Consider the following 72,089-nt stretch of genomic DNA (forward strand, 5'->3'; position numbering starts at 1 on the left):
TATATTGAGCAACAAATATCATTATAGAGAAATAAATGGGATAAACATGTATACATAGACACATTTATATGAAATTCAGAGTTAAGATTATCTATTCAAGTTTAAACATTGATTATAAAAATTAAGTTATATAAAAGTTGTAAAATTACAAAATACAAGGGTATATTTCATAGAACCTAGAATTATAAAAAGTGAACATAAGCTATGATCTACTTAAGTCGTGCATGCGAGGGTCCTGAAACAAAATACATATTATTGAAACATGAATATCACAAGAAATATAACAACACAAATATCTAATAATTTAAAAAGGCAAACATGCATTCATATTTTATTCATTTATCCCTTCTAGTTTTCATTGAAACTCTTTCTCATTTAACTACTAAAAATCGTTTCCTCTTCCATTATCAACCTCCATTCAAGATTTTATAAGATCAACCATGATTATTTCCGCTTAACACGTTACCAATACCAATTTCACTGGTATCATCATCACCCCGTAGGAGTCTATGCAGGTGATCTCCTTCCCCAGAATCCTAACATATACTAAATGTATACTAACCAATACATGGTAATCCCCTTACCCGAGATCCTAACATACACTAAATATATGTTAGTCTACGCCCCATATCACACTTCTCATATTTTTGTTGTCAACGTTAATTTCATCGCTTAGCAATTCACATAACAACCTTTCACCTCGAATACACATACATTCATAATATTATCCAAAATATCGATATCATTACGTAACTTTCCTTATTTCATATAATATCTAGCATTTGATAATTCACATTTCACATCAATAACATATTAAATTATGGAATTTAACTAGAAAGTATAGGTGCAGATCACCTACCTGCAATAGAAAACTTACTTGTGCTCCCCTGCTGTTGCTACTGCTACTGCTACTGCTACTGCACCATGCATATGGTCCCTCCTGCGAATCATATGTTTATTTCATAAATTTTTCTCATTCAAGGATATATTTTATAATAACCATATCAACAGTCAATAAATCTTTATTTCAATCATTTCTTTATATTTTATGTTTTTCTCATTACACCTATTAATATTGTTGTTCTTTGTCCAACCATAGTTATCTTTTCTTTCTTTATATTTGAACTGTTACTGTTTAAATCTTGAATTGTTACTGTCCAACTGTTACTGTCTTGAACCGTTACTATCTAGATATTGAATTGTTATTGTCCAGACATTGAACTATTATTGTATTGAACCGTTGTTGTCTAGACATTGGACTATTATTGTCCAACTGTTACTGTCCGACCTCTTCTTAGATGTTTAACTATATCCAGAGTTCTAGAACTCCATTTCAAGCAAGATTGGTCTCATTGGAAAGATAAGATGAGGCTACAAGTTCTCTGAAAAAAGAAGAACCTAGTTCTGCCTCCAAGATAGTCAAAATTTCTCATCAACTAATCAGTCCTACTACCCTACAAAGTCTATCATGACCCAGTCTCGGTTGGTGACCCATAGCTGAAGTTCTATAGCTCCAAATTGAGCAAGACCAATTTTCTTAGTTGGTCAACATCCAAAACTATAATTTATATAAGGAATCTGTTCCTAATTCCTTCATCCTCCTACCTGAAATCTCATTGAAAGTCGGGAGATGAGCCTGTCTAGATTCGTCACTCCTTCTATTCACACATAACATTCAGAAATTACATTTTCTAGGTAAATCATCATGGTTTCATATCCCCAATCATATACAACACATGAATTAACTTAATTTTAACATCTATTACATTTTCCCCAATTCAAGTCTAAGAACCCTAATCTCTAATTCAACATCAAAGCATCAATTCATAATCGAATTTGAAATGACTTATAGGACCATGATTAGAACATCTTACCCGATAAGAATCAAGGTTTCAATCTTCAACCAGTCGAAGATTTTCGACTACCCTTTTTTCCTATGGATAGCCGACACTCCCCCTCCCTCTTTTGTTTAAATTTTTCTTGTTACTTACTTGCCCCCAAGTGTTTATTCTACCTATAAACTCTTAATATTGGATGAGTTCTTGAAATTTGATGTTTCTCTCTTGATTTGCAAGAATGGATACAAAAACTCTTTTTTTCCTTTTCTTTCCTTATGGTTGCTGCAGATTTTTGATGAGGAGAGGAGTATTTATACTCTGTAATTTTTTTTATTTGCACTTAGGCCCCATTTTCTTTAAGTGTATTATTTTCTTTAATTAAATCCAACCCTTGACATTACTCGGTTTATTTATAATGTCTCGAATTATTTCGCCTAAAAATTTATATTAAAAAATTCATGAATTCCTATTTTTATTTAACCATATACATGAATTTCTTCACTTTTATTTCTCATGTAATTAGTTTGTAATTTAAGCAAATTTTTTTTCTAGGGTTTACATTCCTGATCTAATAACCTGACCGATGAATATGACGGATTAACCCTGGCAAGATCAAGCCTTTATTTGGCTTACAATTGCTATTTCTTTTATCCTTTTAGATGTTTGATTTTTTTTTAATTTTATTTTTTCGAGTAGTTAAAAATTATATTTTGAATTTTCTTCAATTTTTTATTTCTAATTAAATGACTCAAATCATAAATTTAAAGTATGTGTGGACATGATGATATTATTTTTTATTTATTTATTTATTTTTATTTTATCATAACATTGGTTTTTACGTTGAAAAATGATGTTTTTGTTATTTGAATATGCTTGAATCGACTTAACATTTTTTTCTTCTTAATTTTGTTTTTTAATCGTGCTCTCAAAGGAGCACAGTCTTGTAGCTATTAAAGTAATTACATTACACGTAGACATACAAGGATAGGTAGCTGTAACTATGAAAATGATAACGTCATTCTCGAAGACGCGAACAGCCTAACAAAATAAATTACAAGCAGTTCTCTTCTTCTTCCCTTTTCGGAAGAAAGTCAACACCTTGCATAAAAATGGCGAGTCATACGTCTGCTCTGTTAAGACAAGTTCAAGTAGCTCACCAATTCGATTACGACTCCTTGCTCCGCTATGCCTCTGTCCATGTCCCTGGCTTCCCTTCCTCTGCACCTTCATCTTTCACTGTCAAACAGGTTAGCACACTACTATTCAACTTTTACCAATCGTTTTTTTTTTTCTTTTATGATTTTGTGTGTGATATTTTAGTTTGGACATGGACAATCGAATCCTACGTTTTTATTGGAAGTGGAAAATGGAGGTTTCGTGAAACGCTACGTTGTGAGGAAGAAACCGCCTGGTAAATTGCTTCAGTCTGCTCATGCTGTTGATAGAGAATATCAGGTAACTAACTTCTATTCTGTTGATTTTGATTGAATGGAAATTTATGAGTTTGATTCTGTTTGGTTACTGAGAAAAAAATTGAAGGGAAAGTGAATTTTGTTTGCTCTGTTTTTTATGTGTGACAGGTTCTTCGGGCGCTGGGAGAAAGTACAAAAGTTCCAGTGCCCAAAGTGTTTTGTTTGTGTAGGGATGCGAGTGTGATTGGAACTGATTTTTATGTAATGGAGTATTTGGAAGGACGCATTTTCATAGATCCTAAGCTTCCGGTATCTTTTTTTTTTGAATTTCGATTTCGTTGAGCAATTGTAATATGAACTTGAGGGGTTAAGACTTAAGAGTTGTGATCACGGGTCATCATGTTTTGATTCAGGGTTTGGCACCAGAGAGGAGAGGGGCAATTTATAGAGAAACTGCTAAAGTATTGGCTGCTTTACATTCTGTTGATGTGGATGCTATTGGTTTAGGAATATATGGACGTCGAGACAACTATTGTAAAAGACAGGTGGTGAATTTTTCTGTCAAGATTGCAAGCTTGTTGCCTTTGCTTAATATACCTACTGGTGCCCAGCACCATGAATTGAGTTAATGTGGTGTTTTGAATGGGAATGGGGTGTTCGAAGGACAGTTTAACTGTTTCCTTTCCACACAATGACGGTGCTTATGATTTTTTTTTTTTAATTTGGTGCCTCTTTAGGTAGAGAGATGGACCAAACAATATATTGCATCAACATGTGATAGCAGGTATCCGAGTAATCCAAAGATGTTGGAGCTGGCTCAATGGTTGCTGCAACATATTCCTAGTGAAGATTCCTCAAGAGCATCGGGAGGAATTGTTCATGGAGACTTTCGCATAGATAACATTGTATTTCATCCCAACGAGGCATGTTGCTGCAAATGCCTTTATATATATATATATATATATATATATATATATATATATATATATATATATATATATCAGCGAGTTAGTTGAATATTTGATTAAAGTATCTGACTGGACTATAACATGGTATTGAGATTAAAAAATGCAGCAAAATTAATGCTTTAGATGATCATATTGTGAGATCTGAATGTTGTAAATAGTATCAGGAATCTAATGAGACTCTTAATGTGCAGGATCGAGTAATAGGCATTCTTGACTGGGAATTATCCACGCTGGGAAACCAGATGACTGATGTTGCGTACAGCTGTATGGTAATGACCCAAATTTCAAATTTCATTTTTTTTAATGGAAAGAGTATTTTCCCATGTTTTTTTTTTTAACCTTACGGTGCAGATGGCAGTTTTTCTTTCTGGATATGGTCTCTAAAATATAGAGGATAAATACTTTTTCTTTAGCTTTTAAGCAACAATTTTAAGTTGACTGTATGCATCTTTTTTGGCAGGCTTACAATGTTGATATTAACCTTGAAAATCAACAAGCGGGTAAAGGTTTTGAACTTACCGGAATTCCAGAAGGAATTCCTTCACAGGCAGAATTTTTGGCAGAGTACTGCTCTGCATCAGTAAGATCCATTGTGAAACTTTTATTTCATAATGTTTTCCTTCCACATTGTTCAAATATGATTCTTTGTGAGGAAATTAAACTATATGGACATGTTTTCTATGTGGGTCTTGAAAATTGAATCTAGTAGTTGATTCAAAAAGATGTGAGTATATTTGATTGAAAGAAAATATGAATTAATTTGTGGTTAATGCAACTAAACTGAGCATGTCTGTTTAGTAGATTTTACAAATGATGCATTCTGTGCCAAGATCTGTGCATGTGATTTCTTTTTATGACTTTCCAAATGCACTTTTACTGCTTGCAATTTGTATACTGAAGGAGATTGACAGACAGCTATGAATTCTATTTCTATCTAGGTCATGAATTCTGTTCAGGATTGATTCCAGGCTTTCCCGCATGTCTGTACTCTCCTAGATTTGTTGACCTTCAACCTATTTTTGAAGTTATCTTTTAAAAGCGCCATATACACATTCTGTGGATTTTTATTTCTTTTGGGAAGAAATCAAGGTAACTACAAGATGTGTGAAGTAGGTGTTTAAGAAACAGATCTAATGATTTGTTGAAAAAGCTGATAATGCAGCTAACCTGTAGGGTTTGAGATTATATTTTCAATGCTACATACTTTATAATTCAGTCCTCTTGACTTTCTTGATGCAATTTTAGTACTTAGAAGTAGGAGAAATTGACAGGTATTTTTGAATGTTCCGTATCAATGAATGCTTGTTACTATTGATTCTTGCATGTTTTACCCTCCTGCTACTATGAAGCTACCCACTACTTGCTCTTGCCTTGTTTTATCAATGCTCATGGTAGATGTTTATTTGATGACTTGGACTGGAAATGTTGCAATTTAGGGAAAACCATGGCCTGCTTCTGTGTGGAAGTTCTATGTTGCCTTTGCTATGTTTCGTGGGGCAGCAATCTTTGCAGGGATATACAGTCGATGGCTTATGGTAATGTTCAAAGGCAAAACTTGATATTCTTCGTGTTCGGCTTGTGGTAAAAGCTCTATAATTGGAAGATCAATAAATTAACATTGTGGTAAAATCTCTATCAGTGGTAGCTCAATAAATTAACATTGTATTTTGTTCCCATGATACTGCAGGGCAATGCCTCAGGAGGTGAGCGTGCTCGAAATTCGGGAAAGCAAGCTAATGATCTTGTAGACTTTGCATGGGCTTATATTGCAAAAAAATCTGTTCTTCCTGATCACCCTGCATCAGGTAGATGCTTCTCATTTTTATCTTTCTTGGCCTTTTGTTATTTTACCTATAAAAGTTATATTTAAGAACATTATTCTTCTATGGGTTGCATAATTCAACTTTGATCCATCATGCTACATGGTTAAGCATTGGGTAGATTGAGGGCATGCCAGTGATATCTCTACTGATATTGTAGGTTTTCAGTTGCAACATTATCATTATCTTTACCTAATCTATTATTTAGTATGCTATTCTCTTAACTATACAGATCTAATTGCACGAGATTACATGAAACAATTTGGTGACGGCAATGCAAGTGGGAGATTTGTTCCTAGCAAAAGGGTCCTAACATTGAGGAACAAGTTAATCAAGTTTGTGGAAGATCATATTTACCCCATGGAGAATGAGTTCTATAAACTTGCTCAGTCTCCTTCACGTTGGACAGTGCACCCAGAGGAAGAGAGGTTAAAGGAGCTGGCAAAGAAAGAAGGATTGTGGAACTTATGGATACCTGTATTTCTACTTCTGCCTTTTTGATCTCCATGTTTCTTTTTAGTCTTATTACTTTTCTAACTCTACAAAAGAATGATTGGAATCATGAGAAACATGTACTTTTTTGCAGTTCGATAGTGCTGAGAGAGCTAGAAAATTACTATTTGATGGGAGTGGTCATATGATCTCTAATGGTGAGCATGATCAGTTCCTTGGTGCGGGTCTCTCAAACCTTGAATATGGATACCTCTGTGAGATCATGGGGCGTTCAATTTGGGCTCCACAGGTGTTAAATTGTGGTGCACCTGATACAGGAAATATGGAGGTAAATTTTGTTTTCTGATTTTATAGGGTCTGGGAACAATTTTATTAGCATTCATGCTCATCTTCTACGTTTAATTCTGAAATATTGTCTCAAACTCAAAAACTAGGAAATATAATTAGAGTGGGGATGGGGTGAGTTTTTTATGCGTAATTTTTTATGCATCCTAAGTACATCTATAACCATCATCAACATCCGACCTGTACCCAATCAAGTTGAATCAGGTGTGGTCTTTTCCTCCCATTGAATACCTTCGGTGTTGTAGTCAATTCAACTTTTTTGTCTTTAAAAATTAAAACTCTTTGAATTTTTTATAGCACTTTGCAATATCACATCTTAATAAATAATCTCATGTATCCAATGATTTTTTTCTTCATGTCACATTTAAAATTTTAATATTAGATATGATTTAAAATATAGAGGTATGACATTAAATATCACTAGTAATGTGTACTGATTAGTATCTTGTATATTATGTATATGAATCATTCAAGACCTCTTTTATATTTGGAAATCACATATATGACATTGAATTAAGTGATTATTATTTTTTAATTGATTTATATCATGTATTTCAAAATGAGTATATCAACTACATAACTTATATCAAATATCACTTAGTATTTGATAGAAATATATTTTGTATAATACTAAGGGATACTAACATGCTAATATATTCATAATTATTACTCATTAATTATCATACATTTATATTATAAATTAAACTTCAACTTTAAAAGAAAATAAAAAATATGGTATTGTAATAATAATTATATATACTTAAAGAACTTATTAAGTAAAATTTAGTTAAAAATTAAAAATTGAATAATTAGATTTGCTTTATTGGGTTTATAATGATAATATATATGTATTGACAAAAAAAATTACTAAATAGTAAATATATTAGGTTAAGTGATGGGGCAGATGGAACCTTCACTCGACATCTGATCCAAGTTAAACTAGGTTTGGTTTTCACCCGACCTGCTTGGCCTCAGTTTAACTAGGTATAAACTCAATCCAATTGAGTTAGGTGATGGGTGAAGTGAAATTACCATCTCTAAATTAGAGTTAATAAAAAACATACATGCATATATACATATTAGACTTGTTCATGGTTTGGGTAGCTCAATAGGCTATCTCAGGCCCATGTGTTATTTGATGTGTTTTAGCCTAATGGCATGATCAATTAATAATTGGTTTTTAAAATCATATTCGTAAATGAATATTTGACTTGGTGGGTTGGTCCGATTAACAATCAGATTGGGCCAAGGCTTGACATTTTTCCAAATAGGCAGCCACTGACAACCATCACCTTTCGTTTCTCTCTCGTGTAATCTCTCTCTCTCTCAAGTTGTTCTATAATGCTTGCAGTGATATGAAATCTCTCACCATAGATTTGGGGACAGAGGTTTGAAGTTTTGATGGTATATGTGTGGGCAAGTGGCGTGATATTCATGGCGTTGAGAATTTTGTTCGTGTTTGGCCAAGTTTACTAATCTGAGATTATACACAAATCATTAGCCGACTAGATCTGCTATGGTTTATTCCAAACGATCAAACATTAGTTCCAAATAATCTAGTTTTTGCTTCTGAGCCCGCACAACACCCTAGAGGGCCTCCACTCTTGCATTGTAGAGTGGGTTGCCAACATCTCCATCCATTAAAGAGGCTAACCTGTTCCAATGCCTATTGACGTGGTGTATAGCATGATTAAAAGCTAGGGTTTTCAAGCCTTTAGGTTACAGACATAAGTTGTAGAGAAATTTAGAGAAAACACTCTAGTGTTTTATTAAAAGTGTGAATAATTGTTTTTCTCAAAATAAACTAGACATTCCTATTTATAAATCCTTTATAGGAAATGATTTTTAATTAAAATTTTACTAATTAATAGAAGTCATTTAGCATTAGGATTTTTAAATAGTAAAATACTAATTAAAGAACAAATAATTAAAATTCAAAATTAATTAGAAAAATAATTAAAACAGTAACTTAAGATTTCATATAAGATGTTTCTGGGTTTTTTCATGAACTTCTATTTAGGCTTGGTCTTGTCTATATGGTTCATAAATATAGTTGTAACACGCTTCATGTTAGCCTAAACCGACCTGTCATGGCTATGCTTGGGCTTAGAAATTGGACATAAATAATTGGTTTGGGCTCAAGCATAACAAAAATGTACCGGGCCTGCCTTAGGCCAGGCCCCAACTTGGCTTGGTCTCCCCCATAGAGAGCAGTATATTGCATAGATTCAATGGCTTAAGAGTTAGTAATTAAGTGAAAGAATGTGCATCTGAAAAGCTTTTCAAACCTGCACCAAACCAAACTATGGACTTGCATTCAGGTAGAACTGTCAAGAAAACTTCCTTTTCATGCTTCTGTTGCTTTCCTTCTATTCAAACTATTAATAAGAAGGTGTATGCTTGTTGCATTACATGCTTACTGTCATTCTGGATGCTTACCTGCGTTAAGCAATTATACTTCTTTATTCAGGTATTGTTGCGCTACGGGAATAAAGAACATCTACTTGAATGGCTAGTTCCATTGCTTCAAGGAAAGATCCGCTCTGGATTTGCAATGACAGAACCACAAGTTGCATCATCGGATGCAACAAATATTGAGTGTTCCATTAGAAGGTAGTGTATATTGAAAAGGTGATGCCCATTTAAATTGAATTAGATGGGCACAAGAGTTTAAAGCTCGTGCAAGGTTAATCATTATGTGTGATATTTATGTGATGAATGCAAATGATTTTGAGCTTCAGCTCTAATTATCTATGCCGTCATTGAACAGAGAAGGGGATTCCTACATCATTAATGGTAGGAAGTGGTGGACAAGTGGAGCAATGGATCCAAGGTGTAAAGTTCTTATAGTCATGGTTAGTTCTGGTATTTCTGGTCAGGGATTGTCCAATTACTCGTCCATTTTGTTAATAATGGGACTGGAATAACCTGCAGGGAAAAACAGACTTCACTGCTGCTAGTCACAAGCAACAGTCTATGATATTGGTAGACATTCATACTCCTGGTGTACACATAAAAAGGCCGCTCATGGTCTTTGGCTTCGATGATGCACCTCATGGCCATGCTGAAGTTGTATTTGATAACGTACGTGTTCCTGCAAAGAACATTCTACTGGGAGAAGGACGTGGATTTGAGATTGCGCAGGTAAGTTGGTGCACTTAACTTGATGGATTGCAAGAATTTTACACTGATTGATTTTCAGATTTGGTGTAATTGTAGAAGTTCAAACAATTTGCAAGGCATCTCGTGCTTATGATTGAAACTGTTAATAGTCAACTTTCAAAGACATATGCTCAGGATTTGAAAGTAGTTTCTACTTCTAGTTTTGCAACCAGTTCTATAATAGACACAAACCAGGAGATGCTTGTGTAGAACTCTGTGAGGATTAAAAGCTGTGCTATCTATTTTTAGAAAACAGCGTGTTCACACTGCTAGCACCCTGGCTTTTACTGTGTCAGTATCAGTATATCCCTGATTTCTTGCAGGGGAGACTGGGCCCTGGAAGATTGCACCACTGCATGAGATTGATAGGTGCTGCAGAGCGTGGCATGCAGATGATGGTTCAAAGGGCTCTCAGCAGAAGAGCATTTGGAAAATTAATTGCAGAGCATGGTGCATTTCGATCAGATGTTGCCAAGGTAATGTTTTCATATGCTATTTTGTCGATATCATTTTTTGCCAGAAAAAAAACAAAAATGATCCTAGTAACTCGAAGAAAATGAGAAACTGGTCATTCAATCTAAAGAAAGGGAACTCCATCCATCCCCTGCAGTATTGAATTGAAAAATAGATCTGGGATATTGTGTTAGAAATTTGTCTACTGCACATGTTGCGTGCCTTTTAAGCTCCTCTCATTGAAAACTATCCGTCGGCTTGCAGTTCTGTCTAAATTCAGATGTGTAATTTACTGTCTCATGCAGTGTCGAATAGAGCTTGAGAAGGCCAGACTATTGGTTCTTGAGGCAGCTGATCAGCTTGATCGGCTTGGAAACAAAAAAGCCCGTGGTACCATTGCAATGGCCAAGGTAATTATTGCCTTTCAATTTGAAGGGCAGCTTAATATTGTTCTCTTCACATTAAACATCCAAAACATAAATAAGAGAAATGGTTTGCTATAACGTGGAGCAGGTAGCAGCTCCAAACATGGCACTCATGGTTCTTGACATGGCAATGCAAGTGCATGGCGCTGCTGGCGTATCATCTGACACCGTTTTAGCCCATCTTTGGGCAACTGCAAGAACACTGAGAATCGCAGATGGCCCTGATGAAGTTCACTTGGGTACTATTGCCAAGTTGGAATTACAGAGAGCTAAGCTTTAAAAGCCTTGGAGTAAAATTCCGAAAAGCAGAATTTGATCTTTTGAGTTGGAGGGAACTGACCCAAACACTAATGTCAAAATTATTTAAATTCATTTTTTTATGTTTTTGAATTGTTTTGATATATTAATGTTAAAATTATTTTTTTAAAAAATAAAAAATATTATTTTAATATATTTTTAAGTAAAAAATACAAAATTCATTATTATTCTGAACACCTCCGAGAAGATAGATTTGGAATTGGATAGGTACACCAATTGTTAAGGCAACAAATAAAAATAATAAAAAAAGTACTTGCTAAAATACATGGGAAGTGTGAGATGAACTAGAATATTGTGTTGTTGCGTGGATCAAATTATAAGAAAATGTGTTTTTTATAATATCAAGAGTTTTTTTTTGTTTCATGTAAAATATTTTATAAAAAATATGTTGTGTTTATTTTTCAAAAATATTTTTTTAAAAATGTTTTCATGTTTTTTTTTCTGTAAAATATTTTTTAAAAAAAAATTAGTTACTGAAAAGTATTTTATAATTAATTTTTAAAATTAAATTATTTATTGAAAAATATTTTAAATTTTTATGAAAAGTAACTCATTTATAATATTATATAAATATTGTAACCAATATCTTTATTTTATTATCACTTTCATCTTCATCCCTCCATCATCATTATTATTATTATTATTATCATATTTTATAAAAAAAATATTTTCAGATTTATTTTTGAAAAATAATTTTTAGAAAATGTTTTCCACCTATTTTTCAGAAAATATTTTTTCTTAATTTTCTCCTCTCTTTGTTACTATTCCTATTGCCATTACGGTTAGAATTAGTATTACTTCTTTATAATAGAATAGGATGAGTTTCACTTAAGAACATCATCTATTTTTATTTTATTTTTTGCAGAAAAATACACTTTCATCCCTTAATTCTTTGATTTTTTCATTATTTGGTCCTTATAGTTCTATATTTTTTATGTTTTAGTCCTTAAACTTTATTATTATTATATTTCAGTTTTTAAGATAAAAAAGAAAGTCATTGAAAAAAAAAGAAGAAGAAGAAGAAGCGAGAATTTTATTGGTCACATTCTAACAAAAAAAACCCGTTAATAAGTTCATCTTGAAAAAGAATTTTTATTGGTGGTTGTTTTGTCTTTTAACTATGTTAGAAAAAATATATTAGAACATAAAAGTTTTTGAATTTGGTTTGATTTTAAATATTTAGAGTGAGTGATTAGAGGGTTTTCTTGAATTGAAAATAAAATTATTGAGGTTTTTATAATATTTTTGTGGTTTTTTTCAAAACAAGTTGAAATTTAGGTTTTTAAATCTAAAAACTTGATTTTTTTAGCCACTAAAATGGTTGAAAAATTGTTAAAAGAGATGAAGATGACGAGTCTAGTGATACAATTTTTTATATGCATAAATTGAGCAAAGGATGCGTTTAAGAAAAGAAAAATGTTGGGCATGTCATCCTAGCTTTCTAAGCTTTCTGTTTTTAGAGGTCAGGCGTGCAGCCCGGCCTCCTAGCTCTATATTTTTTTTTAATTTAAAATGTATTTAAATTAATAATCTCAATGTATTTAAAAAATTATCCGATTTATACCATCTTTTAAAATATAATGAGAACAGTTTATGATTGTATTTAAAATAAATTTATTAATAATTATATATGAGTGTAATATGTAACAAATTGCACATAAATATTCAATAAGAATAAAAAATATATTTTTTATTTTTTATATAAGTTTCATGAATTAATTATTCTTTTATTTTGTTTGATTCAACCACATTAAAATTTATGAAGACATGATTTTGTTTTTATTTTTGTTTTAAACTTACTTTTTAGATTATGATAAATTTTTATTTAAAAAAAAATACTACTAATAAATTTTTTTCTTGTAAAATAATAATGAAATGGGAGTTTTGCCTCAACATTTTTTTTCTCCCTTCTTAGTTTAAATTATTAAAATTACTATGAATATTTATTTTAATTACCGTGAGTTTTTATTAAAATAACAATGTTGTTAATAAGAAAGCTAATTTTCATTAAAATAAAAAATGAATAAATAAATAATGGAGACTTCGATTTAAGATATATATTTTCTTCTACATAATTGAAATCTTTCAAAATCTTATAAATAGTTATTTTAATTATTGTAAAATTAAATAAAAATTAGCTTGAGAATGAGAATGGTGTCACGACATCAAGCAAGCATAAAACCATACTATAACTAAAACATTACAACATATGAACTATAGGCACCAAACTAAAAAAAAAAATAGAGCAATTTATAAAGTGTGGAATATCTAAAATAGATTTGCAAAAATAAAAAAGAACTCCAAAAAGCATTTTAGGAGTCGTGTTTAGTTTATTGGATAATATATTGAATTTATATGGTTAATTACCCAAAAAATATTTTGTAGAATATTAGAATTTTAACTCAAGATTTTCGTTTTTCATTACTGCAACTGATCTGCAGGCTGCAACACTTGGAGTTTCCGTGAAGCTATAACGTCTTTTATACTTTAGTTGTAAGGACCTCCAAGTTTTAGGACAGGGAGGCGAACAAGGAAATGATTGATTTATTTCGTTTATAATTAAAACATGTAAAATTGAAAGGTAAAATTAAAGATTTTGTAAAAAGAAATCTTTTATTCAAATAATCTATCAAATTATTTTTGTATCTATCTGAAACAAAATCTTCACACCAAACAAGCAATCCACATATTCAGTGCGTGCTTGATTAAAGTAGCTGTCAAAACAATGAGATGCCATTTGGAGCGAAAAATTATATCATATATGTGTAATATAATATAAATATTATAAAGATAAATATGACTTAAAAATAAAATTTAATATAAACCTTGTAAGTTAACTTTTATCCAAATTGATGATTTTTCGTAATTTATAAAACTTCAAAATAAAATTTCTTATCTAAAAAAAATTTAAATAGATTAAACTATCAATTCAGAGTTAGATTCTTTTTCAAATAAATAAAAATTAAATTCTAGGGTTTTTTTACACGAAAATCTGGCCTTGAGGTTTTACATATACAAAATATTAATAAGATTATTTTTTTATTTTTATAAGTAGATTTTGATCATCATCCCAAAACATTCTGTGTTTGCAATGTATATTAATTAACACATAAATTTGTCAAGTTAATTGTGAATCATAACATTTTGATCTAGGGTAAAGACTCGTTAAGAGATAAGACGTAGTTCATATTGTTTGATCATAACTCGGAGATCTGGAATTCTTGTGGAGGCTTCCATTGGGCAGGTTCTCGTAGACCAAGACCAGCTCAGGCTATTCTAGTGCTGGTGTTTTACTGGTTTGTAAGTGTTTATTATAGAGAAAATTGTTTATTATTTTACTAATTTTCTATTTCAGTGCACAATTTTTAATTATTATTTTATTAATGTGAGTATCTGAGCCAGTTTATATGCATTTTGACTAATTTCACAGACCCTGAAGTTAACGATCATATAAGTCTTTAGCAGCTTTGAGATTTATGAGACTTGAATTAATGATTTTTAAAAAACAAATTTAGAACCTGACTAGTTAAATTATATTTTTTTTTATAAAAAAATATTCTTTCATACTATGCAAATGAAGTTATCAAATGTTATTAAGTCATATAATGTTAATTATTGGACCAGACAGGGGAGCCATCAAATCTTCTTGGAATAATTAGTTTTTGCTCTATCCCATGAGAGTTTGGAAACTTTAGTTCAATACAATTTTCTGTTCGAATTTTTTAGCAAAAGAAGCTTGCTTGATCATGCAAATCTTCATCCAAATAAAAAATACACATTCAATATGGTCTTTACATCATTGGTAAATTTAATTTTATCTTTATTTTCTGTTTTATGTTATCTTCTTTGTCTTTATCATTTCTATCTTTTTTATTTCGAGACAGTAATCAAACACTAACTAAAACTTTTTTGTTATTGTTTTAAAATCAAATATTGTATTAAACACTTTAGAACCTAAGACATACAAAAATCAAATCGTAAGCTCATGGCCTAAGATGAAAATGAAGTTTCAAGATCAAACTTATATTAAGTGTTGAAATTAATAATAGCATAATAATTCTAATTATAAAACTCAAACTAATCTAGTGGGTCAACCCAGAACCTGATTGAAATTTATGGTAAAAAACATTTCATGAGATATTTTTCAATATGTATGATTCAACAATGAAAAAGTTTCAAGATCGAACTTACATGAGTATTATTGTCAAGCTTATATATTTTTTAAAATAGTTTATATTAAGTGTTGAAATTAATAATAACATAATAATTCTAGTTATAAAACTCAAACTAATTTAGTGGGTCAACCCATGACCTAATTGAAATTTATGGTGAAAATTTTTTCATGAGATACTTTTCAAAATGTATGATTCAATAATGAAAAAAAAACTTTTAAATAAAAATTATTTTCGTGATGCAAAATTAAATCCTATAAAAACTCGAATACATGAATTTAAGCTTATGTATATTCCAATTTGCATTCTATTGAATCCATTTTGCTTCACCTTAACATAGTAAAAAAATCCTTACAACATCATATCCTATATTTATATCAAAATCACTAAATTATTGTTATTATTAAAATTCACAAGTGAAAAAAGAATTTTGAACAAACACATTAAACCTGGTCAATCTGAGGCCTAAATCAATTTAAGTTAAAAAAAAAAAAAAGAGAAAAAAATTGATTCGACTATAATTGATCAAAAACTTAGGTTGATCCATAAACCAATTAAACTCCACTTACTTCTTTTTTTTTTAAATGTTTTTGGTGAAATAGACATCATTTTAATTTTTTTATATAGATACATGTGACTTAAACCTTATCCCATAATGACATTTAAATTAGATTTTAAAACTATGACAATAACTATTTTTATCTTTATATTTTATAGCTGAAAAATCTTGAAATATAAATATTTCTAAGAGATATTTTAATGATAAAAAAATATTGTGATACGTTGTTCATTCTATTTTAAAAGTGCAAATTTTAAAAATAAAAAACTAGAAAAAAGGAGGGTTTTAATGTATTCCCTCATCACATTACATTATTCATTAGAATAATGCTATTCTTCTTCTTACATTTTTTCCTTTATATATATATATATATATATATATATATATATATTTCAATTTTATTTTTCAATATTAAATTTATTAGGGATTGAATTTTATATTTTTTTTATAATTTAATTTTTATAAGGTTATCTTAGACTTATGACATGTACCGCGGTTTTGATGGATTGACTTGCATTTTTTTTCTAATTAATTTTTTTTTTAATTTCATATTTTAATGTTAGATTAATCGAGAAATAAACTTTATAATTTATTTTATTTTTTTTAGGTTATTCTAGTCTCATTATCTAAATCAAGTGTTTGTTAGATTAACTCTGACTTATTCAGGTTAATTTTTTGGATCCTATTTTTAATTTTTTTTTAATATTATCCTATAACATTGAGTTTATTAGAAATTGAATTTTTGTAATTTATTTGAATTTGTTTTCTATATAATTATCATAATCTCATAACTTAGTAAACAAATTGACAAGGTTGCTCAAAGCTATTGAATTGATCAAATATATTATCTTCTTAATGTTTATTAAAAAAATTTCATCATAAATATTTATTTTAAATCAAAATATATTTTTATATTTCATTTAAATTATTTTTGAACTCGTCAAAATAGCTAAGTCACATTGAATTAATTCTCATACAGTTTTTTTTTTTTTTACTAAAAAAAATTAACAATACCAAAATATCTTTTTATATTAAAAATAATCAAATTTACTCTAAAATTATCACAAAAACAAATATTTTATTATGTCTTAGATTCTTTTATCAATAAATGTTCTTCACTATTTTCTTGTAACCAAATGTTACCCAATAAATACAACAGAATAGCCGAAAAATAAAAAAAAAATCGGAAACGAAGACAAGCGGGAAAAAAAGGCACCGAAAATTTTGAACTCACAAAACCGCTTTTGATTTTCTCACACTTTCTCTCTAATTTTCCAGGCAGCCAAACACCCTTGAGTTTCCCAACCTCCCCCAGTTGTGCCTTTCTTCAAATTCCCAAAACCCTAGTGCTCCAAAAAGCTCCCCAAATGAACTCTTATATAATTATTCTAAAACAATGATTAGCAACAACAAAGAAGAACCAAGTAAGTACCACACTGTACAAGCAGAGCGTGATTTAGAAGCCAATTGGGAAGTCGACCTTTCAAAAAAGCTCGAAGATTACTTGTTAAAGATTTGTTCTGGTGAAATTGCTGGAAACGAAGAGGATAGTAACGTCAATTTCGCTGAAGGTTAGGGTTTTATAGAAATTAATTGTGTTTTATTTTGAATGTTCTTGAACAGTGCAGTTGCTTTATTGCTCAAAGGTTTGGGATTTTTTTTAAGATTATTTGTGTTTCTAGGATTCTGTTGTTGAGGGATTTTAATGGGCTTTTCTTTTTGTGGCAAATGTAGCTGCTTTATTGCTTCAAGGTTCAGTTCAAGTTTATAGCAGGAAGGTTGAGTATCTATACAACTTGGTTTTGCATGCTTTGGATTTCCTTTCTCAAAAAAGGTACCTTTTATGCCTATTTTGTTGGGTTTCGATTGTTTGTCAAGTTCCTTTTCGATGCAAAATTGATTTCTTTTAACAATTTGTGTGTAAATTACATTTTTTTTTAGTTTATTTGATAGCCACAGGTGATTGTCATTTGGTTTTTAAATTGTAATACAGTTTAAATAAAAAATTTGGTGGTTTTGTTGCCTTGAAACCTACATTTTTCAGGATAAGTATTTCATAATTTTGTTGCTGTGATTTATAGCTGTTTCAAGTTCAAGGAGAGTTTGTGTATGATATGTATAGTTGCCAAATTCAATTTTCTTTTTTGAGTGATTTTCCACTGCTTGAAATGGAGATAGATAATGGGGCTACTGGTTAAGACATGACAGGTGATGTATTCAACTGTCATCTTCTTGATCGAGCTGGGATATTCAAGTTCAGTTTGTGTAACTATATGTTGCTAGCTTTTAATAAAGAATTGCTAGGATGTACTGTGTATTCAGTTAATTTCCATGAATTTTATAAATAGATTTGGAACAGTCAATTACAGAACACTGATCATTTTGTCAGGGAAATATCAATTGTTGTGGAACACAATGATCATTAGAAATTCACAAATTAGAGGTGATTTGATATACTCTTCCCAATAAATTCTCAAACCAAACCAACCCATGAAAGCTCAACTATGGATTATAAACAAGGTCAATATCATGAAGAAAAAAGAGACATCATCTATACCCAAATAAAAACTTATATTCTCACAAGAAAGCCATTGAACGCTATATAATGAGTAGCCTTGAAGCCCAAATGAAATGGTGTTCAGATTGGTTTTATAAATTTTTGAAACAGGCAGCAGGAGCAATCAGAGGGTGCGTCAGTCCAGCCTGAACAAAGTGGTTCCCAAGCAGTTTCTGATGAAGATAATGATCAATTTTGGGTCTCAGATGATGTCCCAGGTAGGCCTAACTCTGCCTTCTATTTGATGAAGTTATGATGGAACTCTTGGCTGAAAGAGATCCATTTACTGCAGTTGAACCAAGGAATTACTTAGATGCTTCAACCAGCAAAGATGCTTCTTTCTATCACTTTGTGAAACCACCAGCAAACCTTATTGTTCTTGAAGGCGATTGCTTAGACACCAGTGGTGATGGCGGGGAATTAGAGTCATATCTGGTATTACATGTACTTCCACATTTTAATATATTGATCTTTCTGTTACTGACCCAATCTAAATTACTTATTTTTTCTACATGGTTGCAGTTAGCCACCAATGATCTTTACCAAGACTTTATTCTCTTAAACCCATGTGATGCCATAGCCGTAAATGATTTTTTGAAAGCAGATGATACTAGAAAGGCACAATATGGTTCTTATAGGGGCAGCTCAACACGCAAGACCTTTCAATCCCCGACAAGATGTTCTGGGGGGACTGCTCATAAGCCTTCTCTTGGAAAGAATCGGGCTGCCAATCCCATGCAACCACCAGTTGCTGGTTGTGGTTTTCAAGTTAATGATTATAAGATGGGGCCTGATCCTACTGTCCATGATAATTTTGACAGCAATCATGGATTTGATATGGAAGACACACATTCAGAACCTGATAATGAAGAAGATTTGGATGATGATGATGATCCCTGGAAGCCATTGAATCCTCATGAACCCGGGAACTTAAAAGTGAAACCTTTTGAGAAAGGTTACTAGAGAATTTTTTTCTGTTTTTTTCCCCCCTGTTTTCCATGTAGTATGTTTACTTTGCACTCATAATATATTTCTCTTAACAAGCAGTAAAAGCTTTCAGAAGGAATGGGAAAAAATCTGCTAAGCAGGCATCTATAACTACTCTGTTTCCACCTGCAAGGATGCATGGTCCTGTTAGTCTGGATCTCACAGAAATGTGGGAAGCACGGCAATACGAACTTGGAAAACATAGGAACACACAACCTACTCCATTATATGAAAAGGTATTGTTTTTTTTTTTTCTTTCTGATATTGTCTTTACCTTAATTTCTGGTGATTGTTATACCATACCCGATGTTCCAATTGCAGCTGAGGAAATCCCTTACTAATGAAGGACATAATATTCCTGATACTTTTGGTACCTCTGGGAATGACAATGAAGACAATGCATATGACACTGGTTTCCCTGATTTCGGGCAGCATGATGATGAGATTCCGGAATACAAGGATGAAGATTTCCCCCCTCCACGTGATAAGGTTGGCAGGCTTGTGTTTTATTCTAATTCGTATCTGCTGTAGTATAGAAGGAACAATCCAGTTGCTTACTGACTGATTTACACAGCATGATGATGGCGCTACTTGCTTTGACACCTATAAAGATTTTGGACACGGAGATCAAAGTTCTCAAGCAAGCCTAGAAGATCTATGTCGCTCTCATCTTGTAAGCTTATATTTCAATTGCTTTTTGACTAAATTTACCCGGTCCATGGAAATAGTACATGCACTCTTATTCTCACATATTTATTTTAAGGGTTTGGGTGAAATTTCTTTGCAGGCTCAAGTGTTTGACTTTTCTACCTGTCCAAAACTTTTTCGGTAACTTGCCTAATATTTTGGGACATGTACTCTTTTCTTCCTGATTTTTTCCTGAGGAGCAAGCTGAATAAGTTGTGCTCTCTTTGCAGTTTTTTAACATATGCTTAGTCCTCTGCATTTACTTTCTGGCCATTTCTGAAACCTTGCTTTCATCATTGTTCATTTGCACGCTTTGCTGGTTTTTCTTTTCATTTGAATTTCGCAGGACATGCAAGCATGGTTTTTGAAATCAATGATTGTAGAAATCGTAGAAAGTTGAATTACAGTGATCAACCTGGACCTAAAATTTTGGAATTGACTGTGAGCCAGAGCAGTTGTAGCTTACCCACCCACCCCCCCTTTTTTTTTTATATACGTAGGATGCTCTCCTTGCCAATATAGCTGAAACTGAGAAGCAAACTGAATTGGCTACTCGGGTTTCATCATGGAAACAGAAAATTGAGCAAAACTTGGAAGAACAAGTAACTTCTATCTCTCTGCTCTCTTCATATTATCTGAATTTCACTTTTGGCAACTACAGCCACTATTTGTGTATGTTGTTGCTGTTCTTTATTTGTTCTCAATTTTTTTATTGGTTTTGAATTGAAGGTGAATTTTGTTTCTTATAGGACTCACATCCTCCATTCGACATTTATGCCTACGGTGAAAGGATTGTTGACAAACTCTCTCTTGAAGTGGATAGCAAAAATGTCATGGCCTTTACTGACGTTGTAAAGGGCCAGGAAAAGCATGATGTGGCTCGAACCTTCTCCGCGCTTCTTCAGCTGGTTGTTCTCTTTCACTATTTCAATCTACCAATCTTAGTAGATTAAAGTAGAATAGCTTCTAAAATAAAAGGCTGGTACCCTATTGTATGCAATGCAATTGCTCTCAGGCCTCAAACTTGCGATATGCAGGCTACAACCTCTAGGATATTTTCTTAAAAGACACCTTAAATTTCTGTTATTATATATGAAGTTGCGCTGGACAAAATCAATTCTATAGGAAAGTGATTTGGAGTGAAATACAATCATTGCTTTCAAAAGCTGAAAGAATTTTACCATGAACTCTCCGATTTCAGGTGAACAATGGAGAAGTTGATTTGGAAAGGAGCCAAGCTAATGGGGAGTCATTCTGTTACTCGGCTGTCAATCCTTTCAATGTTCGGCTCCTCGGTCATAAAAAAGATCAGGAAGGAAGACAATTTCAAATGTTCAAAAAGAGAGTTAAATCACCGATAAGAAAGAGAGGTCCGAGGCCTGGGAAGAATGGTGGCGCTAGTAGGTGCACGCCGGAAGGTAAGAAGAGGCGAAGATCTCGACTTGTTGAACCAGCTGACTTACATTCGCCCAGGTGACAAAATCATGATAAGCAAGCTGTATTTTATTGCTCGAGTTATTCAATCCTAGTGCTGAATGCATGGCTTGGTGCATTTACAATTTGATTGCATTATTTCTGACTCAGTAGTACTAGAGACAATGGCCAGCTAGCTAGCATGTGTAATCTATTTTTAATACATCACGGATTTGTAGGTGAAGGGCCTTGTAATAACACTACTAAATACTAATTGTCAAGTGTAGCAGTGGATAAGTTGTAATCCACTAATTATTGTTCATTTTCATAATTAAATTGCAATTAAATTAAACTCGGCCTAATCTTTTACTGTTGAGTCGCATACAAATAGCTTATTGTATATATTTTTGATAGAATATTCATCTTCCTGTACCATCAAACAATACCAATCTGCTTCCGGTAATGTTTTCAAGATGTTAGCAGTGTTATTCTCTGCTTGGATTTTCTTAAATATAAAAATTATAGTTTGAAGTTAGGTCAAATAACAGTATTAGTAATGAAATGAATAGAAGAATGGCCGGCCGTAGAGGACAACGACTCTGAACTTGGTTCCACCATCTGATTTTGATAAATATATTTGCCACCACTACTCTCTTTTTTTTATCCTCACTTCCACGTGTCTATTATATAGTTCTTGCATTATACAAGATGTTGATTGGTTGAGGGCTGCATGATCATTAATCAGATGAAATTGCTCCTCTAAACTCCATTTCGATTGTTAGTAAGAAGACTAACGACTCTCTTGCTCCATCAAGAAACTACTGCTCTTGAACCAAGGTTGAACACCAAACGTCTTCGGGAGGGTCAAGCGTCATGGTCGCTTATATAAAAAAAAATATATATAATAATAATTATTTTTTAAAATATTTTTTATTTAAAAAAGTTCTTTTAAAACACAAAAACAAACAAGTTTTTAATTAACACCATATAACAATGTATTCTTCATATACATCTTCACAAGCCTAAAAATTCTTCAAACTACTTCCATTTTGTTTTTCTTCTTCTTCTCCTATTAACTTGAATGACAAAAGCATGATTAGGTTGAGACATATAGTTAGATAGATCAAACCATCTATCAACTAGCCTTCATATGCATATTTAGATCTTCTAATCTTTGTCTTGATCTAAAATTAGCCTCCCTAAAATTGAGGTATTTTATTTACTTTTCACAAAAAGGGTTTGGAGTGGTTGCAGCATGTGTCGACGCCTAATCATTTCCTCCATTTGAATGACACAATATACCCACACAGAGATGGTGGGAAATTGCTTGTGATGCAATCACATCTCTTAGATGCTTCTTGTTTCCTTTGTTTTTTGTTTTTTTTTTTCTATTTATTTATTTTGAGGTTGTTGGTTTTTTTTTACTAGTTTCTTCATGAACTTAAAAGGGTATTGGAGAGTGTGATAATGGTTATTTTTAAAAATATTTTTTTCTTGAAAATATATTAAAATAATATAGTTTTTTATTTTTAAAAAATTAGTTTTGACTCCAGCACATCAAAATAATTTAAAAATATTAAAAAATAATTAATTTAAAATAAAAAATTGTGTGATCCACCATTTTTAAAAAATATTTATGAAATGCAAAAAAAAGAAAAAGAAAAAAAGAGAGAGAATCCACCGTTTTATTTGCAGGACATCTACGTTGTCGATTGTGTTATATCAATGAATGATTTCAGCATTATTGTTGCCTATGATTGTGTGATCAACTGCTCCTATTATGCCTATAAAGTTATCCTCTTCATTTTGAAATGACACTCCAACTAAAATGCCCTGATTGGACAGTAGATTCTCCGTCTTCTGGCGTGGACGCCTGAATTCACTACTGTTCATGATTTTTGGCAGCGTTACTTTTTATTTTTGGCTGTAGCGTTGTTTTTAAGTGTTTTTATTTTATTTTATTAAAAATATATTTTTTTATTTTTTAAAATTTATTTTTAATATAACATATAAAAAGAAATAAAATTAATTTTATAAAAAAATTCAATTCTTTGTAAAAAACACAATAAAACCACAAAACAACCTCTCATCTCCACACACTACTTAACACACATAAACAAAACCTAATCCACAAATTATAATAATAATTCTCGTTATAACATCATAATTCTCATTATACTATCACTAACTACATAGTGGTCACATATATAATTTTTGAAACTATAGAGAAAAAAGTAATTTATTTTATGAAACCTCAACAACTAATTATAATTAACTCTTGTTTAGCCAAAGTAACTGTGTAATTCTTTGCTAAGCAATCAATAATAATATATTTTATGACATGCAATGGCCATAATTTTTTCATAATTATTAATTATCTCAGCTTGAAGCTTGTTTATCTTTGCATTTTAATTAATTTTTTTGTATTATTAGATTATTATGGTGGTATTAAAATTATTTTTTTTAAAATAGTACTTTAATATATTTTTAAATAAACAATTAATTTAAAAAATTAGCAAATTCTGAAAATCAATCAAACTAGCTGGACGTTGAACGGTGAGGATTTGGCCTCCTAGTCTGCAAGACATGCAGGAAGAGTATTTTGGAATATGTTGGCGGGTCTCTAAGAAGACGTGTCAATGACATCGTACGCCATTCAGTAGAACAAAACACGATTTTGACTTATCCGCCGTGTCTGTACCTAAAAAGCCTCAAACAAACAGTTTCGAAAGCGTGTGGACCTCTCTCCGGCTCCGTCAGCTGCGCACTCATTATTTTAAAAATATATTAAAAAATTTATTTTTAATATAAAAAATTCAAAATTATCTTAAAACATAAAAAATAATAATTTAAAGTTTAAAAAGATAAATAATTTTTTTTTAAAACACACAAAAAAAATATAAAAAAACAAGTTTAATTTATTATCTTATTTATAATTAAACACATTTATATCTATCATTTCTATCATGAAACATTAAGGAAGCATAACTTTAATTAATTCTCTAGATGCTTGATTATTATTATTTTTAAATTTTTTTCTGGTTTTCAAATTATTTTTTTTTAATTAATTTTCAAATATATCAAGAAAAGAGAGAGAGAAATAGAAAAAATAAAAAAATAAAAGGGGCTGAATTGAAAAAAGAAAGAAAGAAAGAAGCTTTACTGAGAAAAGAGTAGCTTCACCGCGTGGATAGTGAAACTCCAAAATTTTATTTATTTATTTTTATTTTTTATAATATTGCCTCGTGTAAAATATAGTGATGTCCTAATCCATTCATATTATATTTGGGTAAAGTGTTATGCCCGCGTTCGAGCTTTCTTATTAGCTAAGGGCAAATCCAGGATTCTGGACATTGACTAATTGACAACAAAAGCTAACGTTTTTTTAACACTTTCTCACCTTATTTTAAAAATTAAAAAAGAGTTGAATTTTGTGATAAACCTAACGTTTTTTCTTTCTTTTTTTACAAAGTCTAATAAAAATATGCTATGATTAATAGTTATAAACTAAAGGATACTAAGTGAAATTAAAATTAAAAAATATATATAGATAGTGTGTCATAATATTAAAAAATAGAATAAAAAAGTACTAAGACTAGAATGGTATCAGGATGATTTTTTCTTTTTTAAAATTAAATTATTAAAAAAAATAAAATAATGCAACAAACAATTTTATAAATAATATATGAATTAAATAATATAAAATTAAGTTGTATAGCCCATCGTGTCCTATTTGTGTAAGATTTATTAACTTCTGTTCATGTCATATAAGCATTATCCTACATAATATGCTCAAATTGGGCGAGAAATATATATATATATATATATATATATATATATATATATATATATATATATATATATATGGAAGTTTTTTAATCGTGAAAACAACATTGTAGGAGGAATATTTCTGTAAAATAAATCGCATCTTGCCCTAGAACGATGCTTCCCCCTACTTTTCCTATGGGCCAATTGACAACTACTCCTAACCTTTATTCTATTTCGTCCCCATTTATATATGCACTCTGAACTTCAAGTTCTAGTACTTTTAAAAAACATTAATATAATTTTTATTTTATGTTATATATTAAAGGTTTGTTTATTTTTTTGCGTTTAAAAAGTGTTTTTTTTTAAAAAAAAATATTTCTTTTTTGCTTTAAATAAATATATTTTTGTATTATCAAATTATTTTAATGTACTTATTTTAAGAATAATTTTAAATAATAATATTATTATTTTAATGCATTTTCGAGTAAAAAACACTTTAAAAAACAATTGCAACCTCAGTTCCAAACACCTACTAACTTTATCATCAACAATATTCTTTAACTAGTTTTTATTGAAATTGAGTACATGACAATTTTTTCTTTGTTTTCTTCGAGAAGTAAATATTATATTTATTAGCATTCAAAATTTTTTTAAAAAATAAAAAGACATGAACAATATTTATCCTAAAACAATCTTAAAATAAAAGTATAGATAAAATCTCTTTGTCTCCAAACATTAACTAAACCATACTAAAAAAAAACCACTTTCTCACAAATGAAAACACTTGCAACATCATATTTGATACGATTTAGCCATTGATTTCTCGTTAAGAACCTTTAATTTTGTGCTTGGGTTTGATAGAAAGGCTATTTAGCTAAGATTGTGTTTTTCCTAGAATTTAGCTTGTTTTTACATTTGGCCATGATGAGTTTTTAACATAGGATAGTTTTAGCAAGTCTTGGTTTGCGTATGGTGATAGGTTCAGTCCAATCTCTTTGATGATTCATCTGGCCAAATCAGGTTAGCCCATGCATGAGTCTGATTTAGGCAGCAAGATAGACTTGTTGAGAGCTTGTATCAAGTCTAGTTTGAGTTATATTAATGAGTATGAGTTTGGACCACATGGGGTCCGAAATTGACTTATGTTAATTAAGATGTGAGATCTTTTTCTTATAAGGATCAACAAAATATTCTTCTAAAATTGAAAGGAAAATTCATTAATTACTGTCATGATTATTTAGGAGAATATTTAGCAAAAAAAAAGAAGAAAGTTTCATAATAATGCAAGGAAACTAAAAGGGCTGTTGGATTTGAATTCTATACTTCGAATGATTAATTAATGCTAAGATTTAATTCTCTTAGTTTAGGAAGGAAAGTGTTTGGCTATTGGAGAAATTAATTTCTAATAATGTGTTTTCATGTTCTAAAAGAAAATTCTAATCCTACAAAAAAAGAAGACTTTAACAATTAAATTCATATTTAGATCAATTTTTGTAGTGTCTAAAGAACTTTAAAAGTTAGCTAATCAATCCTAGAGATTCTAGGAAAGTGGATCTCAACCAAGAGTTATTCAAGCTATGAGAATTAAGATATTTTATCTTGTTTTTTTTTTTCTATTATATGCGGCATTAATAAGCTATTGTTTAAATTTGTTGTTTTCACTATTATTTTCATGTTTGAGCTTAATTAATACTTTTGTTTTTAGCTAAGATCAAGGGTCTGGGTTTACTAGTAAATGTTGTGGGTCATTTTTTATAAGTGGATCAATTTAGCCCACAATGATTGATCTATTAAGATTGATTTCTCATAACTATTCAAGCACATATATAAAACCTAAATTTCAAAAAACTTTTGATGAATAATATTTTTGAAATTTTTTGTTTAATGCGTGAGAGATATTTTTGTATTATTTGGTTTTTAAATAAAACGAATCGAATCTAACTTATTGAAGATTAATTAGTTTAGTAGCATCATTTAACTTCATTCCAATAGTATTGATGCCTTAAAAGATGTTTTTATTGTGTCACATTCCTATTAGATTTTTTTTTTTGAATTTTCAAGGTCAGATCTCAATCTTAATTATAAGTTGCATGACCATCTGATTTCAAGATTCACATTAATATAACTTGCAATTAACCTTACCATTCGCATAGTAATAATTAAAAAAAATTAAGAAAATTCTAATTATTATTCAAAATAATCTTTTTCGAAACCCAGCAAACAATCCTGTCTGTATCTAAAATTAAATAATTCTATATTCAAATCATAATAGAAAATATGAGGAGAAAATTCAACAAAAAGATTCCTTTCAATATATACAAGTCAAAAGTCCAACATAGGACCTCAAGCGGCGCTCCCATCCACAGGGACCCACAACGCCACGTGAGAACAAAACTGCCACTTAAGCGACTGGCTACCGCCGCCGGTTTTCTCAGTAAGACAATCGCCACGTGGTTACTTACTCATCTAACCGGGTCAAGAATTGCCACCTCTGATTTTAACACCGAGTTTGCTGAGGCATCGACTCATCCCTCCCTTGCTCAATATCAAACTCGGTCGTCCCTGACACACCACCGCAGCTCACTGAGTTAGCCACGGTTGGAGACACAGTACCTCTTCTTTCCCTACTTAGCATCCTCTTAAACGACAACATCCGACTCATTGGCGATCTAAAAGAGTGACTCGCTGATGGTGACTCGGTATTTGACTCGTCCTCGAAATTCCCATTTCTCCTTGGCACGTCTATGGTCACACCAATAAGCCCAACAGGTTTCCTTCCACCATTAAACGACGACGTAGAAGCCGATCCCAAATGATCCTCCTCGTGCTGGCACGAGGTACACAGACCCGAACCCGCTTCTGAAATCCCGAAATTTGAACCTTCTGGAACGGGGTTTTCCGCCACCGGCTCAACCGGAGAGCGACAAAGAGGGCAAGTGGAGTGAGAATGAAACCACATATCGATGCACTCGGTGTGGAAACTGTGGTTACACTTGGGCAAGACCCGACCCCTTTCGTTCTCTTCGAATTCGGATAAACAAACCGCACACTCAATCGAATCTTGGTGGGTTTTTCTTGAATATACAAAAACAGGAAGAGAATTTTTGACAGTCTCTTCAAGGCCACGCGTGACATGAGAGGTGACATTGTTGGGGTTTTGGGGGGAGTCGACGTAGAAGACAAGATGGGTACGGCGGTTGCGGACACGGCGGACTTGGCGCTGGCGTGCACGAGTGAGGTACCAACGAGCGTAAAGGTGGAGAAGAACCATTACAATGATAACAAAGAAGAGAATAACAATAGCACTAAGCATTATCTTGCCACTTAATGCATAGCCTTCTCTGTATTCAGTTGGTGGATCTCTCGAGTCTGAGTCCATTTCTTGAATAAATGGACCAATTTTGATTCTTGTGTGCTTAAGAGAAAGAGAAAGAGAAGGATAGTGGGTTTGGTTTAGCAATGAAGAGAGAAAAATGTTTTTGGAGTTGGTATATGAAGGGAGGACGAGGACGAGGACGAGGAAGGTTCTTGAGGGTTTCTTCTAAGTCTCAGTTCACACAAATGGAAGAAGAACGCCAGGGTTGACGAGGGCTTTTACTAGGAATTCTCTTTATTGTCCTTCTATTAATGCCCAATATTTTGCATTAATTTTCATTTTTTTAATTATATGTCTGACTAATTTTCATATATCTTAATTAATTCAACGAGTTCTAAAATTAACGATTATTTAAGTTTTCAGTGATTCTAAAAAAATTCAAACTCGTAATCATTAAAAAACAAGTTCAAAGTCTGATTAGTTGAACTACCTTTTAAAATTACATTAATTTTTATTTTTATTCATGATTTTCAACTTAAATACATTGTTATGAAACCTTGCATGTCCTGCTGGGACAATCTAAGTACCCGGGGCTGACTCATTAATTCAAGATTTAATTTAAATTTTTTTCTATGTTATCGGTGAAGATATTTACAATGAGGAGTGTAAGGGTATATTATATGATAATGCATAGAAATTGCATTCGCATTCACATGCATTCTGTGTGAAAGAAATGGAGAAGAGCAAGTTCGTGAAGGAAAAAGCAATTAAGCAAAGTCCTAAGTTGATATTTACAAGGAAAAAAAAGTCTGAATAACTTGCTTAGAAAAGTTGCCACATCCTCACGGCACTGAATGCACTTGTTTGCTTTTGACTCTTTTGAGTTTCAAAGTGCCACGTGGGTTGGCGACTTGACTATTTTGGAACATGAATACGTAGAGCATTCAACGCAACTAACCATATTTCACGTGCATACTTGGAATTAAACACGAAAGAGAAACGGATCAATTATTTGCCTCTGCTTAGATGCCATCTTCAAGGTTGGTTTGATTTTTGTTGGTTACACCTAAAATAATATACGTTGTTAATAATGAAACATGTTAACATTATTTTAAAACCCTAACCGGTGGGTGATCTGGAATCCAAGACTAAAATCAGGCTGGATTGAAGAAAAAATAGAGAAAAGAAAAACTTGGCGTGACTTGACGGATTGACTCAGTGACTCTGATCAAAACCCGTTGCAACCTGTTGATTTTTTATACTAAAATAACGCTGTTTTGATTTTTTTTTAAAAAAATAGACCTAACAAATTTGATGACGCGGTCAAAACCTGAAACCCGGGTCGACCACTAGGTCAAGTCTAAAAACTATGTATGTTAATATATTCTTTATTATCTCTATAAATAGTTTTTTTTTTTCAAAAAAGATAGTCAATAAGTCACCCCCTCCTGTATAAATAAAGTAAAAATAAAAATTTAGTTTTTTTTTTTTTAATTTGCTATTTGAGATTGTTTTAACTCCCTTTTTTGTTATGATCTTTTTGAGTTTTTTTTTTTTTTATATTTATATACTTTTTTTTTTTTTTTAATTTTTATTTTATTTAAGTTTACTCATATATATTAGATTGATTGTAAATCGATTTTTATATTTTTATATCATATAATAAAATTTCTTGGCTTTTTTTTTTCTTTTTGGTTTAATTTCTTTTTAATTTTTATTTTTTAATATAAGCTTATTAAGTATTTTGGGTCTTTTACCCCCTTTTTTTAACCTTTTTTTGTTTTTTTTTTGTCAATTCCACCATTTAATATAAGATTTTTTACTTAATTTTATTTTTTGGAATTGAGTTGATTTTTTTTCTTTGAACCTACATTGGCGAACAAAATCACATTAAGACAACTTACATGTAATTTAATTTAAAATATAAGTTAAGAAAATAGTTGGATTATGATTTTTTTAAAAATTTAAACAATTATACTAAGTTTCATGACAATACCTAACAATTTCCAATAATTTAGATATTATTTTTTTATGTTCAAACATTTTTCAATCCAAATCATAGTGAGAACACAGTCAATAAATTAGTTACCTTCTATGATAAATGATTCTTTTATGTTAATGTGAATAGTGAAGTTTTTTTTTCTTTTATAATTCAACTCTTTTTTTTTTTTTTTAATTTCATCATTTCTTTTATGAATTTTACCCTTTAATGTTTTTTAACGATCGTCATGATAGTTTTTGGACTCATCAACTCAACCAAATAACAATGGAATAACTCTTCCTTAGTTTAATTTTAGACTTGTATTAAGTAAAAAATTAAAATTGAGAAATTTTTTTTTTATCAATTTTTTTTTTTTTCTAAATTTCATCCTTAATTTTCTACAACTCTACAACTTAGATTTTTTTTTTTTGGTTACGTTAAGAAAAAATTTAATCACATCTTTAGCGTGGTTTGTGCTTGAAGAGAAAGAGGGAAGTAAATAGAGAAGTTGGGCTGTTATTAATAATCCCGCTGGGCTCACCCAAAACGAATTGTTTTAACTAAGTTTGTAAATATAGCTCATAAAGCCCACCTCAATGGGAGTTTTGAAGGTGGATCCCCTTCCTACCATACATTTTTTTAAAAGTGTAATGTCCTCACGTGATAAACTCCAGCCCGGTCTATTTATTTAAAAAATATATGGAAAAAAAAATGAATTTCAACATGCTAGTTCTTTCTTAAAAAAAAAAAAGTTAATTTATTATTTAATAAATCAGATCAAATTTAAGTTTTTCACACAAGAAAATGAAATTATCAACTAAAATGATGGATTGGAGAATTAACATATAAAAATATATTAAAAATTAAATCTCAAATCCAAGTATAGGCGAAAATAAATTATTATTATTGATTTCTGAGAAACTCAATGACGTGTTTTAGAGTCCTTTCTTCTGCTCGTTTCCATTAATTATAAGTTGCTTTTGAAAAGATAAACAAAGAAAAATATTTTTGCTCCTAAAGCTAAATTAGATGGGGAGCATCTCGGAATATTTCATGAAATTAAATCTATTATTTTTAATTTATCATGTTTAGTTTAAATTTATCATATATATATATATTATCAATTTAAATGAAAATATTATTATAAATTAGAAAAGTATCTAAAATATAAAAATTTATTGAAATAATTAAATTTACAGAGATACATTAAAGGCCATGAAAAGGATGATTTCAATACGGTTGAGAATGGGGGCTAAAAAACCGTTTCTTTATTTAAGTAGAAAAAAATATTTAAATATGACAAGTTATAGCCTTCAAGGAATAAAAAACAAATTTTATTTTTAATGATCAAAATAAATCTTTTTCAGCGAGGAGGATAATGAACTAAATTTGCAAGGTTTTTTTTTTTTTTTTTAAAGTCTTTTGAAAGAAAATGAACTAATTTATGTTTTTACTTCCATTTTGACCCCCTAATTTCTCTATAAATACATTTTCAAACAAAACTCAATCAATTTTTACCATTTCATAATTTTCAGCATTTTTATTTATTTTATATTATTTTTCTTTGTGTTACAAGGTGAAAAAAAGAAAAAGTAAAATAAGAGACAAGAAAGAAAAAGGAAGCCGAGATGATTGGAACTAAAAAAATATAATGGAAGATCATGCAAATAAAAAAAAATAAAATAAATAGGAGACTCAAGTAGAATTAAAAAATTATAGAAAGATTCTACTTTAATAAGAAAATAATATAAAGATCTAATACTATTTTTAAAGTTTAGGTTTTTACTATTTTAAAAGGAGCTTAGACAATATAAACAATGGAGACTAAACATAAAAGGAAAAACATAGAGATACACCTTTACAAACAATAAACCTAGCTAATCAAAGCCAAAAAAGAAGAAGAAACTAGATATAAGCCCTTTAAGTCTTTACAGCCTCCATTTTATAAAAACCCTCTCACCGTTGGACTTCCTTTGCCCAAAATCGATGGCCAACTACTCTGAGCATGACAATCATAGATTGTCACCAAATTCCAACCTTTTTCTTCTTTTCTATCACACAATCCAAACCATAAAGTAATGACATCTTTTACCTATCGCATATCTTAGTTAACACAACCATTTATCTCCTCTAAGCCATTTGATGCTACTTTTATGTTGTATTTATGGCTTATAGGCAAATATCATACTAGAACGTATTGAGAAAAGTGGAACGACGACATCTATATTTCTAGAATTTATTTCCTATTTTGTTGTGAGGGAAGATTAATAGGTGGGGGTGCGGGGGCAATGTCCTTGCAGTATCATAAATGAGTATTAGAAAAAAATTATTAATACTGGTGATGGATCTGTTAGTGTGTAGCAAGGCATGGTGAATGCGTTATACCAATAGCAACTAGAAGGCATGAAAAATATAAATTAGCAAGAACTACAAGTGAGGGTTGTGGAAACAATCAGGCTTTGTCTGGATGATGACGTGATGTAACATGTTATATATGAGGAATCATCAGTGGCAATTTAGAAAAAAAATGAAAAGTCAGTATATGTTCAAGTCATTTTCGAACAAACTTTATCTTAAGTAGAAATTGTTTAGTCTTAATATGTCAGAGGGTACAAATTTGAATCAACATATGGATGTGTTCAATCGAATTGTTAACTATTTGAAGCAAATTGATGTGAAGTTCAACGATAAAGACAAGGTGTTGATGTTACTGAATTCTCCACCTACTTCTCCTACGTATGAAAATTTGGTTATAACTCCGATGCGGGGGAAAGAAACTCTCATATTGAAAGAGATCATAAATGCCATATTAAGCTTTAATTTGGGGAAGAAAATTGGTGATGAAAATTCAAAAGGCGAAGAGCTGGTGGTGAGGAGTAATCAAGAGTGTGGGAGAAACAAATCTCGGAATGGATCAAGAAACAACAAAGCTCGATCCAAATCCAATAACAGGAAGGACATACAACATTATAAGTGTTGAAAAATAGGGCATATAAAACAAGAATATTCAGAGAAAAATAAAGGGAATGCAAAGAACAAAGAGGATTCATTAAAGTCTATGAATGTAGTGGAAGAAAACTCAGAGAGCGATGATGGAGACATGCTTTCTATTTCATCCAATTTAAATCATCCCACATATTCTTGGATACTGGATTCAAAATGTTCTTAACACATGACTCCCAATAAATATTTGTTACACAATTACAAGTTAGTCGATTATGGTTTTGTTATGATGGGTAACGATGATCCATGCAAAGTTATTGGAATATAAAATATCAAAATTAAAATGTTTGATGGGGTTGTTAGAACTTTGTATGATGTTAGATATATACTAGATTTGAAGAAGAATGTGATTTTATTGGGCATTTTTTATCGTAATGGGTTCAACTTCAAGTATGAAGGTGGAGTACTGAAGGTGAGTAAAGATGTTATGACAATCATGAAGGGAAAAAGATTGCCTAGAAATAGTTATAGACTGCCAGGTACCATACTTATAGATGAAGATGCAGTTGTAGAATCTGAGTTAGATAAAACAAACTTGTGGCACATGTGATTAGCCATATAGTTTAGTGTTGGATAATGAAACTTTATAAGAAGAATCTATTAAAGGGTGTCAAAACATGCAAACATGATTTCTGTAGGTATTGTTTTTCTAGAAAATAGAATAAGGAGCAATTCAAGATAGCTACGCACAAGACAAAAGGGATTATCGACTATGTTCATACATATGTTTGAGGTCTAGTAAGGGTAGCATCACGTGAAAGATATATGTATTTTATGATTTTCATTGATGAGTATTCATGAAAGGTTTGGCTGTACTTCATGTGACATAAGTTAGAAACGTTTGCCAAGTTCAAGTCATGAAAAGCAAAAGTAGAAAACCAGACGGGGAGGAAGATCAAATGCCTTAGGCCAGACAATGGTATTGTGTAAACATATTCAAAGTTAATAGAGTTATGTAAGCAAAATGGGATAAAAAAACACTTCACAATATGCAAGACACCATAACAAAATGGTGTAGCGGAAAGGATAAACAAAACCATAGCTAAAAAAGCAAGGTGTTCTAAGCTAAATGTCGGGCTTGCTAAAAACTTATGGATAGAAACAATGAATATGGAAATGTACTTCATGTTTCTTGTTCTTGACTACTCTGGTTTGAGAGTGTTTAGATGTCTAGCTTATATGCATTTTTATAATGATGAGAGGTTAAAGTTTGATGCGAAGTCTAGACAATGTATCTTTTTGAGGTATCAGAAATAGGTGAAAGGTTTCAAGCACCGGGTTCTTAAAGTAAACAAGGTGGTGATCAATAAAGATGTGGTTTTTTTATGAAAAAACCATGTTACAACGTACTCAAGAAGAAAAGAAATAAGTGCTAGAAAATTGCAACAACAATGATCATGAGGTGTATATGGAGCTAGATACTCATATTAAGGATAAAAACCATTGAGAATTCAGGAAGTTCTAGTTTAATAGATCAACAATATGATAATATAGCTTTAGGTAGGCCTAAATGCAACATTAGACTAGCCATCAATTATGGTTTTTAAGATTTGATCTTTTATGCACTTATTACTAGTTGCGAGGATCCTACTACTTTTCATGAGGTATTACACAATCAAGATAAAAGTAAATGGATGTGTTTTATGGAAGAAGAAATAGATTCTCTGCATAAGAATTAAACATGGAAGTTGATTGAACTTCTAGAGGGGAAAAGGATGATAGGATACAAATGGGTGTATTAGAAGAAAAAAGCAATATAAAAAAAAAGGGTGAGAAGTTCAAAGCTCGTCAAGTAGGAAAAGGTTAATCATAGAAGAAAAGGGTTGATTATGATGAGATATTTTCCCATATAGTCAAACATATTTCCATCAGGGTAGTGTTAAACTTGGTAGCACATTTTGATATGCAATTAGAGTAGATGGATGCCAAGATAACTTTTCTCCATGATGATTTGGAGGAGAAAATTTACATGGTACAACCAGAAGAGTTTAGTCAACCTGGATAAGAACACTTGGTCTGTAAATTGAGAAAATCACTTTATTGACCGAAATAGTCCCCAAGGTAGTGGTATAAGTGATTTGACTCCTATGTGATCAGGATTGTTGCAAAAGATGTGAGTATGATTGTCACATTTATGTAAAGAGCATTAATGATGATTCTTTTTTTTTTTTTTTGGTTTCTTTATGTGGATAATATGCTGATTACTATAAATAGTATGAGTGAGGTCAATAACTTAAAGATTTTGTTGAGTATAGAATTTAACATGAAAGACTTTAGTGCTATTAAGAATATTCTTGGTATGGAGATTCGTAGAGATATAACTACGAGTAGATTATGGTTATCTTAGTGTAGCTATGTTGAGAAAATGTTGGAAATGTTTAGCACAGACAATGCAAAACCAATGAATACACTTTTAGTAAATCATTTCAGATTATTTATTACATAGTGCCCAAAGACAAATGATGAAGTGAAAGACATGTCAAAGGTCCCTTATGCTAGTGCAGTGAGGGTGTTTAATATATGTTATGGTTTGTACAAGACTAGATTTAGCAGATGCAGTCAATGTGGTGAGCTAGTTTCTATCAAATCTGGGATAACAACATTGAGATGTAGTCAAGTGGATCTTCAAATACTTCAGGGGTGCTACAAAATATGATACCATGTTTAGCAAATAACAGGGTAATCCTTCGGTTGGGGGATATCTAGATGTAGAGTATGCCGGGACTTGGATGATAGGAGGTCTACCATAAGTTATGTATTTACTCCAGTAAGGGGTCTATTTATTAGAAATCTATGGTTCAATCTCTAGTTGCACCATCTATGACCGAGTCATAATATATTGCAGTAGATGAGGTTGCTAAGGGGGCATATTTATTAGAAATCTATGCTTCTTACCAATTGTCTATGTTGTCTTTGAACATGTCAAGTCGAATAAATCATGTTAAAATAATTCTCATACAATTTAATTTTAAACTTACGCTAGACATAGAGTTAGATCGATAAATTTTAAGATTGACTCATTAGGACATGTTTAATAACAATATCAAATAGTTTTTTATTAGCTTAAATACATTTTTTTACATTTAAAGTTTTTTTTTTATATAATTGAAGTTTAGCATGGAAATGTAAACTAAGTAGTAGTATAAAAAACTGCTAGTTCTAGTAAATTAAGGTTAATGTAATTGCCACTTTATTCACTTTTCATATAAACAGTGAAGAAGCCAAGTTTTTTTTTTTTCTTTAATTTTCTCTTTTTTTTCCCCTTTTTTTTCTCAATTTCTTCCTTCAATATTTGATAGAATTTGTCTTCATAAATTATTTTGATTTGTTTTATACGAGATTATTGTAGTTCCAAACAAATATCTTGACGTTTGGTTTATGCTCAATCTTATGAGCATGTTTTTGTTACCATATAATTAATTTAAAATAGTTTTGAAAAAAAAAAGTTCTTAAACTTAATGGATTCCATCACTTGAATTGTTGATTTGGCAGGTTTAGCAGCCAAACCCCATGTAGATCCAATACGTTGTTGTCTCAATATTAAAAAAAAATCATCTTAAATTATTTTTTAAAGCCAAATCATATTTCTTATCGATTGTTCATGTAGTCTTTGGACCTATCAAGTCAAATAGATCATGTAAAAAAAACTCTTACGTGATTTAATTTTAAATTTATGCTAGACAAGCAGTCAGGTCGAGAAATTTTAAGATTGACTCATTGGGTCACGTTTAATAATAATATCAAATATTCTTCTATGGCTTTTTTTTTTGTTGATATTTTTTATTAGAACTAAAGTGTAGTGCGGCAATGTAAACTAAATAGTTAAAAAAAAAAAGCAGTCAGTTATGGTAAATTAAGATTAATGAAAATGCTCTATTTTCTTTATCATAAACTTGCTCGTTTGGTATTGTGCTAGTGGTTGTTTTTCAAAGCAATTTTTGCTTGAAAATATATCAAAATAATTTTTTTTTTTACTTTTTTAAAATTTTATTTTTGACACCAGCACATCAAAACAATATGAAAACACCAAAAATAATTAATTTGAAGCAAATAATATAATAAAAAATATTCATTTTTTTTTCAAAAAATATTTTTAAAAGATAAAAACAAACGTGTTGCATGAAATAAGTCGCGAGCAACTTGTTAAATGATTTTGGTCTTCCATTTGCATACCATTCATGTGAGGCTTTGATGAAAGTCTTCATAGAAATCACAATTTTACTAATAATTACAAAAAATAAAAAAACACCTAAAAGGCATCAATCTCTTACTATGACCTTAGACTCATAGCACTATGAATTGGAACGATGTTATGACATCTAAGCCCTTATTCATAAAACTACAAGATGTTGCTTTTGAAGATGTTTTCGTATTTTGTATAGAGATTTAATTGGCATTGTTGAATTCATTAAAGGTGGATTTGTCTTCATATAAATTTCTGGCACAATGTAATGGTTTTTTTTACCTTTATAGAAAAATAATATATACTTATTCATTTGGGGGTATTTTTATATTTTTAGATTTAATTGTACAGTAAACTCACGAACTTATCATTGAAAGAAAAAATAAGAAATTAAAAAAGAAAATGTTTTCAATTTCATCTCCAAAGGTTCTTTTTATCTTTGAAATTTGTTCGTTATAAAATTCAATACAACCTTTTAATTAGTTTTTTTTCCAGATTTCTTCCATGGTTTTTTATTTAATATTTTTGTTATTTAAAATAATTTATAAAATTAAATATTTTTTTCAATTTCATCCCCCATGAATTTTTCATATGTTTAATTTGGTCTCTATTTTTTTTTAATTTCTATATATTGTATTTAAAATGGTTTATAAAATTAATTTGTTTTTCGATTTCATTCTCCTTGGAGTTTTTTTCCTTGTTGATTTTTTAAACTTCTTAGTTTGATTTTGTTTTACATTTCATCATTCAACATTAAATTTAATTTTGTTTTATATATTGAAATTTTTTTTCCTCAAATTGAGTCATCACTCTCTTGATTTTTATTTTTGTTTTGGATTTTTTTTTTTGCGAAATAGTGGCTTTAGGAATTTTTAATTTTCCCTTCAATTCAATATTTGATGATATTTAAGGTTTTTCCCATTAATGTTTTGATTTTTTATTTTTATTCTTCATATTTTTATCAAAGTTTTAATTTGTTTTTAATTTTATCATTGAATCTATAATTTTGATTTTTCTCAATTTCATAAGTCAGGTTTGTTGATATTTTTTTCACCTTTTTTGTTTATTGTTTTTAATTTTATCTTTTATTATTTTTGATTTTTAGGAATTGACAATTATTATTTTATTTATTTATTTTATGATGTCAAGTTGTTAATTTTTTTTTTAAAAAATACACTTAAACATGATTTTTTCTATTGTGAAGTGCGGGCAAACTATTTTTAGTTAATACTATTTAGGAATGTAACTGCGGCAAATTTCTACTGCGCTGATGCAAAAACATTTATTTTTTAGTTAATACTATTTAATAGAGGAACCCGTGGTCAAGGATTTGATTTCTAGATAACTTGTTTAATTCGTTTCTTCCTACATTTTCTTATTTTTCCTTACCTATGATGACGTGGCATTTTTTATGCTGTCTAAAGCAGGAACATGCATATGGTTATCACGTTTTGTCGCCTATCAAGAACATAAATAAACAATGCTAAAAGATATATATATATATAAACCCTAGCCAGATCCTGGTTTATAGAGCCATATTTGGTCAAATTGTCAGTTGATTATACGATAAAAAATGACATTTGAGTCGCATTAGTTAATCTTAATCACAGTGCCCAATTACCAATATACCCTTGAGGCCAAGGTTTAGTACAAGATTTGCCGAGTTTCTAATCTCCCTACCTGTTGTTTTTTTTTTATTTTTAAAAAAATTTAAAATTTTATTTATGTTTTTTCTTTGCTTTAAATTAATATATATTTTTTATTTTTTTAAATTATTTTAATGCGTTGATATCAAAAATAATTTTTTTTAAAATAATAAAAAATTATTATTTTTATATATTTTTGAGTAAAAAATATTTTGGAAAAACAATTATAATTATATTTTTTAAATATAAACATGTTCTATTCTAATACGTAATAACTTGATGTAATTTTTTTTTCCTCATTTTTAGATTTTTATTTGATTAAGATGTAAAATGTAATTCTTTAAAGTAAAGCAAAAGCCGAAAACATGATTAGAAGGTTATTTGTAATTATATTTTTAAGATATTAACGTAATCCTAAAGCATTTAATGACGTGGGGCACCCGCACTCTCTCATAATAATTCGAGGTCCCTTCTTGTTCGAATCAACATTATATTTTATGTGATATTTTATATTATAAGTATTATTTATAAACGTAATATCACTTTACTTGTCCAATTTCTGGAGGGTCTCGAGGTGTAAAGAATACCCATGTGAACTTCTCGCTGTTTAAAAGGATATTTTTTAAAATTAGCACGGTTTTTTTTAAAAGAATTTGACAGAATAACATGTCATGAGAAAGTTTGGGTGAAATAACTTTATTATTTTTGTGTTTACAAGTGTGATATTTATTAAATATATATTTTTAGTTGTAATATATTTATATATAATTATTTAGAATCATCCATTATCTCCAGTTTAATTATATGAATGACATTGAAAAACAGAGAATAATTTTTGTTTAAATAATAATTTTTTAAGATTTTTTTTAAATCTATTTTTAATATATAAATTGAATAAAAATATATATTTTAACTCATAAAATATATATAGAAAAAAGGTTAATTAAATTATTATTTCTTTATAATTTTAGTAAATATAACATTTAGAAATAATTATATATAATAAACATTGCATTTTTAAAACACAACAAAGTAAAAATATATTAGTTTGGTATAACTTTTTGTTCCTATATTAATTCACAGATTATTTTAATTTTCTATGTTAATTTTTTAATTTATCTTGTTTATAACTGATGATCCCTTGAAATTAAACAATTTTTGTGTTTGGCATTGCGTTTTGAAAGTGTTTTTTTTTTTTTTAAATTGAATTTTTTTTAAACTTTAAATTAATATTTTTTTTATATTTTCAGATTATTTTGATATGCTGATATTAAAAATAATTTTTTAAAAATAAAAATAAAAAATACTTTAAAAATAATCACTACCATATTTTTAAATACATTATCTAATATAATATTACCCCCCCCCCCTCTTAAACACCTCCATTGCTAGCGTTGCTTGCTTCAAACAAGTTCCCCTCATCCCTTTCTTTCTGTCAGACAAAGAGCGTGAGATAATAATAATAATAATAAATTGTGTTAATTATTTAAGAGACCGTACCATTGGAAGTATACATTCTACAACTTAACTGATCAGTAGGAGCATTTACTAGGGCTTGCTTTTCCTCAACGGTCACTACCTCCCTTGAGCCCCAAAGCCCAAAAGAACCATCTCTTTCCTCTAGTTTTCCCTCCTCACAGGTCACAACCAGAGTCTTGCTGCTGATGCCATTAATTGGCCCCTCCTCCACCATAAAGCAAATCCACAATTAAAGGCCCCCTTCACTTTGGAGCTACCACAAAGCGAAAATGTCAAACAAGTCCCCGATTTTTCCCATTCCCGAACCTCAACACTTCAGCGACTATGGCTTTGACCCGCAGATTGATTACTTTCAGGTTTGTTTAGCTCATCAGTTCTTTATATGATGCTCTTCACTTGCTCTTTTGCGTCCATTTACTTGTTTGATGCTCTCAACTGGCCCCGTTTGTTTCGATTTCCATGAAAATCAGTTCCTGGAGGAAGCAAGAAACCACAAGAGAGAGACGACGACGACAAGGTCTTCCGTTGATTCCTTACACTTCAAGCTCCAGAAACCCATTTCAAAGGAGGAGTCTGCTAATAGAACGATCCACAAACCCAACAACAAGAAGAAGAAATGGTGGAGAAAAGCTTTGCTATTCTTTAAGTGGAAGTGGATCCACAGTAATCACAAGGATGATTATCTTGGTCACGGAGATGTTCATATAGCAAGGGCGAGAGCTTTCGGAGCTTCCATCTCAGGGCCTGTTTATTTAGCTGATAGTTTAAGTGGATCAAGCACTCCTTACAGGTCCACTAGCAGACCATCATCAGGGCCTCTAGCTGGATCCTTGGCTCCGGCAAGAAAGGGTGATATGGAGATACCTTATTTGAGCCTGAGGGAGCTAAACATGGAGCAGCGGCAGCAGCAGCAACGGAGTATTTCAACTTCTGCAATGCCAATATATTTGGTCACTTGAGTTTTAGATTAGTGGGTCTGTTTAGTGACTAATTACTTGTTGGTTTGGTAATGGCATGGCTAATCCGGGGTGCTCTTTCAGTTTCTTTATGAATGTTTATTGCCATCTTTCTGGGTTTGCCCCTTTTTTCAGCAAACTGCAAAGGTGTTTGATCGAACCTTTCTGGAGGGGTCCTGTCTTTGGGGTGCTTTCTTGCTCGCTTTTTCTTTTTTAATTTCTGCAGCTGATGAAACCCTGTTGTTTGACTGAGTTATCGATTCCCCTGTGGTCGTGTATTTTGTCTTCCGGTGATCTTTTAAAAATATTTAAATTGTTTTATAATTGTTTTGCTATGTAGATATAAAAAAATAAAAAATATATTTTATTCGGACAAGTTTAGCAAATTACAAACACTTTTTATTCCATGCTAATCACTATTCATGGATCAACTTCTTTCTCCTAAACCACCATAGAAACCGATTTATTTTATGATTTTTTTATATCTGCATAGTATTTAATACACTTTCTTTGTATTGATACTAAACTTTGGATCCTAAAAACTTCATGTGAAACAGCATCGATTTGTTGTATTGGCTCGTGAATATAAAAAACAAACGATCTACTCGCATTAGATCTTGCTTGCGCAGCGGAACAAACGGTGCAGGCGAACACGCATCATCCTCCGGGAAGGAAGGTGGCGATTGCTTGCGGTGGATGCAAGATTCTGGAGGAGTCTATGCAGCATGCCTGTGGGGACCTAAATTATGTGAAGAAAATAGTATTAATAAATCCCAGCAGCGTTATTTAAAAACAAAATCACAATTTCATCCCTTTTTTATTTTTATTTTTCATCAATATACAAGGGCAAGTGGAGGTTGGAGATCCAAATTGACAGAGAAAAGGGTTTGTGATTTGTCATGAAGCTGCCACAAAGATCCGAAACAAGAACCGGCGGCATAAATCCTCCATGTGCATCTTTTCGTGTGATACTGAGGCGTCATGATGTTCTTCTTTCTTTTCTCTTCTTTTCTTCTCTGAGAGGGTATATTTTATCATTTTGTGCTTTCATAAAATACTAAATATTTGGTTGTAATGCTCTTACATTATACTATAGCGTGTAAAATCACTGTGATGCTATTGTGTATATAAAATATTTCTACTGTGCTACCACACCGTAGATATTTAAAATATTACAAATCAGCGGAGTGTTATCTTCTTCTTTTTTTTTTTTTTTTTTTAATTTTTCTTTTCTTTTCTTTTCCTTTTTCAATTCACCCCCCCCTTTTTTTTTTTTTTTTTTTTATCTTCCCTTTTTAATTTTAATTTTTTTCTATTTCATCCTAGATTTATTTTACAGTTGTTTGGTTTAAACTTAGGTTAAACAAAGAGTTGAGTATAGAGATTTTTTTATTTTATTTTCATTATTTGTTTTTTAATTTCAATCTTATTTTTTTTTAATGATCAATCATGCTATTTTTAGACCGATCAAGTTGGCTGAATCACATCTAAACAACTTTTATATTATTTAATTTTAAATCTGAATTAAACAAGAAGTTGGGGCCTGAGGTTTCTTTATTGTCAATTTCATTTCTTTTTTTTTTTTTAATTTTATCCTCAATTTTTTTTAATGATCGACCGGGATGCCTTTAAACTGACTAAAATGACCAAGTCACATCAAAGAAACTCTTACACGATTTAATTTTAAACTCGAGCTATATAAAAAGTATAAAGAGATTTTAAAGTAACACATCATGCCTAGTTTTATAAAAATATCAATTAGTTTTTTATGGCCCGGATATTTTTTGTTATATTTGAAAAAAATTGATTCAACCTGTAATATAGCGCAAGCTTCTAAACTAATTAAATCTAAATCATTAAATTTAAATTGAATAATTATAATTTAGTCCATGATGGACCGATATAAAAATAACTTAATAGTAAAATCTAAAATTAATAATGAAATTTGAAACATAACCGATCATGTTCATTTAAGAATATGAGAAGATTCGAACCTTAAATATCCAACATTAAAATTAATTTTAAGATTTGAGACCTAGCAGGTTGTGCTTATTTAAAAATATGAAAAGAACCAAACCTTAAATATCTAAGATTATAATATATCCAACATTAAAGTTTTTGCGTTAAGAGTTTCGGTATTCAAACATGAAATTAAAGCACGGCTCTGACATCTCCTCTCTCTTTTCTGATACTGTTTGGAATTCTATAGTTATTGTTTAAAATGTTTTTAATTAAAAATATATAAAATTAATATTTTTTTTTATTTTTTAAAAATTATTTTTAATATCAACACATTAAAATAACCTAAAAATATTAAAAATATATTAATTTAAAATAAAAAATAAAAAAAATTTAAATTTTTTTCAAAAACACTTTAATAATAACAATATTAACCAATTTACAAAAACATGCTTTATCATATTTAAATTGGCTGTATCTTCTCTTCTTTCGATTTTATCGGTAATTTTTCCAGCATCTTTCAGAGCTAAAGAGTCGATATTAAATCCTTCTTTTCTTCTCCTTCATTTCTTTTTCTCTGAGAGGGTATATTTTATCATTTTGTACTTTCATAAAATACTAAATATTTGGTTGTAAATTGTAATGCTCTTACATTATACTATAGCGTGTAAAATCACTGTGATGCTATTGTGTATATAAAATATTTGTACTGTAGTACCACACTTTAGATATTTAAAATATTACAAATAACAGGAGTGTTAATTTTTTTTTTATTCAAAAAGTTATTGGATTTGATACTCTATTTTTTTTTTTTCTTTTCTTTAATCTTAGATTAGACAAGAAGTTGGGTTTGGAGATTTCTTCATTGTCAATTTTATCTTTTTTTTTTCAATCTCATCCTTAATATTTTTTAAATGGTCAGTCGAGATGTTTTTAGACCGGTTAAGTCAATTAGATCACGGCAGAACAACTCTCTTACAGTTTAATTTTAAATTCAAGTTGCGTAAGAAATTAAATCAAGAGATTTTAAGGTTTATCCACCATATCTAATTTTATAAAAAATATCAAATAGCTTTCTATATTCTAAATATTTTTTATTATATTAAAAAAAAAGTAATTTAACTCATAACGTAATGCAAGTTTATAAACTAATTAGATCTAAATCATTAAATTTAAATTAAATAATTATAATTTAGTATAAGATCCACAAAAAAATAACTTAATAGTAAAATTAATAATTAATAATGAAATTTGAAACATAACCAATCATATTCATTTAAGAATAGGACAAGAATCAAACATTAAATATCCAACATTAAAAGCAATTATAAGATTTGAAACCTAGCAGGTTCGTGTTTATTTAAAAACATGAAAAGAATCAAACCTTAAATATCTAAGATTATAATATATCCAACATTAAAGTTTTTGCGTTAAGAGTTTTGGTATTCGAACATGAAATTAAAGCACGGCTCTTACATATCTAATTATAATTATTTTTTAAAATATTTTTTATTTAGAAATATATTAAATTAATATTTTTTATTTTTAAAAAATTATTTTTAATATCAACGTATCAAAATAATCTAAAAACACTAAAAATATATTAATTTCAAATAAATAAAAAATAAATAAAATTAAATTTTTTCAAAAATATTTTAAAAATATACCAGTAATATTAACCAATTTACAAAAACATGCTTTATCATATTTAAATTGCCTGTTTCTTCTTTTCTTTCGATTTTATTGGTAATTTTTCCAGCATCTTTCAGAGCTAAAGAGTCGATATTAAATCCTTCCTTGATGAATTTTATACTCATAATCCATATATTTTTAAAAACTTATATATATATATATATATATATATATATAAATTCAAAAATAGTAAATATAGAGCCAACCTGTTTACTCGTGGCCATGGACAAGTTCGTTTTCTTCTTCTTTTTATTATTTTCTTTTTCAAGTCTTCAGGTTGTAGTACATAATATTTTTCTTTGTTATCGTAAATTTTATCCTTGCTCTCCAATGCATTTCTTAAAACAATAAAATTTTCAAGAAATATTATTTCAATCACACTTTCACTTATTTTATTTTGTGTGATAAAGTTTTATGAAATAGAAGTAATAATAAAAGATTACGGAGTGAAATGAGAAGCATGGAAGAAAAGAAAAACCAAAATAACAAAAAGATAAAATAATATAATAGACGATTAACTAAAATAAAATAAAAATTAAAAACTAAAAGATAAATAGGGATCTTCTTTTTGTATTGTAGAAATTCAAATAAAATTAAAAAAAAAATTATAGTTGACTTCAATAATATGAAAAGTTATAATAAAGATGTTTAGAGAATCTCCAATCATATATCTCATTGAAGTTAAGAGAAAAAGGAAGAGATCTTGCACATTTTAAGAAAGGAAAAATTGATACTTGACCTTAGAATTTTTTGGTTCTCATTCACAAATAAAAGAATAAAAAAAAGATTTTCTAATTAATTATTGGATTTTATTTTCTTGGGTGTTCAATACTATAAATTGGGGTCTGAAGCACAACAAAAAAGATACTAAAAAAACTAGAAATAGACCATAAAAGAGACCACAAAAAAAGACTACAAGAGGAGAGAAGAAGAAGAAAAAAAGGAAAGAACAAAAAATAAATAAATAAACTTTAACTGCTAACGCAGGAAGAAAGAAGAGAAGAAGAAGGTGCAGCTGATGCAACGAGTCACGCCCCCCAATCCTCAATGGCTTCTCGCCTACTTCAAGAATATATTGTCAAAGATTTATATTTAAAAATGTGATAAGGTCGGAATAAATAACCCATGATGAGGGTGGGGGGACGGGTTGCAATACATTTATTTGAGGAGTAATATTTTGACCTTGGTGTAGAGTATTTATAGGTGGATGTACATGTTAGCTTGTTGTAAAATTTGCACCCGAATGGTATTTTTCATTAATTTATATTTGATTAAATAGACAGTATAATGTTTTTTGAATTTTTCTTTATGTAATTGTATAAAACCCTGTAAATTTATAATTTAAACATGCGAATGTGAAAAATTCCATATAAGCATAAGATTGAAAGTGGTATGATCTCGATGAGTGATGGAACCGAGATAAGAAATAATAGATAAATATGATATATAATGGAGGGGATAACCTCCATAAAATGAATTTTGGTTTAGAATTCATAAGAATAGAGAAACTGGTAATACGTTTTGATGGATAAAAGAATGAGAAAAATGATAAAATATTTCTAAGAAATAAATGGGGTAATAAAGAATAAATTATAATAAAGGATAGTGCAATGAAAATGACAGGACTGAAGGTGCAAGCACTAATTAAAAATCAATTACGTTACTTTGAAAGACTAATTTGTTGGTTGTGTGGATATGAATGCAGTGGAACCATGAAGAAAATGAAATGAAAGAAATTTGGAAAATGAAAAGTTAGCCTTTTATTTCAATCAACATGTTCATATAATAATGTTTCTTCCTATTCTTACACCATAATCATTATTCCTCTCATTTAAAGAATACACAATTAATCTATAACAATATTAATAACAAGAACATATTTTACCATTACATCTTCTATAAACCCTAACACCCACACAATTCTAATTTCATCAAAACATATATTTAATCAAGTTTATTAAATTTTGCCAAAAATAGCAATAGATTCAAAAAGCAATAAGTCATCTACCTTAGTTTTTATTCGAACCCAACAGTCAGAATATAGAGCTTAGAGTCTTGCACAATATATCTCAAAATCTAAATGATCCAATGGTTAAATCTCCCTAGATCTAAATAAAACTGAGCTAACCTAAAAATTAACGAGCTACTGTTCAACATGAACAAAACCTTGCCGGAGAATGTGTTTTCGATCTCCACCGTCCTGAATGAAGACCACATCTAGGCGCACCACATATCCAAACATAGACATGATCCAAAAATTGAGATGTTTCAAGGCCAAATAAGGATGCATGTGCTCAATTTGAAAAAACAGGGACTAAATTGAAATTTACCTAAAATATTTTTTTAAAAGCCTTACTTTATAAGGTTTGAATGAACGATGTGTCACTCAAATTTTAATGAAGAAATAAGTGACACGTCATCCAGCCATGTTCACCATTTTCTTCAACAAACGAATGTTGATCAAGATGTCACTTTTAGGAGAATGAATGTGGCATCTCTGACCTCTCAGAGGTGTCAACCACCATAACTTGAGTGAGAATCATCTCCTTTACAAGTAGCAATTATCCTCATCATAAATTTGTACCTCATTTAGCTCAATGAACTCAATAACATCTTGTTCCTTATCAGTCTCCCCTACAATGGCAGATTCGAGCTAATCTAGAGCTTACCTTTCAATTAATGAATATGGAGTTATAAACCTCTAAATCAAGAGTGGTTGGATCCTCATAGTAGATCTACATACCTTCTACAAATTCAAAACCTTTAATGAATCATTTATGTCCTGATCCATATAATGACCTTGACAAAGTACCCAACCTAATCATTCATGATTAAAGAAAATTGCACAACGATAGAAAGACTAGAAAGATGTTTTCTCATGTGTGATTTTTGTTTATAAGAGGACAAAGGGGGACCAAGCACCCTCTATTTTCAAATAGGAAGGTTTTGGAAAAGAGAATAAGAATCTTCTTTAACAAACTCTTCGCAAAAACCATGGCGAGTTTACCTATAAAAGTTATCTGCTCTTGAACACAAAAAAGAAAGAGGCGAGGAAATAGAGAGAAGTAAAACATAAGAAATCAAAGAGGAAAAAAAAAAAGAAATTCTTGAGGTTTAAGAGCAAAAATACAAGAACATCGTATGCAAAGTTAGGAATACAAAAGAAGGGCATTCAAGCTAAGGATTAAAAGCCTAAAGCAAGGAGAAGAGAAACAACAAACTTCAAAAAAAGGAATCAATAGTAAAGAAAGTAGTGTTGGGTCTTTAAAGGTATATACCTACCTTGATGAGGGAATAGAACTCAATGAGCATACCCCCATCCCCTTCGATGCTTTTTAAACTCTTGTAGGATTGTTTACTATTTATGCATTATGTTTTAGTTACTAATACTTGTGTTTAAATGCATTTGTTCATATTTGAAGTAATATGCATATATGTGTTTGATGCCTAGTTAGTTATTTTAAAGTTGACATTTGTTTTCATTAATTTTGTTTAAATGGCAGTCTAGCATGTTTTAATACCTAGTTAGTAAGCAAATTTGTTTTAATTCCTATTGTTTCTCAAAAAAAAGTATAATTACATTTTGTTCTTGGTGGAATGATGACAAACTAGGGTGGTGTTCATGATGATGACAATTAAGAATGTAATTAGAATTAATGCAACAATGTTTTGGTTAAGGAATTGCATTGTTTAGATCCTAAGGTTTGATTTGGTTGAGCTATTGTTTTATCCTTTTTTTTTTTTGTTTCTTTAATGTTTTTTATGGTTTAAGTCGATTAGGAGATGCATGCCTAAGCTAGACTTGAAATGTTTATGCTTTGCTTCTATGGCTTAGGCCAATTCTAAATGTAGGCATATTTATGTGTATTTCTAGTTATTAATGTTCTTAAGCTAAGATTTTTAATTTCCTATAAACTGATGTTTTAGCTTGACTTTTGTACTCTAATAGAAGTTGATACTTATATATGTTTATTCGTTTCCATTTATTTGTCCTTTAATTGTCTATTTTGGATCTAAAGTTTGAATGTTAGGGTTTGTGTTCTTGGCTAGCGGGTTTGATTTCAAGTTATTCTGAGTTTTTTATTCTTATCCAATGCATCATTCTGTTTCACTCCTCCTTTCTCTATCTATTTGATGATAAAAATCTTAGCTCATAATTTTAAAAAATAAAACTATATTAATAATTTTTAATGTTCTCATAAAATTAAAACATATTATAAACCATTTTTACTAAATCACATAATTCAAACCAAATAATTAAGTAATAATATAAGTAATGAATCTATATTTTGTAAAACATATCCTAACATAAAACCCAATGAGAGTTAGTGTAAATATCTTTTACTCAATTAGTTGGTTACACGTGATACTGACTTTGTTCATGTAAATATATTTAATTTGTTAATAAAAGTTTATTTATCTTTAATATTCATCAAATATTTGATTAATAAATCTAGAGTAAAGATAAAGTCCTTGGAACAAACTTGTTTTGTAAAGGAAATTATAAAGTTGTTATAATTATGGAATTCGTATTGCATCAAAACATTGTTCCTAAATGCTCCTAGTCAATGTTCTATTAAGACTAAATGTTAATTAGAGTTGTTGAAACTGATACATATTATGTTCTTTCCTTTATGAAATGAAATAGTTGTTCTCATAAACTGAGATACGAGGGATACCTAGGATTAATATGTAGGTGTTTGTCAGATGACATATACACTGAAGACCCGCATGTGAATTCTATATGGAGAGATCACTTGTGTTTATGGAAATGATCACATGACAATTGTGTACATAATCCTTAGACTTGAAATCACTAAGTTATCTTATATAGAAAATGTTATGTTTTGATCCTATTACATGTTGCTCTAATCAGGGGTAATAAATTAGAAAATATTAGGTATAACATGAACTATATAAAGATATTTGAGTAATCAAGAGATGACTCGTCATCCTAAGCGAATTAGAGAAAATATTTTATATGTTCTCAAATAGTATTGATTGTAAAATCTTATACAAGGTGAAATGAGATTTGTAAGAGTTTCAAATCTTATTCAAATAATTAATGTTATGGTGTTGAGAACAAATATGATTTGACAGAATAGATACACTTCATGTTATAATGTTTAAATTGAAACATTGTTGATGAAAGGATAATAATTACACTGAAAAACTAGTCACTAAAAGGATAAGTCAAACTACACCACTTATGACTTTTCTAATATTTATGGGATCATGACAGGTTGTTAAATATTGTACTTTATCATCAAATATAAATCAATCAATTATTGAATTGATATTGAATTAAGTTGTTTAATTTATTTAATTCTATTTTATTTAGGATTGTAATTTATATTTGTACCAACTTATTAGAAAATCTAATGAGTCACGTACATAAGAATTATTGATCAAAAATTAAAATAGAATGATTAATCATATGTGACCTGATTGTAAATAAATTTTAGAAATTGAGGACTAAAATATAACTTATATAGAGAATTACAATTTTAAACCTGAAAAAATCAAGTATAGACTTGATTAAATAAATTTTAAAAATTATCCTAAAATAATAAAGAGAATTCATATTTTATTATCTATAAGATTTTCAGATTTCTTTGTGATTAGAAAGCTATGTATATGATTCAAAAAAAAAATATTATTTGTAGTCCATTACCATTAAAAAACCGAGTTTTACTCGCTTTTGTGAGTCTTTTCCCCAAGATTCCCTCTTTCATCAACGAAGACAGAGCTTGACACTGTTATGAATTAACAACTCCTCTGTCCGTTCTAAACAAGCAGAAGCTCGTCAAGCACCAGACTCAACACACCACGTTTGGAGTTACACCTGTCTCCATGTGGTTGGTGATTAGATTGGGTTGCTTGATGTCCTGGCTCCGAATCAAGACAAGGTTTTTGTTCTGGGGCATGATTGCGGTGCTTTGATAGCTTGGTATTTGTGTTTGTTTAGACCAGAGCAGAAAGAGTTAAAGCTTAATAACTTTGGAGTAGAAGATATTGCAGAGATGACCTCTCAAGGAATTCTTAATGCATATTTTTAAAAATTATTTTATAACCTTAATTTTAAAAAGTATTATTAATTAAACACATTAAACTACTTTGTTGAACTTCAATTTCAACCACAATTTTAACCAAATATATATAAATACCAAACCAACATCAACCAAAAATACTTTTTATAAAATAATTTTTTTCAAATTATAACCACAAAAATTACCACAATACCAATACCAATACCAAGATAGAGACTACACGTTTCAAGTTTGCAAAAACTTTTGTTTCAATAAATTCCATTTTGTTACAAATTATATCAAGATAAAGAAATTATGTAGACTGACTGATTTTGCATTATTAATTTAAAAAAAAAAAAACAATTCACAATATCACACGCAAACTTTTGCAAGGGCTAGGGTTAGTTGTTATGTACACATGTAAATATTTATTATTGAATAAAATACAAGACAAGAGCTACAATATTATAACTACAATATTATAACTAACGATAGTTTCTTCCCTTTCTCTCGAGCAAACTCTTTCCTTTTATTTCCTCACGCCACCCAATTCTCCTAGTTACAACGGGCTCGTCCAGCCATCGACCCCAGCTCCAGGCGGAACACCCCCAATGCTAAGACATGGGATTCGTGAAAGAAAAAGACATTGTTTTTTTGCTTTTAGGTTTCAGGTTTAGGCCTCGGAATAGAGATTAAAATCTCAGATTTGTCATCAAAGACTAAAAGCTTACAAAAATTCATTACGTGTATGGCAGAAGAAGAGAATACGAGTAACCTTATTTCCTGATCATTAGACGCTTGTAAGCTACGCAATTCAAACACAACAGGAAGTTTTCATCTTCAAGCAGTAACATAAAGGCAGCAAGTTTAACCCCTCCTAACTCATGCTGCATCAAGAAAAAATAAACATATATCTGGATCATTAAGCATCTATGGACAATAATGGACTTAACGAAAACCTTATTATTCATGATTTAAATCTTATTGAATTCGATTTCCAGAACTTACAACTTGTTTTTTTCTTTCCCGGTTACTGAACCGTACGCGAAAGAGGTGCTGCGTGTGATGAAAACATGTCATCTTGCAACCAGTCAAGACAACTCATCTCATAAGCAACATGAGCAGCTCTGGATTTTCAATTAACTGTTTCCACTCATTGCAAAATCTTGCAACAGTCGCCCCATCCAACACTCTATGATCTGCACCTATATTTACCTGAGAAAGAGGCATGCCAGAGAGGCAGATTAATCCACAATAACAATGGAAAGCTACAAGCACCATAGTTTTTACAATCATAAGTGCAATGTACAATTTTAGCCATTTTTGTCACAAGAGTTCTCTAATTGTTTGAAATTGCATGCTGATTTTGTAATAAGATTTTCCTATACAATGGACCGTGGTTTACTTTTTCTCAAGAATGACTTGCCTAGTTACAGTAGTTTATTTCCAAAATAATGAGCATATAAATATAATGGTGTATATCCCAAGGTCATTTGGAAGATGGTGTTAGCTCTTAGGATTACTCTTAAACATATAAAAAAGAATGAGCATGAAGTAACTGAAACACTGTTTACCGTCATAACTGATGCAGGATATGCATTTCCACCATCTGCAAAACAAAGCACTTTCTGAATTCGGCCAATTGCAATAATGGCCACTTCAGGCAAGTTCAGGATGGGAGCACCAAACTTCCCACCAATTGCTCCAATGTTGCTTAGTGTTATTGTTCCACCAGTTATGTCCTCTGGGTTGAGCTTATTAGCCAAGGCCAATTGTTGCAACCATGAAAGCTCCTTCGTTATCTAAATACATATGTGGACATTGTCAATAAAACCATTAAAAAGGAAAAAAATTACAACAAAATTTTAAGGAGAAGCGATCTGAAAGTAAACACATTTGAGAGCAAAACATGATTGATATATATATATATATATATATATATATATATATATAAAGGCACTATTTCATTCTTGCCTATACTGATGGGTGATCCTAACCATTAGAGTGCATATAAAGCAAGTTTCAACCTTAAAAAAAAAAAAAACACTGGTTTCAATTTGAATATATATTAGACCATTTTAACTCTCATTATCAAATCAATCAGGTTATATATTCTCCAGTAACTATTAAGTGTGTAAAGAAAAATGTTTGAAGTCAAACTCAATAACAACAAGAAAGAAGCTGCCAGATAAAAAGCAGAGTGGAATAGAAGATAGTTTCTTATGTAAATAAAACAGACAGGAATCAGTAAAACAACCTCCAAGATGGAAAGAGACTGGACATTCTTTATGTTGGGTACAACTAAACCAGATGGAGTAGCCATGGCAATTCCAATATTGTGGGAACCTATGACATTCAACAGTTATTGTGACCACAATCAAAACTAGAAAAGAGGGTTAAGGGCATCAATAAGAATACTCAACATAATCCAAGCAACATACTGAATAATAGATCTCAAAAGAGCAATAATTATTTTACATCAGAACTAACAATTCTTCCATCAAGAAGAAATATAAACATGTGCCCATACATCCTTGTAGAACCAAATATAGAGCCTCTGGTGGATACACCCATCTTCTGTTGAAGTACAATAATTTGTATTGGTTTTATAAGAGCAGTCAATACCGGTGACTTATTGTCAATCTATAATACAAAAATGTTTCTCTTATTATAAACTTTTTGTTGGCACTGGATCTAATTCAAGCTTTGTTAGATTCTCAAAGACTTGCATAGGACATTAAAATTACCATTTTAAATTATGTTGAGCAGAAATGCTTTCATAAGCAAGAATCATAGTGCCCATACACTGAAATGCCTACTGTGAAATCGTAGTTTTCTACTGCTCGTTGAGCATGTGCCCATCAGAAAATAGAGGCAGTAAGCAACATTATAGCAGCAAAGAAGAATAAATCAACAAACCTTTCAGGACGACCTCCATTGAGTCCTCATTAAAGCAGCTATTAATCCACGGATATTTGCTGATGGCCACTGAGAGTGACTTTATCAAAGATGGAAGGAATGTATGCTTCACACCTGGTTCAGTGTTACTGTTTTGGAAACTTTCTTTAAGCTCCACCAATGCATCACAATTTATCTCTTCTACATAATGAAAATGTGGAACTTTTGCAGCCATAGACATTGTTTTCACAATCGCACGTTGGAAACCCCTGGGAAGAAAAAAACAATGACTTTGCATTAACTTTAAATTTAAAGTGGTTTGCCTAATAAGCATATTCTTTAAAAAATCCTAAGTAAATGGAATTGAACAAATAACTGTCCAGTATCAATACAACAACAAAAATGAGTTTTAGGGAGAGGGGGGAAGATTTTGTCTTTAAGGAAAGGGTTTAGACTTTACAGTAAAAGATTTGCTTTTCAGAGTAAAAGAAGCACACAAAAAGATTAGGGGTTCTGCAGTAAAAAGGTTTAGATTTTACAGCATAATTTTGGAATTTAAAATTAAAAGTTATCATATCTCACAGTACAAGATTTACAATACGAGTGTTCTTCCATCCCATATAAAACTTATTTGAGACTGTTGAATTCACAAGATATGTCTGATTTTCTATATACAGTTCCTATGTTAAAAAACTTCATCAGTAGGGATCCAACTATCATCGAACACAACTAACTACATGTACATGGTTATGGTTGCCTCCTTATGCCTTGGATAACAATTAATTGACGTTATGATTGCAATGATAGGGAAAGTTGACTCATCTGCAGTGTAAGAAATTGTCATGTTGTCCTAATCCTACAATTCTACAGAAAAATTTGGTAGCATTGTGAAGAGTAAAATGCCAAGGAAAGCAGTTTTGTATATTCCTGCCCCCTCCTCATGAAAAATAATGATAGAAAGAAGGTGTTTCAGTTCACATTTGTATCTAATATTTTACCTTAGGGGAACTTTCTTATCACCATGTTGTGATCCTAATTCAGCTGGGACATATGAGTGGTCCTCTTCACCTTTCAAAAATTGGTCTCTGGAATCAGCATTCTCAATGCCAATTGAATCTTTAATGATTCCTTTCAGAATAGCATGTCTCAGTATGTCTTCTTTTAATACTCTCCCATCTTTACCAGCTCCATGGACATCATTTAGATTTATATCATATTGCTTTCCAAGGTGTCGCACAGCTGGTGTTGACAGGACTCCACCAGTTTTACATTTATTCACCCCAGAATAATGAGAAACAAAATTTTCAGAAACATCTTGTTTCTGCGTTGGAACTTGAGCTCCTTGAACAACCATTTTAAGAAGAGACTCTCCAACCTGCAATGTAGTTACCCTTATTCGCACATATCATATATTACCAGAAATTCAAAATATCAATACACATGCATGAAAACTAATCTCATAGCTAACTTCAAGTTACAAACACCCCCTAATTGTGCAGAGCACAGTCTCCCTATCTTTTGGGTCCCCTTGAGAAATGGAGCCAGCTCTGCCATTGTGGCCCATTTTAGGTTCACACAGGCAGGTACTAGTGTTACCTAGCATGGCTAACAAAATAACAATTTGCTTCATAAATCAAAGAAAAAAATATTTGTTTGACATAGTTTCAAACTGAATTCCAACTGATTCCCCAAATTAACGTCTCCCACTCCGTAATTTCATCTTTTGTATCCCACGCCATTTCCCACACAGGGAAAACCACATCGCTAAATGCATACATATGAAATTCATAAAATTGAATTATTATTAATCTATAAAAAAAAATTCAAAATGTCAGCTTGATTTCTTCACCAAGCCAATGAGCAGTGAAACACGAAATTCTCACCTTTACAATATCTCCAGGAACATAGAGAAATTGAGCAACTTTGCCCTTATAACGACTCGTTATTTCAATAGTCGCTTTGTCACTCTGCACTTCACACAGTGGTTGAAATTCTTCAACTTGATCCCCCTACAACAACAACAATAGCATTACCATCTTTAAAAAAAACAATTTTAAACCCTGCTAAATCAACGCCAACATTATGATTTGAAAACAGTATCAAGACAAACATATCTCAAAACTTTGTCAGAGATCATTTCATTCATGCACTTACCTCTTTCACAAACCACTTGAGAAGTTCACATTCAGCAATACCTTCACCAGTTTGAGCCAAAGGCACATCAACAATTCCAGCACTCGTTCCCACATCAACCGAAGCTTGACTCGAAAACAAACACAAACCCACTTTCCTACACTCAATCTTGATCTACAAAAAACCCAACAGCCATCTAACAAATTATTCCAAAACAAAGCAATTAACTAACAAGTTACATAATATGAAAGAGTCACTCACGTTGATAGAGTTATTCGGATAACCAATGAAAGGAAGTTTGTGGGACGTTAATGGAGACGAAGTTGGAGATTGAGCAGTAGTATACGGGTAGAGAAATCGTGGGGTGGAGCTCCATGCCCGTCTATGACAAATCCTTCTTACAATCATCGTTGATGAAGACGTTGCTAATCACTCAGGGAAAATGGGAGAAACTTTTGTTGTTTGTTCAAGGAACTAGATTTATTTATTTTTTTCTCGCTCTACGCTTGGTTTCGAAGTTAAATTCTTTTTAACCAAAACAAATGTTTGGGCTAATATAATTTTAGCAAATTTGAATTATTTTGATGAACATGTAGAATATTATATCGAGATATTTTTACATAAAAAGTAAAACAAAAAAACACTTATAAAACTTATGATTCAATAATCTAATAAAATTTAAAATATATATATATATAGAAAAAAAATAATCCAGATTAACTTTATTAACTCGCCACCTATGACATGATATTAAATTTTTTACTTTTTAAAAATAATTTAGAAAAAAAAATCAAAACTAAATAAAAAAACTGACTCATAACATGTTAACTTGACTAACTTGCAATCCAAAATAATCTTATAAGAAAAAAAAAAAAAAAAACCATAAAAATACAAGAAAGCTCAAGATTAAATAGCTTAATGTTAAGGGATGAAATTGAAAGACAAAAATAAAAAAACATTGAAAAAAAATCTGAAATAACCTGAATTAACTTAATTGACCCACGACCCGAGATAACCCTATAAAATAAAAAATTGACATAAAACAAAAAAATCATTAAAAGAATGAGTATCAAAATTGCATATAAAATAAATAAAATAAAATATTGAGGGAAATTGAAAAAAAATTAAAAAAAGAGCAATTAAATAAATGAGGACAAAAATTGAATAAAAAAACTAAGTAAATCAAATTTTAATTAATGAATAAAATTGAAAACAAAACAAACTAAGAAAATGATAAAAGAAGAGTAATTAAAAGAATTGGAATCCAAATTCGATAAAAAATTAAACAAAATAAAATGTTGGGGGGAAATTAAAAAAAATAAATAAATATAAAAAAGAATAAAAAATAGCAATCAAAAGAATGAATATTATATTTAATATAAAAAAATAATACCAAATGGAAATAGATGTAATTAAAAAACAAAATCTAAAGAAGAATTCAAAATAAATAAAAACCAATCAAAAGAAAAAGAACTACAATTGAAAGAAAAACTAAATGGGAGGATAACTTTGAAATTTAGCTGCCCCACCACGGATTTCAATGAAATGAGAGAGAAAAGAGAGAGAGGAGTTAAAAAAAAACTCACCTAATGCTGAACCGCCATAACTTGGACTACATGCGTCTCCTTATCATCTTCGCCACTTATGAACATTTCAAGTGACACGATGGTTAGATCTGTTTACAACTAGTGAGCATTTCAAATGGCATTATAGTTGGATCTTTTAACTATCGAAAGACATCGCATGTTCATTCAAGTATGCAAGTGGTGTCTAACAATTTTTTCTTTTTTATTATTGTTTTTACTTGTTAAAAGATTATTTGCTCCCAATTAAATTAGATTATAATAGAACAACTATGTTGAAAATCTTAAAATACCTCAACCCCTTCCTCTTCTTTTTTAACTTAAAATGCAATGAAATAATTGGTTTTTTAAAAAAAGTAGGAAATAACGCAAAAAAACACTCTCTCATCCTTTATTTTTTAAAACTTCTTAATGTTATTTTGTATAATTTAACTGTGTAAGAAAAGTTGAACCATTATATTCTTGATCAATTTAATAATATCGAATGAATTTATAGGAAAAGACCATCTTATCACTATGTAGAGGGCATTTGTGTTGTCATGAAGGGCAAAGATGTCATTGCTCTAATATAAAAATTGATAGGGTTTAGTTTTTTCTTTAATTTTAATCACTACAAGATTTAATAGTTTTATTGACAGAATTTTTCCGTCGGTGTTAGACACATATTCCGTCCGTAATTAATTTACCAACGAAATCACCGACGGAAATGCTCTGTCGGTTAATCTTTCATCGATAATTTTTTGTCCATTGGTAATAAAAAAATATTATTACCGACACACGCGTCGGTAATTATTTAAAAATATTTTTTAAAAAATTATTTTATAAAATTATAAAATAATTAAATTAACATAAATCAACACTCTATAACATATACTCAAAATGCTTGGAAAAAAGAATAAGAAAATCAACTCAAACAAATTTGCAACAAATAAATAAAATGAAAAAATAAATTCAACTAAAAAAATTCATATGAAAAAAATGAAGTTGCAATTGCTAAAAATTTAAAAATCCTATAAATAAATCAACTAAAAATTGATCTCGTATGAAAAAAAAACTCACAACAACATTTATACAATTATTAAGAACAAAAACAATTAAAAATAAAATAGAAAACAAATATAGTGAAAAAATCCATGAAAAAAGAAGAAAAAAAAATATTACCTTAATGTAGTTGCAAGTGAAGCTAAGGAGAAAAAAACAATTTCGTAAAGCATATTAATTTTAAAAAAAAAAAACTAAGAGGATAAGAAAAGAAAGAAGAAGAAGACATACCCGAGCATGGAGGAAAAGAAAAAGAGATGAGAGAAAAGAAGAGAAAGAACTAGATATTGATATTTTTTACATATAGTGAAGAAGAAAAAGAAGTAGAAAAAGAAGAATAATAAGAAATGAGTGTCTCTTGTTAAATATGGGGATTCAGGCTTTTTATTGGGGCACGTTAGCGATAAATTTACCTACGGATAATTAAATATTAATATTTTTTTAATTATTCCGTCGGTAATATTTAATTTAAATTTTTTTATTTCGTAAAAAGTTTTCAGAAACCGCCAACAATTACCGATAATTTTTCAATCCGTCGGTGATTCCGTCTATAATATTTAAATAAAAAATTTAAATCAATTGAATTTTTTCAGAAAACTGCCAAATAATACCGACGACTTTTCAATCCGTCGGTGATTTTATCCGTAAAGAACAACAATTAACAGTTCAATTGAAAAGTGAACAGTTCTGGAGCTCTCTGGAAAATACCAACAGAAAAATGCGTTAGTGATTCCCTTTATAAATGACATGATGAACAATGTTCACAGTTTATGAACGAATTTACCGATGAATTTATTTTGTTGGTAAAAATGACACGTCATCATTTTTTTGCTTTGTTTTTTTTTTATTGTAATTTCCTCAGTATATACCGATGGAATATTTTCGTCGGCAAAATCCCTTGGAAATTTACCGACAAAAATATTTTCTCGGTATTTCCGTTTGTATTTATCAAATTTTTGGTAGTGAATTAGACAAGACAATTGTAATTTTATGGGGGGTTATTATTATATTTACAAGGTTTTAAATAAGCAATCCCTCGTCTTGGATTAAGATTTGTGTCTTTAAGCCCCTTTATTTATTCTAACTTTCAGATAGGCAGAAATTAAGGTGAGGCAGCTATCGAAAATAGACCGACTTAGATTTTACTTGCATTTAAGTAACTAGTGTCTCGAAATAAAAATACCAGATACAAAAATTATAAAAATATATATAGTTAAAAAAATAAAGATATCAAATAAATTATTTATGTAATAATTTTAAAATAAATCTAGCCAGATGTTGGTTGTACTGACTCTTATATAATCTCAATAAAAATATAGATTTTAAGAAAAATAAAATAATACCAATTCATATGAGAATGGTAGATCTATGCATATAGCTATAAATTCTGAATAGTGTAGTTCAATTCGTCAGGTTTTTGAGTTTATTTCATAGAGATTACCAGTTCGAGTCTTACAAATTTTAAAGTCATTAGAGATTTATATAATCATTAATATTAGAGCTCATGGAATTAGTTGAAATCATGCAAGCTGACTTGGACATCTATATTAATAATAAAATAAATAATAAATAAATAAAAACATTACAAGTTTCAATTCTCCTTTTCATTTACAAAAATCAATACTTCAAGGTTAAGACGACTCTAGAGATTAGGTGTAAATCCAGACTTAAGGCCATCCTAATTTTAGATGGGTCCTTGTTCATGCTAAGCACGAGGGCACGACATGGAGGTGAGGCGGTAATAGACCTTTTCTATGATAGCCGTGTGCTTTGCAACTAAAGAGGTGCAGCCTCGCCATAATTCCATTCGGATTTGTAGCCATTTATCTGATTATTTTTGTGTTTTTTTTTTTAAGATTTTTTTTATATCATTTTAATATATTACTATCAAAAATAATTTTTTCAAAATTTAAAAAATATATACTATTTTGATATATTTATAAAAAAAAAATATTTTAAAAAATAATTATTATTAAACTTTCAAACATTTCATACAGATACAACCTATTATAGCGATGTATTCAAAAGCTCATTGATCCATATTAAAAATCAGCATCGTCTTCAAACTAGATTTGAGCCCATAGTATGCCGCCGGTCCAAATTACACCATGGGTCCTTAATTTTTTATATAAAAATCAATGCTTAAGAAATGCAAGTATATTTCAAAAAATAAAAAATAACGACTCGAGTTATAATCTTAATCATGTCAAATAAGTTAATCTTATTTTAATAAGACTATAAAAAAATTAGGTAATCATAGTTAACCAATAATTGTTTAAAAAAAAAACATGATAATTTAGAGGAAAAAAAAACTTTGAAAGTATAAAATTGGATACAAAAACCAATCTGAGTCGACCTGGGATAGCGTAATAGACAAATAATTTGGGTAATAAAAGGCAAGCCAACCCAGATTAACTTGAAAAACCCTATGGCTCAAGCCTTGAGATCAAAACAACCCAACAGAAAAGAAATTGTAAAAAACCACAAGACCAATTTTAAAATAATAATAATAATATTGAACAATGAAATCAAAAAGAAAATAAGCCATAAAAAATAATGTTAACCCGCATTAACTTTTTAAACTTGTGATCTAGTTCATTAGATTGTAAGAACCATACATGGAAAAACTATAAAACATAATCACTTGCAAGTTAAACGTTGAAGGATGAAATTGAAAAAAAAATGATTATAAAAAAATAGTAATTAAAAAAGTAGAGATAAAAAACAAAATAAAAAATAAATTAGAGGGAAAGAAAAAAAAAACTTATTGAAGGGTGAAATTGAAATAGAAAAACTTTAATAAAAGAATACAAAAAATCAAAAGAATAAGGATCAAATTGGAAAAAAAAAAACAATACATCATAAATTTGGATTGAAAGATGAAATTAAAAACCAATAAAAATTACACAAAAGAGTTAAGAAAAAAAATAATAAAAAAAGGACTGGAGTGGAAAAAACAATACATGACAAAATAAGATTGAATGGTGAAATTAAAAAAAAATTACAAAAGAGCCAACAAAAAAAATTTAAATCAAAATAATAGTGACCCGACTTTAAGCCAAAACAAATTAAGAGTTAACTTTACAAATTTAGAGTGCCAAACACCAAAACTAAGGAAATGAAAGACAAGAAGAAAAAGTAAAAAAGAAAAGGCTCTGACATCAAACTAGTGGTCCATTCAAGACACGTGTCAGGCAAATATAGAGGGGCTATCAAGAGAATTTGGACCTTGTTGTTTGGTTATCAAGTGACGCGGTGCGCGTTGCCCTAAACAACTACAATTCTTCACTTGCAATGCATGTATTAGCAATTTTTTTAGTAATTATTAAATATTAAATTTCAAATTCATCATTAACTCCACGTAACAATAAAAAATAATCTAGGGTTAAAATGATGAAAATAACCCTTGAACAGTGCTCTTTTTGTTTTTTTTTCACCTCAAGTGAACTAACTTAATTGTGCATTTAAAATTAAAAATGCAAAAATGTTGCTATATGTTAGGCTTAGTTTTTGTGGTTCAAAGGTTATTTTTGTATTTTTACTATTCAAAAAATACTAAAAAAACCTAAATACCCCATCTTTTAAGACCAATTTTTAATGTTACGAGGGGTAAAATTATAATTTTATTGTCACACTTCAGAGTAAATAGAAGTCTAGTGTACAGTAAACAATGTTATTACCCTTCTTCCCTTTTGTTTATTATGTTATTGTTATATAAATATAAATGGTAAAGGAAATTTAGGTTTTGGTTCATTTCTTTTTTTCTTAATGAATATTGAATGGCGAAGGAATTATTTTTTCTTAATTTTTTTAATTTGAATTTTTTCTCAAGTTTTTTACCCTTCTTCTATATAGTCACTCTTGAGTTTTTTATTTTATCTTGTCTATTTTTTTCATGAGAAAAATGATTCTTAACTGTTAGAGAATAATATAAATTATATCCTAGGACCTCACCTAACGGTTTAAACTATTGGGTTGATATGGTTCTTTGACATGGTATCAGAGCCTTAATGACCAAGTGATCACGAGTTCAGATCTCACCATTTTCATTTATTTGATAAAAATTAAGCACAATGTGGTATGAGCCTGTGCAAGTTTTAAGCCCAAAAGGCTTTCACTTAGAAGATGTATTAGAGAATAATATACATCATATCATGGGACCTCACCTAATAGCTTAAGCTATTGAGTTGAAATGATTATTTGACATTAACTACTCATCACTTAATATTATATGATCCAGTGAATGATTTATCATCTGGATTCTTATAACATGGCAATTTGTTAATATAAACGATATGATAACACGTGTTTTTTTAATGACAAATTTGTAATAATTTAGATGTTATTTTAAACAAAACCTAACATTTCTAAACAAATTCAAAATATCTACTATTACGCGAATTGATAGAAAAATTAATAAAAAGATTGTTGTAATAAATAAAAATACAAGTGCAAAGTGTGACCACATCTCAACTATGAAATAATCAACATAATTTATCTTTTTGTATAATTTTTTGTGTTATGTAGGAAGTTACAAAGCCGCCATGATACATGCATCGTAGTCAAGTCAAAATGCAAGGTTGTGTTTGAAATTGCGATGCAAAGATGTTTTTTGAAATGTTTTTCATTTAAAAATATATTAAAATAATATTTTTAAAATTTTTTTTACATTAACACATCAAAACAATAAAAAAATAAAAAGAAATATTAATTTGAAGGTTTTTTTTAAAAAAAATTAAAAAGTATGGTCGAACATATTCCTAAACAATGTACTTAGTATTGTGGTAACTTTTATAATTATAATTTAAAATAATTTTTAATATAATTCATGCAAAACTATATTATATATTAATTAATCTAAAATTTTAAAAACTATAATTAAAACATAACACAAGTTTCAACCACACCTTATTATACTTGAAAAGTTCTCAACTCCCTCTTTAATGCGGAAGCTTCACCATAATTTGCTTATGCCAGGCCCGGTTGTAGCGCATGAATGCCAATTGGTTGTAAACAAGTTATTTTGAGGTTAACTAAGCATATCAATTTTGGAAGGCAAAAAAAATACAATATGGAGAAATATCAAGTTCCTCAAAAGGAGCCCTAATTAATCCTTCTAGCAGGGTAGGGAGTTAATAATATTGTCATTCGTGTTTATGTTTTTTTTTTCTTTGTTATTGAAAAAACATATATTCTAACTCGAGATATCTTGAAAAAAAATCAATTCTTGTGGAGTTAATACATTTTATTTTCATCGACTAAAAAAATAGAAACATTAAAAAAACCAATGTTATTACAACATTTTTATTAATTAGGAGTGTAATGTTATTCCAATTTTTATTTTTTTTATGAGATGAGATATACAATGGACCAAGCCCATTAGAGACATCAAAAAATCAACACTTTTGAAGTTGGTGTGTAAGCTGTAGATAACTCTTGTCATGGGCCACTCTTCAAAGTTTAATGAAATTTCAGCTCATGGATCATGCTAACTATAAGACTATGGGCTCTCTAGTCTTGTAGATGTAAACAAGCCTAAACCATAGTATTTGTGAGTATTTAGGTGACATAATAACCACCAAGAGATCTCTCCAAAGACTCTAGAAAGAACTCTACAATAACCACCAATCTTTAAATCTTTAGTCATTAATAGTTTTAGCTATTTTGAATTTTAAATCTCTTATAATCTTCATTTTATTATTTTCTATCACTCAATTAGTTGTATATAAATCTCTATATATCTTACCAAATACAAAATAAATAGTATCATGTGAGTCATTCTCTTTAACATGTCTCTACAAGTTTCTATAAGTTTTCATGGTATTAGATATCTCTAAGAGTTTTTATAAGTTTTCATGATATTACAATAGCAATAGGTAGACATCTAATCCCTTCTGAAGCTTCCACACACGAATCTTCCTCATCCTCTCCATCTCTACTATGGCTTCCTCTGTTTTCACTAGTTATTTATCTCTATCTACTCAACAGATTCATTCATTTCATAACTTGTAAGTCAAAAACTTGAAGGATACAATTACTTGTCAAGGAGTATTTAGCTCATTTTTTGTTCTTCGGGGTTAAGATCTGAATGGTATAATTGATGTATCTAGAGAAGTTGTCACAAAATCATCTCAACCTAATAACTTAAACTGTTAGGTAAAGTTTGCTCTTATTTTACGATGATATGGACGATTGCTTGGATATGATTTATATTATTCTCTAATACACCCCCTCAAGTAAAAGCCTTTTAGGCTTGAAACTTACATAGACTCACACCACCTTTGCTTAATTTTTATTAAATAAATAAGGATGGTGAAATTCAAACTCGTGACTGCTTGGTCATCAAGGCTGATTTTTAACTACCTCAATGTCATATATTGCTCTTCTTAAGAGACAACTTCAGACTATCATTTAAGGTAATCGTTCATACTCTACATTCCTTGAAGATACTAAACAATTGGTTGATCACCTTCTTGTTGCAGGTCAACCAATGGATGATCAGGACTTCATCACTTTCTTAATTGGTGGTCTTCGTGCCACCTTTACTTCATTTCTTACATTTTACCATTTTGCTCTTAGGGAAAAATACTTATCTCTTAATGATTTTTAGTCCAAATTTTTAAGTTTTGAGACATTAATTGACGCGTCTACTCCAATGCAAAATAAAAATTTTGCATTTGATACAAATACATTTAATTTTTGTTGGTTAACTTCGCAAGTGCATAAATCATAACAAGTAATAAAGTGATGAGTAGAGTATCGTCCCACGAGGATTTGTAAAAATTACTACTAATTACCAAAGTCTTTTAAATTATGATCTATTTGAGGAATCAAATAAGATATTTTATGAAACAAAAATTAATGACTTAATGAATTCAATTATACTAATTCTAGGATTTCTGACTTACCATAACTATACCTATATGAACTTTCTCGATTAAATTAAATACTCCTAATGTTGATAATCAAGTTTTCCTTACGTAAATATTAATCTCTCTCCAGCATCAATAAATTATTTCGACAAACAAATTTCATATACTCTACGAAAGTTCTGAACTTGTCGAAATTTATTAAGTACTGTAAAACCTGTAACGGTTATAAAAGTTCTTAGTATATCTCTATCATATAGATTTCTTATGGTATTTCAAATAATAGCTAAAACAATTATCACTTCTCAGTTTCAAATTGAATTCTAAATCATACAGATGTTGGCCAAACACACGCAAGCATTACACATAGAATGAAATACTCAACATCTTAATGTAATAATTCAATCGAAGAAATTGTTCATATAATCATAGTAAGGTTACATAAAAAATCTCAGAATAAAAGTCTACTCCATAGTTAAGTTAAAGAGAAACAAACTTGATACGATGAACATCACTCAAAAGCAAAGAATTGTCGTCGAATAGATAGGTGTCCTCTCGGTTTTCAATAGTTTTGCCTCTGCTCTTTTTTGTTCCCCTTGGTGCCGTCTTCTTTATTTTTCTTTTCTATGTTGTAGGGTTTCTACGTGTCTTCAGTCCCTTGTTTTCAGATCCTCTTATCTTATTTTATATTGTGGCTTTTCTACCCCTGCAGTAATGAGGAAAGTTTCCTTTTCTGCATTGAATTCCTTCCTACTCAGACATTGCGGGCTAGATTTGAGGTAGAAAATGTGTGAATTCAAAGATCTCTATTTCTGAAGAAATTGTAGAGAATCAAATTTTCTTTCCAACGAAACTGATCTTGCAATTTTTGGACCTCTGAGTGTTGAGATAAGGGCCATAAACCGAAACAGTCTTTGCAGTGTAGGAATTTCGGGTTGGTTCAATTCTTGTTTTTCAACTCGCTTTTTAGGCTTCGAAACAACAAAACTAAGTTATATGCCCTTCATATGTTTTGTAGACCTTCATCTCAGCTATTTGAAAATGGTGAAGAACATCTAGAACTAAGTTGTATAGCTTCTTTTGCAGCACATAATGAATCACTGTTCAGTTTCACTACCAGGCTCTGCCTGTTCAGTAACTTAAGATCTGAAAACACATTAATTTCCCATAAGGTCAATAGTTCAGAAAGATATCCAAAATTCTAATTGTCTTGTGTAACATATCCAAAATATTTAAAAATCAAGCACGAATAGTGAAAAATATACATGCTAAAAATTCCCTTATCAATTATATAAAAAAGGAAGCCTACAGGTACTGCTTTAAAATCTCAACAAGCTACAACATTAGCACAAACTCGTGGACTTTCAAGATTCCAGTCCAAAAATGATCGTACAACTCCACATGACATACCACAATGTTAGATTTGTCAAAAGCATGGTCATGTTACTTTAGATTGTTTCCAGCGCTTTAATTTTTCTTTCCAAAATAGGGGACCTCTTTTTAAATCAGCAACAATAATTGTTGAGGCCAACAACACTTTTGAGCACCAAACTTAGTATGCGGATGGTGGGGCTAATGCTCATATTACTACCAATACAGCAAATTTAAAAACTCTTCAGCCTTATGATGGTCATGAAACTGTCAGGCAATGGTTCAAGTTTGGTAATCCAAAACACTAGTTTTTCATCTATAAATATAGCACATGATTCCTTTTATTTGAATAAAGTTATTCATTATCCTCCAGTTTGCAACCAATATTTTATCTATTATCCAATTTTACCAAGACAATGATTGTTATTTCATTATAATTGGAACTGATTTCTATGTTAAGGAGAATAAAACTAGGTGATTGCTGCTCCACAAGCTGGTTGAGGATAGTCTATATCCTATTAATGGGAATAAAAGCTACACCACTAATTTTTGATGTTTAACTTCCAAGTCAGGGACAAAGGCCACCACGAATCAATGATATGATCATCTTAGTCACCATTCTAAGTCCATCCTAGATTATTTATCTTATTACCTGCGAATAAAAGAGTCAACCAGTAAATCAAGTGTCTACCATTCCTGTCAGTTATGAAAAGCTAAAAGATTATCTTTCAATGACTCCAATAAACAATCCACAAAACCTTTAACTTTGACCCAAACTGATATATGGATATCCATATCACTTTAGTTGAAGGTTGCCGTTATTATGTGTTATGTATTGATAATTTCAATCATTTTACATGGATGTATCCTATGCGTTTTAAAAGTGAGTTAAAAATATAAATTTATTTTTTGTTCAATTCAGCAATTACAATATGATAATGGTGGAGAATATTTATCTAAATATTTTTAAAACCTTTTAGCTAAATATGGTATTTTTTATCGCTTAACATGCCCTTATACATCTCTGTAAAATAGTATAACTTAATGCAAATATAGACATATCCAAGAAATGAGATTAACTCTTTTAGCAAAAGTTGATCTTTCAAATTGTTATTGCGTAAATGCTTTCTTGACATCAATGTACTTGATTGATCAAACCAAGGTTCTTACGAATCTACCACTATACTCCATCCTCTATAAAATGATACCTATGTATTTTGAACTTCAAACTTTTAGTTGCGTCTATTACCGTTATTTCATACCATATAAAGATCATAAGTTAGCTTTCAAAAGTAAATAATGTATTTTCATAGGATATTCAAAAACCAAGGTTCTTACGAATCTACCACTATACTCCATCCTCTATAAAACAATACCTATGTATTCTGAACTTTAAACTTTTAGTTCATCTATTACCCTTATTTCATACCATATAAAGATCATAAGTTAGCTTTTAGAAGTAAATAATCTATTTTCATAGGATATTCAAATCAACAAAAGGGGTATTGTTTCTTATATTATAAAACAATATATTTTTTTTTATCTCTAAACATGTGATATTTGATAAAGAAACTTTCCCTCACTTGGACAGAAATCAATCCTCTACCACACATAAGAGCAACAATTATCATGTATGATTTCTATTCCTCTTACAATTCATTTACTTTCAAATATTCACCATTTCATTTTGATTCCAAGTGTTACACTATAAGACTTAATACATCACACAAATGCCCTACCTGATAGTCCAACCTTGCCAACAACTAATACACAGTCTTTAAATCCTCTTAGGAGACTAAACTTCATGTTACCTACACATTGCTCCATGCCATATAATCCTCTCATTACAACCAATCTTTCTAAAACTCAACATGAACCATATTTTATTCCACCTAAAGAAATTGTTACCAGATCTAAAACAGGTAAACTCAAGCCTAAAGAGTTCCTTGGTTTTAGAACATTCTTTGCTACTTGTCACCCTTTGTGTGTTTTGTCTAGCATTGTCATTGAATCTAAAATTACATGTTTTACAAAGACAATAACTAAACCAAAATGGCAAGCAGCAATGAGTTATGAATTTGATGTATTGATGGCTAATAGGACATGGTCTCTTTGTCCAAAACCATTGAACAAACGTGTTGTTAGAAATAAATGGGTTTATAAGGAATCCTAATGGAAGTATCAACTGCCACAAAGAAAGCATTATAGCTAAAGGGTTTGATCAACTCCTTGGTATTGATTACCATGACACTTCTCTTTAGTAGCGAGGTTGGTAACAATGTTTTATGCTCTGCTATCGTTTTCAAGTGGAATATTAGGTAGTTGGATATTGTTAATGCTCTTTGTCATGGTATTCTAGGTCAAGAGGTATACATGAAGTAGTTGAAGGGCTATGTTGATGAAAAATTTTCAAATCATGTTTGTCATATGCATAAGTCCCTCTATGGTGTTAAACAAGCTCTTCATGTCTGGTTTAAACATCTCTCACACCAGTTCATTGATTTTGGATTTTTAGAACCCAAGATGAGTTATTCATTATTTACATACATTACTAACACTTAACATATTTTTGTGTCGGTATATGTTGATAATATAATTGTAATAGGTTCTAATAGTTAGGAAGTTCATCACTTTATTGAAAAACTAAAAACAGAGTTTCTAGTTAAATATTTTGGTAAGTTAAGTTATTTTCTTAGTGTTGAAGCACTATGATACCAAGATTATTTACACCTTGTTGCAATGTCGCGGTCGCACAAATTAATTATCCTAGCTTAAAACATAACATACAAGATAGTATAAGGCAAGTAAGGGGTCAATCCCACGAAAAAGGTTTAGTTTAGATTTTTATGTTATACGTTATGCAATGAGGGGTTTTAATTTGTGATTATCTAAACTATGAAAGAAATTAATCTAGCAAACAAAATCAATTGAAACCGAAATTCATCAAGAAAACAAACCTTGATCACAAGCACACATCCACCAACAGAAATTAGAATCGATCCTTGAAACGAAACTTCAATTTATATTCTGAATTTTTATCTTTTCTTAACGTTGGTTACTTAACGGATCCGTTGTATAACTAATCTTAACCAACAAACAATCACAATGTATGCATTAATGATTTAGTTCAATGATAACCCTAAAAACTAGATAAATTGATTGATCTCTTGACAACCAAGATGTCCGCAACTTGTGTTCCTTTATTCGAGTGTTCTCCCTAAGTTTAATAATGTAGTTCCGCCACAATTATCAAGCTTAGTTGCTTCGCAAGTTCATATATCACTACTCCGGTTTTGTTATCAAACTTAGCAATAGATTGTTTACAATAATAACTTAGAGTCCGCTCTAGCAATTATCAACAACAATCATAGAAAATATGCATAGAAAAAAAAATCATACTCATTCATAATATAAACTAAAAATAAAAGGAAGAATAAATCTCACAATTCTTAAAATCCAAAGGTTTGTTGCGTCCTTGCAACCAAGAAAATGAGCTTAACCTTGCATATCTATGGAACACCTACTCCTAAAGATAGAAGAAAGCATTATTTCGGGTTTGTAGAGAGGAGATTTTGTGTTTCTTCACTTCTGGCTGCCACCCTCTTTTTTTCCCTCTTTCCCTTCTCTCTTTCTTTTTATATGCTAAGAAACCCTAGTCTCTATTTTACAAAATAGTCCTCCCTTAAGTTGACAATTTACATTTAAGTACTTCAATAACTATTTTCCTAAAAAAGAGAAATAGCTTTACATTAAATCTTCAAGCTTTAACTTAGAGGAGCTAAATTGATGAAATAAAAACTTGGACACCGATTAAAATGCTTCGAAACATAATTTGGACATGTTCCTTCACGAAACCTATTTGCAGGCAGAATTCAGCTGTCATCTTTGAAAATTAATCTCCCTCATATGACATTAATTTTGCATCAATTGGACTTCTGCAACTCCAGATATTGAATTTTGAATGGTCAAAGGTCAACATTGGCAGAATACGAGATTTGACTTTGAAGGATGTGATTTTCATGATCTTTCTCTTTTTATTTTTCTTGCATTAAATTTCCAGAAAGGTATGGATTTTAGATTTTTAGTGCCACTGGAATCACTTCATTTCGACCTCTAAAACTCACATTCTGCACAAAACATCGACTGAACGTCAAGTATACCAATTACCTCCAATTTACTCATTTTTGTATCTTTCATTCAAAAGTGCCTTTAAAACATAAAATAAAGAATATCAAGGTATTATATATATATATATATATATATATATATATATATAATGGGCAAAACACAGTTAAATATGGGTGAAACTATCGAATAATATGGTTATATCACACCTACGCTGGTCGAAATACATTATTGATCTACTGGAACACTTATATATACTTGGTGTGAAGCCTTTCAACTATCCATCATCTTCTGTTTCAAATTTATCATCTAATGTTAGTGATATTTTAGATGATCCAACTGAATATCAAAGAGTTATGGGTGTTTTTCAGTGTTGCACGCTCACAAGACTAGATATTGCATATTCTGTAAAATAGTTATGTCAATTTATACACTCTCTGTGTGATATACATTAGATGGTTGTGAAACGTGTCTTAAAATATCTAAAA

At 30.1% G+C, this 72,089-nt stretch overlaps 5 protein-coding genes across 7 annotated transcripts; 3 read left to right on the top strand and 2 right to left on the bottom strand.

Annotated features, from left to right (window-relative positions):
* The first annotated feature begins 2,827 nt into the window (after window positions 1-2,827).
* LOC118032868 (probable acyl-CoA dehydrogenase IBR3) lies at window positions 2,828-11,327 on the top strand. The gene is made up of 17 exons (XM_035037651.2): window positions 2,828-3,085; window positions 3,159-3,293; window positions 3,419-3,559; window positions 3,664-3,795; window positions 3,988-4,173; window positions 4,410-4,487; window positions 4,679-4,798; window positions 5,655-5,753; window positions 5,906-6,023; window positions 6,271-6,515; window positions 6,625-6,819; window positions 9,307-9,449; window positions 9,607-9,691; window positions 9,771-9,980; window positions 10,322-10,474; window positions 10,757-10,861; window positions 10,965-11,327. Exons 1-17 carry the CDS (start codon window positions 2,948-2,950, stop codon window positions 11,154-11,156), a joined length of 2,475 nt encoding a protein of 824 aa, XP_034893542.1. The 5' UTR covers window positions 2,828-2,947; the 3' UTR covers window positions 11,157-11,327.
* A 5,736-nt stretch (window positions 11,328-17,063) lies between these two features.
* Window positions 17,064-21,921, top strand: LOC118032866 (condensin-2 complex subunit H2). Of its 2 annotated transcripts, none has more exons than XR_004684733.2 (11): window positions 17,064-17,496; window positions 17,660-17,759; window positions 18,594-18,700; window positions 18,775-18,917; window positions 19,005-19,437; window positions 19,530-19,705; window positions 19,791-19,958; window positions 20,044-20,142; window positions 20,657-20,758; window positions 20,886-21,064; window positions 21,358-21,498. XR_004684733.2 is itself a non-coding variant. In XM_035037649.2 (11 exons), exons 1-11 carry the CDS (start codon window positions 17,322-17,324, stop codon window positions 21,631-21,633), a joined length of 1,938 nt encoding a protein of 645 aa, XP_034893540.1. In that variant the 5' UTR covers window positions 17,066-17,321; the 3' UTR covers window positions 21,634-21,921. The 2 variants fall into 2 exon arrangements, 1 of the variants encoding a protein (XP_034893540.1); XM_035037649.2 differs by having other exon boundaries at window positions 17,066-17,496; window positions 20,906-21,064; window positions 21,358-21,921.
* A 5,575-nt stretch (window positions 21,922-27,496) lies between these two features.
* LOC118032865 (RING-H2 finger protein ATL2) lies at window positions 27,497-28,885 on the bottom strand. The gene has a single exon (XM_035037648.2). The coding sequence runs from the start codon at window positions 28,714-28,716 to the stop codon at window positions 27,835-27,837; it is 882 nt and encodes a 293-aa protein (XP_034893539.1). The 5' UTR covers window positions 28,717-28,885; the 3' UTR covers window positions 27,497-27,834.
* A 12,121-nt stretch (window positions 28,886-41,006) lies between these two features.
* Window positions 41,007-42,061, top strand: LOC118032864 (uncharacterized). The gene is made up of 2 exons (XM_035037647.2): window positions 41,007-41,301; window positions 41,416-42,061. Exons 1-2 carry the CDS (start codon window positions 41,215-41,217, stop codon window positions 41,902-41,904), a joined length of 576 nt encoding a protein of 191 aa, XP_034893538.1. The 5' UTR covers window positions 41,007-41,214; the 3' UTR covers window positions 41,905-42,061.
* Window positions 42,062-52,286: 10,225 nt separating this feature from the next.
* On the bottom strand, window positions 52,287-57,158 carry LOC118032848 (lipoamide acyltransferase component of branched-chain alpha-keto acid dehydrogenase complex, mitochondrial). Of its 2 annotated transcripts, XR_004684730.2 has the most exons (9): window positions 56,874-57,157; window positions 56,634-56,786; window positions 56,363-56,488; window positions 55,478-55,854; window positions 54,501-54,748; window positions 53,839-53,927; window positions 53,156-53,383; window positions 52,590-52,796; window positions 52,287-52,468 (listed from the first exon to the last, which is right to left on the bottom strand). XR_004684730.2 is itself a non-coding variant. In XM_035037624.2 (8 exons), exons 1-8 carry the CDS (start codon window positions 57,018-57,020, stop codon window positions 52,683-52,685), a joined length of 1,482 nt encoding a protein of 493 aa, XP_034893515.1. In that variant the 5' UTR covers window positions 57,021-57,158; the 3' UTR covers window positions 52,287-52,682. The 2 variants fall into 2 exon arrangements, 1 of the variants encoding a protein (XP_034893515.1); XM_035037624.2 differs by having other exon boundaries at window positions 52,287-52,796; window positions 56,874-57,158.
* Between the last annotated feature and the right edge of the window lie 14,931 nt (window positions 57,159-72,089).

Source organism: Populus alba, chromosome 8, assembly GCF_005239225.2.
Source record: "Populus alba chromosome 8, ASM523922v2, whole genome shotgun sequence".
Taxonomy (NCBI): Eukaryota; Viridiplantae; Streptophyta; class Magnoliopsida; order Malpighiales; family Salicaceae; genus Populus; species Populus alba.

What these genes read in the sequence shown, in the direction of transcription:
- LOC118032864 (XM_035037647.2), top strand. Translation starts at nt 41,215, where the DNA reads ATGTCAAACAAGTCCCCGATTTTTCCCATTCCCGAACCTCAACACTTC. An exon ending in CGCAGATTGATTACTTTCAG is followed by an intron (nt 41,302 to 41,415) that starts GTTTGTTTAGCT and finishes CATGAAAATCAG; the next exon opens with TTCCTGGAGGAAGCAAGAAA.
- LOC118032868 (XM_035037651.2), top strand. Translation starts at nt 2,948, where the DNA reads ATGGCGAGTCATACGTCTGCTCTGTTAAGACAAGTTCAAGTAGCTCAC. An exon ending in TTGTATTTCATCCCAACGAG is followed by an intron (nt 4,174 to 4,409) that starts GCATGTTGCTGC and finishes CTTAATGTGCAG; the next exon opens with GATCGAGTAATAGGCATTCT. An exon ending in CAGAGTACTGCTCTGCATCA is followed by an intron (nt 4,799 to 5,654) that starts GTAAGATCCATT and finishes GTTGCAATTTAG; the next exon opens with GGAAAACCATGGCCTGCTTC.
- LOC118032865 (XM_035037648.2), bottom strand. Translation starts at nt 28,716, where the DNA reads ATGGACTCAGACTCGAGAGATCCACCAACTGAATACAGAGAAGGCTAT.
- LOC118032848 (XM_035037624.2), bottom strand. Translation starts at nt 57,020, where the DNA reads ATGATTGTAAGAAGGATTTGTCATAGACGGGCATGGAGCTCCACCCCA. An exon ending in ATCCGAATAACTCTATCAAC is followed by an intron (nt 56,787 to 56,873) that starts GTGAGTGACTCT and finishes GGTTTTTTGTAG; the next exon opens with ATCAAGATTGAGTGTAGGAA. An exon ending in AATGGAGGTCGTCCTGAAAG is followed by an intron (nt 53,928 to 54,500) that starts GTTTGTTGATTT and finishes TGAATGTCATAG; the next exon opens with GTTCCCACAATATTGGAATT.
- LOC118032866 (XM_035037649.2), top strand. Translation starts at nt 17,322, where the DNA reads ATGATTAGCAACAACAAAGAAGAACCAAGTAAGTACCACACTGTACAA. An exon ending in GATTTCCTTTCTCAAAAAAG is followed by an intron (nt 17,760 to 18,593) that starts GTACCTTTTATG and finishes TTTTTGAAACAG; the next exon opens with GCAGCAGGAGCAATCAGAGG. An exon ending in CTACTCCATTATATGAAAAG is followed by an intron (nt 19,706 to 19,790) that starts GTATTGTTTTTT and finishes TTCCAATTGCAG; the next exon opens with CTGAGGAAATCCCTTACTAA.